Source organism: Homalodisca vitripennis, chromosome 1 (genome assembly GCF_021130785.1).
Source record: "Homalodisca vitripennis isolate AUS2020 chromosome 1, UT_GWSS_2.1, whole genome shotgun sequence".
In the NCBI taxonomy this organism is placed as follows: domain Eukaryota; kingdom Metazoa; phylum Arthropoda; class Insecta; order Hemiptera; family Cicadellidae; genus Homalodisca; species Homalodisca vitripennis.
Window position 1 is genome coordinate 101,774,486 of NC_060207.1, and position 64,987 is coordinate 101,839,472.

A 64,987-nucleotide genomic window follows, 5' to 3' on the forward strand; every position below is an offset into this window, starting at 1 on the left:
GTGTGTGTGTGTTTTATGTAATTGATAATGTTTCTGATGAAGCTAATGCCGATTTATACCGAAATGCATAAGCGGTTTTTAACACTGGACTGTATGACAAGGTACGTTTCAGCCTATAAATGTTGCAAGATTTGCGTCCTTTTGTGGCGGATTTAGAATTCAGCCATAATAATATGTTTTGAAAGGAAACCCATTTCAATGGTTTTCAGTTGATTCCTACTCGTTAATTTTTAAAATTTATTGCACTTTATATAAAACATTACATATAAAAAAATGTCTTACACAGTAGTGAGTACCAGTTATAGAATTATACCTTTAGTGTAAGTAGACGAATTAATTAACACACCTTTAGGATAAAATAAACAACTACTGAAATATTTACAAATTTATTTAGCAACATTTCAAAAACTTGTAAGAAAAAATAAATATAACGAATTTTTATAGCAAATTCACATCTAAGCATCTTGTAACTTACATAGCAATCTTCAGTATTTCTATAAAGTTCTAGAGATTCCAAGTGTGTCATCTTGTATATTATCTTAAAAAAACAATGTCAGGCACAAGGTATTATACAAGATCATAGATGATGTTATTTTTAAAATGAAGAACTGAACACTAAATTTATAAACTGTTCATATTGGATTGTAGCAATGCCATCTTGATCAGTGTCAATCTGCCGGAACGAGCTTGTGATATTCTGTGGATGACACATTACAATATTAGTAAGATTTATAGATTACAACAAATCTATCAACAAAGAAGATATCTAAGTACATGCAATATATTTTGACATTTTCTTAAAACAGACAAATTGTTTTCTATTCTATTTATTTTTGTTATATGTAATACTGTGCTTGGATAGGTAATTTATTAGGCAAATGAAATTTAACTTAAATTAAAGTAGGAGGGTAAAGATTATTGAACCCAAGATTACAAAATTCTATTAGGTTTTACTGTGAACATCAACACACAAATCTCAGTGTAATTTATTTTAGTAGTCTAAAGATGAATGAAGGTACTAAGAGAAAAATAATTGATGGGGGAGGTGGTTAGCCCTATGAAATCAAGTTGAAAAGAAATACTAGTACAATAAAATGAAACCTCAAGCTGTGAAATTCTGACATTATTCATTGTTACCTGTAATGAGTGTACTTTATCTTGACTCAATAATTACAGAGACAGCTATAAGTCTCTAGCCCACCACTTAGCAGGGTACTGATACCATAAGAATGGTGGTGGCAGTTACTTATTAACTCTGTGGTGGCGAGCCAATTTTTAGCTCTTTTTATTTGATATGACTGATTTCGTTGGCTGATACATTTTATCTAAGACAACACTGTTTATAAGACAGATGCAACAGATTTTTGAAATTGTCTTATTTAAAAAATTATAAACAAACAAAAAAGCTTTATCAGTTTGAAAACCGACAAATATAATTTTATTTGTACATCCGATACAAAAGTTTTTAGTAATGTCATTTATACTACACAAAAACCTAAGATCTGTACTCTCATTTGACTATCTTTGTAATAGTTGTCAGTCAGCAGTCATCGTGACACAGCTGTTTTGAAAGCAACCATTTTGTTGGTCGGTGTATTACCTGACGCGAGAATTCCTGGGTCAGTCTGAGTTATTAAATTGTTTGGTACATTTGTTGACGTTGTGATAAAACAGTAATATATCACTTTCTTTTATTGTAAAGCATAATTTGAAGTATGAAATCATAGTGTTCAATATATATTTAGATTAACTATAAATATAATATTGATTATGGTATTATTTATACTAGATAGCCTAAAAGTGACTTATAATAACCTAATAGTTTGTGAGTTTTCAAGGTTGTGATTTATACTGTATATTCAATTAATATAATTAGCAATTCATTCCTCATAATTCAACAATTAATTTAGCTGTAGGATGATTAGTTAAGTATTAATGCATAGATAACAGCAGATTTTAGAATAGGTAAATCAATTATGACTTTCTCCATACTTTTAAGATGTTGATAAAATCGGTAATTTTCCGAATACCTTTTTGATTGGAATAAACATAACAAATACATATTTTTTTGTTTTTAGCAGAAAATTCGGTACAAAATGTATATTATGAAATTATAATATAGTTATTCGAAAATTTATACCGTCTGTTGAATTTACTACTATTTCAGGACTTTTTGGAACTAAAAACACAATATTAGTTTTCAATGCTATTTTTTTAGGTTTTGTGATTTCTAAATATTCAAACAAAGATATTATATTGTTGTCCTGTTAATGACCTACATAAAATCATTTATAAACAATATACAAATTTAATATTTTATACAAATGTTTAAAATAAAAGTGGCATTTTTGGTAATTTTGTAATGTTTTTAGGGTTGAGGAAACAGGGAAGATAGGCAAAAAATAGAAGATGACACTATCAAGAACATTTAAAACAGTTTAGAAAGAAGCTCAAAAAAGTCTATGCAGAAATGTGGTAGTAAGTTGGATGTTCCTAACTCCACAGCTCACAGTATCATCATAACGTTCATATCTGGGGGATTGAGTATCCTCAAGCTATTTTAGAACATTAGAGCAATTATTCTTAAATACATATTTGGGTGTGCACAGTCCTGAGACCATAAGTCCATTTTTCTTTGCTGAAAACACTATGAACAGATAGATATGCCTACCTTAATCTTCCACAAATTGAAAATGGAAATGACTTTTCAACACAAAAGAGCACCTCCATGGCAAAATTGTTTGTGATTTTCTAAATGAGAAATTACCTGGAAGTTGGATAGGTAAGATGAATTTAAGGTTTGACCACCACTCTCACTTACACTTAGCTCTTTAGATGTTTATTTATGGGGTAGTTCAAAATTAAAGTTAACATATTTGATGTATTGAATAATTAAGGCAACGAATCAGAACTGTGATTGAATAAACTACCTGAGAAGTCCTAAACAAAATATGGGAGGAGATCAAAGTTCTCTTGGACATCTGCAGAATTATTCATGGTGCTCATGTCGAGGTAAGATAAAATGTTAAAACTGTTTAATTTACTCTTTAATCTATGTTACTCTCATTCAGGTGCTGTATATACAGTACTTTTGTCAATGAAGTAATTTTTAAAAGTAACATGACTTTATGGACACACTGTAGTTTATTGCACTTGTATGAACTCCTTGATAGTAAGGGCATGTACTGTGAGGACATAGGTGGTATAACAAATGTTAAACACCAGTAATACAAAAATTAAATATTCAAAGCTTATAACTTTTTGTTGATTTGGTTCTTTCCAGTGGATCCAAGAACTGACCCTACGAACCATTACATCACAATTAGCAAAACTTACACAAAACAATATTACAGGAAATTGATAAATTTTAACTTGGTACAACTGAAACAAACAATCAATTTTTAAAACTTTATGACTAACTTTAATCTATATGTAATGACATGATTCCAATTGTTTAAAGTGTAATAAAATAAGTGTTTTGTCCGAGACAAAAGAAATAAAATTATTATATGGCCACGATCCCAAATTATTAAACCAAGAAGACAGACAGAATTAGGAGTTAACAACTACCTACATAGACTCTCCACTCCTACTGGAAAACGATGATGAGTTGATAGCAGAATTTGTTTTTCTACCTTGTCTGGTTTGTACTAAAAAAAGTTGGCAACCACAAATTTTAAAAAATATTATTTTAAAGCTAGTTTTTTATTAGGATTTTGACTAATCAAATTACTTGCACAAGCAGTCTCTAATATGATCTATAAAATTCTTGTATAAAACTAACAAATTTAGGACTAAGATCTTACATGTAGGAGAACACAAGCCTGGATGAAGTCATCAAAGTATATCTTTTCTTGACCCCCTCGGTCAAACTTCTTGACAATGTTGTCCACAGTCTCCATAGAGAGTCTGTAACCAAATGTCTGCAGAGCTGACAGCAGCTCAAGCTTGTCGATGTTGCCAGAGTTATCCTTGTCGAAGGAGCGAAAACAGCTCTGCCAATCTGTTACATATTTCCATAGTGCTCCAAAATCTTGAAATGTTATCTGTCCTTTCTTGTCTTTGTCAAACATTCCTGGAATAAAAACGTTAAAACTATGCATTGCATAACATTCAGAAAAAAATATTAGACAAACCATTTTCAGCAGAATAATCGATCACATTACATCTGTCACTTATAAAAAGTGTTAATTGGCTTCTGAAAAATGGTGGTGACTCTCTCAACTTTATTAAATGTAGATCAGATGAGCAATGATTCCCAAATTGGTATTCAACAAATTTAAACAAAGTTTCATTTGACTATATTAGTGTTAATTGTTATGAATTAGCCTTTAGAAGTGTTACATTAAAATACTACATTACAATTAGAAGATAGTAATGAATATTAAAAGTTCATCAACGAACAGAAGCTCTGCTTTTGGGACACAAAAATACAAGGAACCTTTGAGGACCTACTTATGCCAGAGAGGCTAAAAGGGAACATGCAACTTATACAAAATAATTGCACACTACACAAAAACCACAAAATGACGGTCATATTCATCAGCCATTTTATCAATTATTCATACAATCTGTATCCGATGAGTTCTTCGGCTAACAGACCATAATAACATCATATTTAATTATCATTCCAAAGATATACAATGGATCAAAACAAATCAAATTCAGCTTAATGGGTACTTGGATATTTCAATTTTGTACTACATTAAGTATCGCCTAAATATGGATTGACATGTCAATCAACAGTGGCAATTTACAAGGTTTTTACTGCGTTTTATATGCTGATGCTCAGCACTCTAAGGTTTAAGTTACACTTCTCAATTTCTCAGAATTTTTTTAGCAAATGGTACAATGATTGCTGTAGAGCTGCCCTCAAATTCTTTTACACCTAAAAATATCATAATTTTGTAACACAGGCCTCACTTAACAATGAAAAACTAAAACATTATACATTTGAATCGGTTACTCAGAGCAGACTTTTAGAAAAGTTCCTAAAGTAATAAATTACACAGCATATTTTTTCATATTACATTTGTTAAACTTGCTATTTTTATGATTCCTCCAATGTCAAGATACTTATTTTTAATAGTGAGAAGAATTAACTGGCAATAATAACTTAAAACTATTTTAATTAAACTGTCACGTTTAGAAATGAAGGTTATCTTTAATTGTATGAACACAAGACACAAAGGGAATTCTGTGTCATCTTCTTCATGTCTGAAAGTGGCATTACTAGAGTTCTCACAGTTGAGCTCTCATGCTGAAGCAGCTGAGCCTTGCATCTTTTACAGCTACGTTTTTCTTGCATATAGCAGGTTTTCTTGCAGGTAATAAGTTTCAAGCATGCATATGGTGTTGGTAGCAAAATTGTTGGTATGGGTACCAAAACATTCGTTGTTTTTCCTTCAAATTAAATTGTTCACGATTTTTTTTTCTTTCCAAACCAATATTGAACATGAAAGTACAGAAGAGTGTACTAAGAAGTATGTTGCTGTGCTGCAGCTTCTGTTAGAGGCAGCAATGCCAAATGCATAGTTTGTATGCAGACCTCAGTTAGCACTGTTATTATTACTTATGTAACGATGCTGCTTGCTTGACAATAGTTTTGTACAGTAAAATTAATTTGTATATTATAACACACAAAAATTATAACTATATTAAGTAAACTGTAGTTAGCATCTAGTATTTGGGCTGACCTTAGTTCAGGTGATCCCCAATGAACTGGGAAAGTACCTCTCCAGGGGTGACACCTAGGTGCCACTCAAGACCAATGGGGGATCCGAATCCAACTAATAGTCGGGCTCGGATAAACACTTATCAAGCATCCTGTGCGAGATGTCCCTGCTTTAACTAAATCCCAGAATCTAGGCTAGTGCCCCGAATGTGCACTATGCGCAGTGATGGCCCTCGGCACCGCACACTAGTGGTACCATGCCAGGTACAACCAGTCTGATGGTTTGTCCGGAATCATACCATACAAATTAATTTGACTGGGGGCACCCAATCCTACAGTGTGAAGCGACCCGTGCCTAAGGTATGTAAGGCGCAGGGATTGTGCATCGCGAACGGAGCCCTTTGGGTTGGGTGCTCCCTCTCCCCCAAGTGTAAATAGCCTTACCTGGTCATGCGAGGCTCTGACTGGGCGGCTTTTTACTTCCTTGGTACTCGTGGGACCTTTATGGAGTCTGAAATTAAAACAAACCCCAACAGATCTTGATCTGGAATGTTTGCAACAGGCAGTTGTATCCGGCAACCTGGCTTTGGATGTCTCTGCTTGTTCATCATGCACAACTACCATTGACGACGATTTGGCAGTTAATGGTGCAGATGCGGAGGTTGAATCCATGGACACAGACCCTGAAGCATGTGAACTGGATTACAAACTTAAGCTCCCTTTCAAATTGCATAAGCGGTGGGTGATGGAGCAAAAGAAAGCTGATGGCACCTGGCTTCCGGATAGTGAATGGAGGAGGCAAAAGGGCAAGAAGTCAGCCAATGAAAGAAAAAATCTGAGGAAGCAGAGGGAGTTAACACCGGGGAAAATCGTAGGTGCTAACTCTACTCCGAGTGGGAAGAGAGGGCGCTTGGGCGGTTCTTCGGCTGAAAAGCCCCTGCCGAAGAGGCGCCCGACCGTACTTCAAGAGCAGATAGAGCAAACAGGCAATCAAAACAATCCCTCAACAAAGGAGGGAGTGGGAGAAAAATTTAGGAAAGTTCTGACGGGACACAAGCTTGCTTTCGTCCCTGAGAACTTTCCTGAAAGGTGCTGAAGGCCTTGAAGCTGCAGGGGCGCATCCTTAACGAGGTACTCTCAGCGGAGGGTGTGTGTCTGCAGTTTAAAAGATGCTTTCCTGAAAGGGGAGCTCTCGTCATGCTGTGTGGCAAAGACGAGACCAGAGATTGGCTGCGGGGTCTGACCCTGGGGGATAGTTGTGGTCTTTGCGGACTAAAGAACTCATAAGATCTATCAAGGTCTTCCTCAGGGTCGACAGTCCTATGGCTGGGAAGGACTCTGCGACCATTCTTGGGACCATTGGTAGGCAGAATGCAGGGATCTCCGTATCTGACTGGAAGGTTGTTGGAGATGTCCACATAGTAGGTTCTAGAACTATAGTGATTCTAGTTGATAATTTACAAAACAATCTAAAAACCCCATATTTACATTAGGTTTTACAATGGAAATAAATTTATTATGTACTTTATAGTAAATGTATTACATACCAATCATCAAACGACACGTTTCTGGATTGAATGGATTCCAACTGCCATTTGACAAGGCTTGTTGCAACTCATTCACTGAAATGAATCCGCTTCCATCTCTGTCAACTCTGAAACAGTTAGGCATATAAGAGTTATAATAAATTACCGTAACAAGAAGAATCTCGTAAATTACAATTTTAAAAACATAAAATTAACAATAACATTACAAAACAACAAAACCAACTACGACCTAGACTTAGATTTCAAAGATACTTTACAATATTTATAACTTGCCCAGCTTGATATCAATGAGTAAACGCTTGTGTGAAATGGAGGAAAGAATTATCCCCATGTTGTTACCAGGAGCCAAACCCACATGTTGAAGCCACTTAACAAATTTTGTCACTTGTGATAAATATCTCACATATTCATAGCCATTTTCAGTCTAAAAATATTAGTTACTTCTTGTTATTTATTGCTCACATTGAAATTATTATAACAAATAAGTTGAAATCATATGCTAAGTTAAATAAATTGTAATATTGAATTATTCCTTAGGATAAAAACAATCAAACCATTACAATTGAATAACGAGTGTAGGCCGCATTTATGTCTACCCCTTCCAGCAATGTATGATATGGTTGGACCACTATAGTAACAAATACGTCAGCAAATTCAATTGATTGTGTATGCACAAAGTTTTATTCTGATGACTTCACACAAGTTAAGTAGACTGTAGAGATAATTTTGCATTTGTTATATGTATCTTCAAACTATAAAATTAATGTATTTTTAATAAGTTATAAGTTCAGGAACTACTTAGGAGTACGGTAGTTCACAAACTAGGTTAGAGTTTGTTCTTTTACTGGATGGTATCTATGGGCAGTTCCACACTGCTAAAATATTAGTGATTCAATTGTCGTGGTGGCCGCTTATTAAACTGCAACCTTTATTAGTTCCTGAGAGAAAAGGACTTGTTAACATGGTAGAAGCTACAGCGCAGTGACCCCCCTTAACCCATTCTGTGCGGCGGGCCCAGCAGATTGCGCTTGCACGATGGCGGGCCCACATCGGGGCTCGCGCACCATCTGTCAAACATTGCCTCAGTGTGGTCTCGCCACTCATAGTAGACAGTCGATTTGCAGCTGTGTATTCAGTGACGTCCTGGAGTCATCCCCTGTATCCTCTGTTCAGGCGTAACCCGAGCATGGCTGGCCCCTATGTGGGCCCATTTTTAACTTCACTTCTTTTAAGTGTTGTGTATTTTTTTAATTGTGAGTGTTTAGTTTGTTTTTGTTTACCAAAGTAGATCCTTCTCAGCCTAGTCGTTCCGGTCTGAGTAGTGGTAGAGCTAGGAGTATGGACGAAAATGACACTGACGGATCTATTGACCCTATGCAAAGGATTGTTGACAACACTTCAGAATCATCATCTGATACACCGGTGAAGATGAGGCTGATATTGAAGTTGTATGTCCAACGTGGAGCATTCATACACGTGGGTTACAACGCATTGAATTCATCAGGGTTGATTCATTGCTGGTACCAATTCCTGGTACTGGCTCTCCGATTGATTTTTTCAATCTCCTTCTGTATGATATTTTCCTTCAGAACATTTACAACTCTTATGCATTCAACGATGTTTATGCTCAGCCCAACCTTAACCCCCAAATCCCGAATCAATGCCTGGAAGGATCTGACCTTGCCAGAACTAAAAACATTATTTTGATCCATACCGCCACCATCAAGATGAACCGTGTGCAGGACTATTGGAAAACACTTTATTTAATCTGAAATGTTTTAGCTCATTTATGTCCAGAGACGGATTTCTCTCAATCTTGCAATGTTTACACTTCAGTAGGCCTAGTGGTAACAACCCCGATCATGACAATCCTACTGAAAAAAATCAAGTTTGTCGTGGAGTATTTTAACAATAAAATGACATCTATGTACTACCTCTAAAAAGAATTGTCACTTGACGAAGCTATGGTGCTTTGGAGGGGTAGGTTACACTTCAGACAATACATCAAGGGTAGGTTCTACAAGTAGGGTGTGAAATTATACACACTTACAGAACACCAGGGTTTCATACTAAAATTTGGTTGTATTCCAGGCAGTCAGACAACATTGTTGGTGGTAAAGGACACCTGTAAAAAGTGGTCCTACATCTTCTGAAGGATTACTTGGGGCACGGGCACTCAGTTTATATGGACAATTTTTACAATAGCTACGCCCCAGCCTCTAAACTGTTGTCCCAAAAAACCTATTGCACAGAAATGTTGGAATCAAACGAAAAGGAAGAATTGTAGGCAGCGTGCCAACAATGGAAAACACAATGTATAAACCACATTTCAATGTGAATCATGTTCTGACAATCCTGGTCTGTGCGTGGGCCAATGCTTTCAAGCACTCCTGGCAGATTGGTGTAAATAAAGACTTAGTACTTAGTAGGTGGTGGGGTTGTACATAGTTGTATTATAGTATTTAACGTAAAAATCATAATTAGGAACTGTACTAGATTATATCCAGCAAATAAGTGACTGTGCGGTACAAACAATCAATAAACTCAGATCGCGTCCTCAGGATATGCAGCGGGCCCACATGACTTCATTCTGAAACAGAAATATCCCTGGAATTGCGGTTTGACACATCATTCCCATCTTCTATCAACACAAGGTAAGATTATTTTACAAAAACAATGTTCAGGTGACCCTCCACGTATTTTTGCCGCAGTGAATGTGTTACCACATTCGCTTCCGAAGGGCAAAGTAACAGATCAGACACAGCGCCACTTGGTATAAATGTAAAGAAAAGCCATCATTACATTTCAATCCCTAAAAACTTTCCCAAATTGTTTTTATTATTTTAAAATGAATACCACCTAGGCTACATCTAAGACTACTCACTTTTGAAACACATCCCACAAAAACTCTTGACTTGGCATAGAAGATGAGAACTGAGCCATATTATCCCTCCCAAAATAACTGATTATTGCATGAAATATTTGTAAAACTAAATGACTGTGTAAATAAAGCTAACCCAATTTCATTCTAAAATCACAACAAAATTCAATAATTTTAATAGTTTTTTACTTGGTAGGTATCTTCCTAATTTATATAAACCACAATTTAAACTTTTTAACAATTGCACATAATTTCTAGAAGATAAACTTCTCTATGTAGCAAACCTGCTGTAGTTTATTTTCAATTTCTAATAATCTATAACGTATAAACACATCTAAAGATTGATAATACAAGAACATCACATTCCCAATCACAAGAGCCACTCACGAGCTCCTCCCGTTTGTGTTCAATGGGGTGATCGTGACAGGCGGAGAGAAAAAGTGGGGATGGAGGGGCCCCTCCTGCCAACTAGAGATAGCCCGCGTATTAGAATAGTGGAATAAGCAGTCCGCGCGTTCTCGCTCTGTACTCCTCTGAATTTAATAGAGCCTGGTGGTGTAATATGTATATGTATGTATATGTATAAATGTAATATATATATTACATTTTCAAAGCTGGATGCTGCAGGATGCAGCGCAATTAAATTTATTTCATTGAACCGTGATTTTACAACGTAATTAATGGCAGGCAATTACTCTTGTCTACATACAAATAAACCAATACAACGGAGTATCGAAATACCAAAAAAGACGTAAGGAAGTCTAATGTAACAAAGTAACTTCGTTACATTCAGTGGCGTAGCTATAAAACATTCGAGGGTGGATTAAACATCCAGGAGGATTAAAAAGAGCCCTACTTAGCATAGTAGTTAAAGAATTTATCTTCAGGGTCTCCAAACACAAAATCAACAATTATGTTGAGTTTTTTAATTGCATCTTTCGTATTAAAATGTAAACCAATAAAATTGTTTCGTAACATTATATTTGGTTCATTGCATTTTCCAACTGCCTTAATCAAATAAATATAATTTGTAGGTTACATTACTATTAGTTAGAAATTATTCGATAATTTCCATGTACTATAGATCAGATCAGCATTATAATCGCGTACGCCAGACGACACAAAATGACACTTATCAGGCTTGGTCGAAGTTGCATGCACAATTTCAAGTCTATAGCTTATTTCTCATTCTCTATATATCCAACAAACAGACAGAGAAATATATTGCTATTGCTATAAGTTAAAACTTGATCGTAATAATTTGAGGTTATTAAAATATGAATACTTAACAAAGTGTTTCAAATACTAAAGTTCTCAAAAGAAAATACGATAAGATATCAAAGGACATGCCACAGAAAGGAGATATGAGTCAACCAATACTGCAACCCTGCACCTGGCGTAGAAACGCTGGCTTGACTTATCACTAGTTTATCATATATATATATATATATATATATATATATATATATTATATATATATATATATATATATATATATATATATTTAAACTAAATAATTTGAAGTGTTTCTCATTAAATGTAATGTTAATCTACGGCCAATAACTTCCAAAGGTAAGTTGGAGAAATTGATTTTGTAATGGGTACTGTAAAGATGAAATTGCTTTCAGATTAAAACGTATAAATACCAGAGTTTTAAATAACCACAGAGTAACCACTAGAGTTACAATAACAGGAACCACATTTTCATTTAGCTGGTTTATTTTGTAGTTTAGGCATATAGCTGGATGGACATATAGGCTTAAATGGCTATAGCCAATTTCAGCAAATTTCAGGGAGCGAAAACATTTTACAGAGAAATGTATATTATGTTTGTGGAATAGTTGATTTTAGTAAATTATGGAATGATATTAATAATCTATAGACAAATTTTGAATCTACAAAAATTACTAACGAAATTATCTTAAATTTAGTCCAAATAGAGGTGTTGGGGCTTGTAACACCCACAGTGGTAAAAACATTCGGGGCAAATTTCAACTTGAATGTGTTAAGCTGAAATCATATTCGTTGTCGACGCAAGCTCTTAGTTCAATTTCGTGTTTATTTGATTTTATATTTTATCTACAGCAGCTGACAGACAGACAACACAAAGCTTGCGCCTGGTATGAAGAGTCAATGCACAAACAAGTAAGGCTTGAGAAATACAATAAAAGCCCTTTCGCTCACTCCCCTTGCTTCGAGCCTCGATTATAGATACTTCTTAATCAAGGCTTCGAGCGACAGAGACGGGCGAATAATGCCAATTTAGTTTGCCGATTATACTATTAAAAATATTTTGTTTCATTCGCTTTTATTGTTAAACTTTTCGATAAGTTTCTACAAAGATTGTCTAACTATGGTAGACAATTCTACCAAAAATCTAAGAGTGCATGGCATACAAAAAATTAAATGTTAATCAAAACGTGTTTTTATAGTTGACCACCTAAAGTGGTCTAGTAGTCATTAGTGACTACAATGTAGGTAAGCAAGTTGTCATTGATTTTGTCATATTTCTATAATTATGTTTTTGGTTAAGTAATTATTAATTTATTTACTACAAATTAAGGACTCCACATTATAATATGTTGCTTTTGTCCTATTAATTTGAATATATTCCAATATCACAAAAAGATAACTGGATATGGTTATAATTTATATTTATGGCATTTTATGTATACTGAATTAGCTTTAGACTTTGAAAATTATATAATGTGTTTTTTATTCAAATTTGTTTTATTAAAGCTTAGTTTAAATGGGTAGATTTATCGTATTTGAATTTATTTGTTAATTTCATTTGCTTGAGTGTTGTTTTCTTTTGTTTTTCTAAGAAAGTTGGAGCCTCTACACAGGCAGTTCCTTGCCTTTTGAGGTCCTATTTTGTTTTCTTGAATTTTGTTTATTGATGTACCCTAGCTGTATTAAAATAAAAAAAGACATGTTCATATTTCTTTAATAAAAAGTAACATTGTTTTATTTTTATTCTCATGTCAATTGTGTCTACAACTAAGGAGCAATGTTTGTGTTTGTGCTTAAGGTATAAATGATGTTTATATAATTTTACTATTGTACATATTTTCAAGAAAATAAATAATTTTTCTATTCTATTCTAGATTATGACATTTTATTCGTTATGCACCATCTCACATTTTGTAAAGTATCTTTGGAGTTATAAAGAAAGTTCAATATTAATATAATTAATTCGATATAATTTCTATGTTTTGCAGATATGTTCGAATATAAAACGACTCATTAATTCGGATATAAAACGACTCATTAATTCGGATATAAAACGACTCATTAATTCGTAAGATAATAGAAATCAGAACCGTTCCGAACTGAGGTCGCTATCAGCCGCATGTACAGGGTTTGTCAGGAATGTTCGGGATTTATCGGTACTGCTCGGCTCTGCCCCCACTCTTTCTCTCCGCCTGTCACGATCACCCCATTGAACACAAACGGGAGGAGCTCGTAGAGCCACTCATACACTTTTTTTGTTTTAGCTAACAATTTGACAGCCAGAATTTTATTCATGAGGCTTCAAAATTCACTTGTTTTGTTAGTTTTGGACATTAATGATTTGATACCTCTCTGCCAAGAGCCGACCAGGATATTTCCTAGCCCAAACAAGAAAGGCCGCGGATGGACGAACCCAAGACTGGTTAAACATATATTTATGTAATGTCCAATTTTTTATAGTTTTCTCCAAACTTTTTTTTATTTCTCTCAGGAAACTGTTGTTCTGTGTATAGTACATGGTCATTGCACTTCATTGTTTATTTCAGGCTTGTATGAGTATTGATGATTTCTTTTATGTGCTTGAAACATTTATCTCTTGCATAAGTGACAATGAATGAAAATATTGTCTAATGTTTCATTTTCTCTTAATGAACAATTCAGGCGCAGAGGAGTAAAATAGCATTTAATCATATGGAGGCTGGTATTTATATTGGCATGTCCCAGTCGTATTCTGCAAATATTGACAATTTCGTCTCTTTACAAATTTGATGTCACCATGGGTACTTTGAGAATATTCCTTATTGACATTTCTATACCATTGTGTTTGTGGTTCTAAAATCATTCGTCATTTTTTTCATATTTATTTTGAATTGGAATGCTTTAAAATCAGCATATGCTGTGTACAATTCCAAGGTCGTGTAACATTTTTCAGAGACGATTCTTTAGCTAATAAGTCTACTGTTTCTTTTTCGGCTATTCCCGCGTGTTCGGGGCACCATTGTATGATATATTTATTGAAGCCATTATTTAATATTTCTTTCAAAATATTATTTACGAGTCCTTCAGTATAAATAATAACTTTATTGTTGTAGGATAGGTTAATTATTTCACAATACTCCTGTTGTAATATTACACTCCATATCAAAGTCAATCAACTCAAAAAGTTAACACAAGTGTATATTCATGAGGAACTGCATATTCTTCAAAAATATTTTAAACAGGATTTATTGTTAGGGCTAGGTTGACTATATACAGGGTGTTTCCTAAAGGTGTTCCAATATTTTGGTATTTTGTTCTAGACGTGAAAATGAGCAAAACACTTCATATGGAGGTATGTCCTAAAACGTTTAGTTTTCCGTCTATCTGTCTGTATGTGATTTTTACCAAAAAAGTTATATCTTTTATACCAGTAAAGATAAAGTTATGAAACTTTGCAGTTGTGTTGGCCTTTCTTATGCCCATTTGAGAAAAAAATATGAACAAATTATCTTTACCCGTTTCAAAATGGCAGCCAATCATAAATTTTGATGTTAAATCCGCAAAATCGATACCCTGTATGAAAATTTTACAAGAATATTAAAATGTTGTAACCTTTATTCTAAATCTAACAGTGGTTGTTTCATTAAAATCGGATAACAAACAACTGATTAGTACTATTAAAACATAATACCATGTTTTACACACTACACAACAGGAAGTATAGTTTTCTTAACTTTTTTACTCTGAACAGCTGATTTAAAGTCAATGAGCTGATTAATGTGAACAGCTGTTTATTCCTTCTGTAATGTAAAAATTGTTTTGTCTCCATTCCAATTACTTTAGTATGTATTGTTTGTTTTAATTAGTTTCTTTTCATTAGCAACAGGAATGGCAAATAATAATATTACCAATTTTACATACTCATAATTAAACAACTTTTAATAGCTTAAATAAACAGCTTCAGTTTTCGTATGATCGTTATCCCTGCACACTGTACAATTTCAGTTTATGTGTAGTTAAGTTATTATTGAATAGTACATATCTTTGTCGCTTATACTTGGTTTCCGATTAAATAAACATGGATATTGGCTGCATGATTTTTAAATGCTTAATTTTTGTTATATATTACTGCGTGTGTGTCCCATACGTTAGAGGTTGAACTTAATCTCGGCTTTGTAATTTGAATAATGTATATTAACACAAGGTAATCCCTTTCTTGATTTAGTTCATATACATGGTAGTCTTCCTAGACTTCATTCAATTTGGATATATTTCCTACATGCTTCTGAAGTATTGAGAAATAGTTTAATAATTTTAGTCTGATTCACGCATTTATAGGTGTTGTCGTTATCTGAAAATATCGATTCAATGGTCTGTTTCTTTGATTTGTCATCAACAACATTGTGACTAAAAAAGGAGGAGTTTTTTCTTTCGTCGTAGCCGCAATGTTTCCAGTTTTAATAAACTCTTCTTCCATTTTCTCACCACATTTACCTCGTAACATTACAAATTTATTTTGAAGTCTTATGGAATTATCTTCCGTTTGGATGTTTTTCGGATCGAAACTTTCGCCGCAGTTGTCTCTGTTATGTCTTTGATAATGAATTTGCAAAGGCAACACACAGTCACGATTGCTGGAAAATTCCTATTAATGTTGGCCACTTCTATAGTTATATGTTCAATCATTGGTGTAATAACTGATAGAAACACATTATAAAGGTTTTAATCGACATAAAATGAAACTAAAGATTGCCCAAAGAACTGTAACTATAGTGTAATCTGAACTTACCTGGAAAAGTTCACTTCTTCGGACTTCAATGTTCCCTCAGAACGGTTCACTAAAACGTGCCAAAACGTGAAGATGTGGGTGCGCTCTACCTGAGGCCAGAAATCGCAGTACGATATTTCAAAAATCCACAGAGAGCGCTGGCAAAATCGGTTGTAGGGGGGGGGGGCAATAAATACGGTGGCGAATTTCTCTCCATCATTCCATGATAGTTATTGCATTGCTCCAACGATTTCAGAAACAATTGAACTATTTTAGGCAAGTCTGGAGGAATCCGTAAATCAAAGACAATAGCAATTAATGATATAATGTATGGTATGATTCTGTACAGTTTAGGAATGGAAGTAAGCATTTCTTTGTTATGTATTATGTTAGTGTCCATGGTTAATAGGTTATATTGATAAGCAAAATTTCTAATGGCTCTTATGTTTTACTCTGTGTGTAGGTGAGTACTTCTGATTTGAAAGAATTATATTTTCTACGCCTGATTGATTGTTTTGAGACTAGCAAAACATACACGTTCATTTTTCTCTGAGAAAATCATTTAATTACTTGTTTGATTTTATTTATGTTGTATATATTTGTGTTTTGATTTGTTAAAGCGGGATTAATTAATCATCTAAAAGCAGTACGTTAGTTTAGTTTCAATTGTGAACATTCCTTGGTTTGATATATTCCGATTATTTTTTTAGGTTAAGAACTTGTTTGTTTGTCTTTCTTCCATCATGGAACAGAACGCTCATGAACATGATCATAATTAATTACATTTCCTCATTTAACAAGAACTCTAACGTATTGGAATTAAGTCAGTACAAATCATCGGATGGTTACATTTCTGGTAACGAATTAGAAAATTGGCAAACATTTAAGTCAAGAAACATTAAAAGAAATATTTTCTTCGCCAGACCATGGACTCAAGCGCCATTGCTTAAGTAAAGCTACTGGACAAAGAAATGATGACACTATTCGACTAGGTACAGTAATAGCTATGAATTGCTATCCTCTAACAAAGAAACTTCTATGGATGAAGATACCGTCACCAACAACCTAATATAAGATTCTAAGCCACCTCCCATATTTTTGCCAAGAGTGAAAAATTTTTCACCGAGGATCAAAGCAATAGAGTCAATGGTAAGTAAAATGAATACTCCTATAAGTGTATTAATCAAGACAGAATTAAACTCTTTCCATCTTCTCCTGACGCTTATCGGAAAATAGTCAAAGGACTAACAGACCTGAACGTAAGTTTCAATACTTACCAGTAAAAGCAAGACCGAGTATATAGGATTGTGGTGAAGAATATGCGGTACATTAGGATTGTACCGACCACACCAGTATGAAGAACACAAAAATATAAATTTATAGAAACAAACATGATAGAACGAAGAAACAACTCTTTAATTACAACATTTCAAACTTACAACGATTATCAATTGTTAATGGGGTCAGATTCCGTTATATGCCCCCACGCTTAAACTTTTTCAATGAACTTAGAACGTTATAAAACGATGTAGTTGAGTAAAAGAACTAACATTCCATCAATCAACAAGCATTTCCAGGTATTGTGATCGGTATTGTTGTCGCTGTTATCTTATCTTTCTCGAGAATCCCATCACATGATTATCTAAGTTTTTTGCACGGTACATAATTGCCTTTCCATTACAATTCATTTTATATTTCTGATCAGTCCCTCTAGAATTTGATATTTTACTGATAGGTACTATCTCGAGGGATGTTTTTCTTTCGTTGACATCAGGTGCTGCTCCGCGCTGATGGCCGGAGGCACTCGCATTTTGGGTGGTGGAGTGTGATCAAGAATAAAAACAAGTTTTGTGTGTTTTTTTTTTCAATAAAGAGTTTAGTTTTTGTTTGGTGGTGTTTGTTTTTGTTGAATGTTTGTGTTTGGAGAAGTGTAGGGGTAAAACACGGAAGTACAACAAAGCGACGCACCAGCTGAACGGGCGGCGAGACTCTGCAATCACGTTATCTGTTAGACCGCTCGACCTTGATCTCTGTCTGAGGATGAGGAGGGGTTTGCGATAAGACAATTCCTGTTTTATATTGACGAAATATTGTTCTACGCTAATCTAGTAATCAGTAGAAGCAAAATGTCAAATAACGATTCATGTCTGGGTGTGGTCGGTATAATCCCAAAGTACCGAATATGCATTACTCCATTTCTATTGAAGACCTAAAAATAACGATTGAAGAAAACGGCCACAGAGTAAGAAATCTGATCAATGTAAGAAAAAGAATCCCAAAGTAACCAATGCCTATTTTTTTATATTTTTTATTTGGAGCCTTGTGATAGTAATAAGGAAATATTTCAAATTCAGTATTTACTAAACGCTAAAGTTTTATTTGAACCACCTAATAAAAATAAGGAAGTTGTTCGATGAAAACGTTGCCAATGTTATGGACATACATAACAACATGTTATGGACATCATATTGTCAAAATACATTTCGTTGTGTTAAATGTTCCCAGGATCATGATACAAAGGTTTGCAGTAAGCTATTTTCATTTAATGAATCACGAAATCGAACCCAGTTAGTAAATTTGTTATGTAAGATTTGACTTGACTTTTTTTTAAATACTTCTGTGCTTAATTAAGTATAATTGACGAATGATCAGAAAATAGATCAAGGCACGATTTGATATCTGTGTAGTTTGGATTAATACCTTTTGTAATAAAAACATCTAAAAAATCTGGAATTTTTCTCATATCAGAAAGTATGTAGGTTCACCCGTAGAAAGATAATTGTAATGATTATCATTTAGGACCCTTAATAGTTGTCGTCCTCTAGGAGTGGCCAAACGAGAACGTCATTCTGAGTGTTTCGCGTTGTAATCACCTCCTGCTATCAATTTATTTCCCAAAGTAGTGAAAAACTGTTCAAATTGTTTTTGGTTATAATATGTCTGGGGAGACAATAAATTGCTGAAAATGTAAAAGAGCCTATAACCAATCTTCAAGAACAATGCTGGAAGCTTGAAGGTGATTCTCTTTAAAGCTGGGTGTTTCATAATGTTTAATTGTGTCTTTTACTAAAATGGCACTACCCTCACGGGCCGTATATATCGTTAGGATGATTGGTATAGTATAATGTGTAGAAATTTTAAAATAACTTCTGTCTGTGAAATGAGTTTCTGAAACAGGTAACACGTCAAAGTTATATTGGTTGATGAATAACTGGACTTTTTGGCTATTCTGAGTCAAACCGTTGGCATTTCCATAAAGCGATTTCGAGAAGAATACCCATTTTAGACCAGAAAAAATAGTAGTCAGCAGATTAAGCAACGTACTAATCTGTTCTGCTTGTTTAGATTAAATATTTTCAAATCTTTCAAAAGATTTTTGAATTATGTTAGACAAAGTTTCAGATTCATCTGCGTCCGTTAGATTATACTTCTGTAGAAGTAAAACGGTCATTTCTGTGATTATTCTGTACAGCTTGAGCAAAAGTTACCCCTTCAGTAACCAAACTATTTTGAGAGGACGGATTTTCTTTAACATTAGTTGGGTTGGTTTCAAAAGTCTTCTTTCTAAGTGGTGGGAATTGTTTGTTTTGTATTTCTCTATATACAGGACTACCTTTGTAGTTTGCCGGATGCTCACCAGAGCACAGAACGCAAGAAGGGGGTACTGTTTAAGACTTACTGCAAACCTTTGTATCATGATCCTGGGAACAATTAACACAAAGATATGTATTTTGACAATATGATTTAGTATGCCCATAACTTAGGCAATGTTTGCATTGAGTTAGTTTACCAATTATCTAATTCTTTATTAGAAATGTAACCATCCGGTGATTTGTACTGACTTAATTCCAATACGTTAGAGTTCTTCCTAAATGAGGAAATGTAATTATGATCATGTTCATGAGCGTTCTGTTCCATAATGGAAGAAAGATAAACAAACAAGTCCTTGACCTTAAAAAAATAAACGGAATATATTAAACCAAGGAATTTTCACACTTGAAACTAAACTAACGCGCTGACTTTACATGATTAATACAACCCGCTTTAAGGGGCGTCCGGGGTCCATTTTGGGTCAAAATTTCAATTTTTATTTTTTGACATTTTTGTATTCTTTGGAATCTTACGAGTAATTTGACATATCATTCATACAATTTGGACGAGTGCAACCTTTTGTAATTAATTTATTTGTAATGGTCTGCACTGTGTTTTTCGCTGGCAGGGGCGTCAGGGCGAGGGACGTGTGTTTATACATACTACAGTTGTAACAATATAAGCTACACATACTTGTTATGTTGGTAACACTGTTTGTTCTGTACTGTCATATGGTTCTTTCTCATTTGTTGTCATCTGTTATAACCAAAGTTTCTGTGTTATTTGCTTTGTGAATTGTGTTGTTTACAATTCCCGATGATAAAACTATTAGGGGGAAAGGTAGGTTGACTCTTGAGGCTATAAATGAAATTCAATTATACTACGGGCTAGCGATTAGAATAAATGTTGACAGTCTGGAAAATATGAAGAGGGCTGTTTGGGCGGAGTATTTCCATCTCATTTCAACAAATGAAGAACCTGCGCACAGTTTGTGTCCGAAAACTGCTGATACGTGGTGCAAATACCAACCAGCTATCCAGAAGAAAGAAGCCTATGACCACATTGAACACTTCCACATTGCCTCTGTAGTAATGGAACAGGTTAAACAAATTTTCAAGGACTTGGCTAACCTCACGCTGCTGGCGAAATGTCTTCATGGACAGACCCAAAATCCGAGCGAGTCGCTAAACAATGTGGTGTGGTTGCGTATTCAAAAATCGACTTTAGTTATGTAAAAGACCCTTGAGTTTGGTGTTTATGAAGTCAGTGCCTCTTTCAACAAAGGAAACATTGTTAAAATGTGAAGTACTCAAGAAAGTAGGCATAATGCCAGGCAAAAACTGTGTTGAGGTTATGAAGCGATTCGACAAGACGAGCATAAGGAAGGCGCGCAAAAGGCGGTGGAAGAGATTAAAAGAAGTGTCGCCAGAAGCGGGAGGCAGCTAAAAGACGTCTGGAGGATATATATGAGCAGGAGGATCCAGAAAACCCAGCCTATGCAGCAGGAATGCACTCAGGGTGCATGAGTCACTATTGTTTAGGTTATAGCCTAGAAAAAAATGGAATTCCCGAAAAACTTGTTTTTTTACACTTCGGTACCCATATCTTCCAAACTACTCGAGGTATTAGTATAGTTTTTGTTTTGTTTTGTTCACAATTTCATGGGGTTTATTTATAGCACAGGAAATTTGGTTTTAAAACCTAACACTAATTCTACATGGTTGCAAAGTCAAAATTTTCGAATAAAAAAAGTAAATTTTAGAAAAATTGGTTAAAATACCTAAATAAAGTTATTTTAAAAATTCCTGTGCCATAAATACTCTAAAAGACATAAATAACAAAATAAAAAAAATTAGAGTAGGTTACGTTGTAAGGTTTTAGAGATATGTGTACCTTAAAATGACTAATTTAACATGCGCAGCATATGGCCCCCGGACGCCCCTTAAACAATGAAAAACACAAATCTTTACAGCGTATATAAAATCAAATAAGTAATTAAATGATTTTCCAGAAAAAATGAACGTGTATGTGTTACTACTCTCGCAACAATAGAACCGAAACTATAAAATATTTCAAATGGAAAAAAATCTTTTGAAAAGAATTGTGGGAATTTGGTTAGTCTTTTTTTGGATACAGGGAAAGAGGAAGAAGGACGTCAAGATTTTATTAGTGTTGCGCGATTATGACATAATATTGAAGTTTCCAAGCTGTGTAATTTTTTAATGAATCCATTCGAATGTATTCTTCCGGTTTTATTGTCAAGATGTTGCAGGAATCGCAATTGAATTCAGCTGTTCAGACTTAGCTACGTTGTGTAGCTTATATATTATTTTCAAAGAAATCACTTCAATTTAGGAAAGAACATTATTCTACTACGATAGATTTATACACGTTATATTGTAAAATAACCTTTCATTTTAAGCTACTTTGCTTCCGTTCTAGCAAAGCGACTCTTTTTATTGACTGTTTGAATGACAAATGCTCTGACTGTCACAAGGGACTGACAAAATAGTTTAGGATTCAAAAAATTAAATAAAATTCTTCTTTTGAACAGAACATAAAAGTTTTTGGAAAATATATAAATGTACAAGTACAATATTTTAAAACCAGTTTTAAATGTATCATAGAAATTCTGAATTGTATTATTGTTTTGGTAGTGTAATAATAGTATTATTATATAATCATATTATATTTTTACATTTAAAATATCATTAACATGCAAGCTACCATTATTCTAAGTATATTCTGTTAATATTAAATAGTGTAAAAGTATTCATGCAACAGTGTAAGTTTATTATTTTTCTTCATTTTATAAACTTACTGTGTTTTGACTTATATTTAAAGGTATTAATTTATCAATATCATTAAACAATTTAGACAGATGGACAACGTGTATAATTGCATTCGTTCCAACATTGGGACAATCGATGTTTAATGAATCTTAATAAACGTTTCGATTGTCACTTCTCGCAATCGCGCATCACTAGATTATCATCCTTACGTGGTGATAATATAACCTATTTTTAATTTACAAATTAGTGTTGTAAATTTGTACAATACGCAGGCAGACGTATGCGTCGTTTTGTATAAAATATTGTGATCTTGTGATTAACTTATTAATTACTGACAATAGTTTTTAAATAAAAACGTTTTTTCTTGTGGTTATAATACAGGTCTTATATTTGTTTGGTATTATTTTCTCTCCGGTATTGTATATCCCTTATACAATTAATTAAAACATAGTACCGTACCAAGCATAAATTTATTTTCAATATGAGTGAATTAGGTGACTGGTTCAAATCTTTACCATTTTTCACCAGATGGTGGTTAGCTTTAACTGCAGGGGTTTCTCTTATGGGAAGATTTGGGATTCTGAAAGCATACAACCTTATTCTGCTTTATGAACCAGTTGTACACAGATTTCAGGTAAGAGAATATTTTAGTATTTTATGTAGGCAGAAGCCCAAAGCTTCAATTCACTCCAGCATATTTTTGTACCTAAGTAGGCTACACTAGGCCTACCACCCAACAAAAATTAAAATTCAGTTGATACAAAATTAAATTATGGGTTAAACTTCCATGATAAGCTGGCAACACAATCAAGGATAAAGTTTAGTTTGGCCATGTTACCTTTCCTTTCGAGAAAGTATTTTTAAGTAGTAGCATATCGTATATTGTATAAACATTATTGAAGCGTTTTAGTTTAAGGTTATAAGTTCATTGATTAAGGTGACCGGGAAGAATCAGGGCTTTTGGGTGAGGGATGATATACTTAGGAGGGGTAGGTTTAAGAGGTATCCAAGTTGTCAACGTGAAAATTTGGCCTGCAGGAATAGGTCTACCAACTGCATTTAAAGGTAATTTAACCCTTTGACGGCCACGGGCCGATATACTGGCTCTCGAATTTCTTTTCCGAAACGGCCGTGAGCCGAGATATCGGCATAGAAAAATCAGTTCGAAAACGGCATCGCGCCGAGAAATCGGCACCCTTCATTTGATTAAATTATTCCCTTACCTCTTTATTTTCGGTTTGTAATATAATATCAAACGAAACGTAAACATATATCCTTTCAAATTATTATAATTATTATAAAATGTTTTTACTTTTTTTTGTTCAGTAGAAAGATGCAATTCAGAAGGCAGTGACGTGTCAAACAAGATGTTCGGTTCTCTTTGGTAGCAGCTGTTTGTTCGTTGTGGCTTTGTACACTTGGTTTTGTTCTTAGACGTTGTAATGTGAGGTTATGTTACATTTGCTGTGAAGTTTAGTAATGTTTCTTTTCTGGTTTACATTTAGCAATGAGTAACAAAAGACGTCGTGAAGCATCGCCTGTAAGTGAGGACACATTGTTTTCCTGTCTTCAAAATGCTAATGTAAGGACTATTAGTAATGACACTTCCAATTATGATCTCTTTTCTTCTGAAGACAGCACTAGTGACTTGGACGATACGGAAGATGATCCTACGTTCGATCCTGCCAATTTAGGACCGTCTACATCACAAACCAGATTTGGTCTGCCCCTACAAACTAGGCCTAGATTTTTTGATGTGAGTTCTAGTTCTGATTCTGAGCAAAATGTTAGCTTAGGCCCTAGTGTAACAAATATTCCAAGGCCTAGAGGTAGGCCTAAGGGTAGTACTAATGCTACTCCTAATGATAGTGACTTAGCCTATTCTCCAGAAAGAATATGGGTTCCTGTCAGTGAAAATGATGATTCATCTATTAGGCCTAAACATGATTTTTCATTCAATGAGATTCCTGGTCCAAGACATTGCCCACCTCCAGACTCAGCTCCCATTATGTATGTGCTGCTTTTTCTCACTAATAACCTTATTGAAAATTTTGTTACCGAGACCAACCGCTATGCTCAAGATGCCATAAATAGTAGTGGAATGAACAGGGTATGGGAAAAAGTTTCTTTTGCGGAAATGAAAGCTTTCATAGCAGCAAATTTGAATATGGGACTGAATAAAAAACCTTCTATAGATATGTACTGGAGCTCTTCTTCTTCTCAGGTTACACCATGGTATTCTCGATTGTTCAGCAGAAATAGATTTGAAGATATTTTAAGATTTTTTCATATGGTTGACAATAAAAAATTGGCAAAACACGGTACCCCATATTATGACCCCACAGCAAAATTTCAGCCACTTGTAGACCATGCTAATAGAGTTTTCCGTCAATATTATATCCCTAACCAGCATCTAAGCATTGACGAGTCTCTAGTTGGAACCAAAAATCATACCCAACTATTGCAGTATATGCCTAACAAAAAGCACCACAAATGGGGGATCAAACTTTGGGTGCTGTGTGATTCCGTCTCAAATTATTGCTTAGCATTCTTTTGTTATAAAGGAGCTAAAAGCAATGAAGACCAGGAAAACATAAGAAAAAGAGGTCTAGCTTTTACTGTAGTTACAAAATTATTGGACATGGGGAACTATCTGAACAAGGCTTATCACTTGTATACTGATAACTTTTTCACGTCCATTCCTCTAATTGAATATTTATATTCAAAAATGACATTTGTAACAGGTACAATCAGGAAGAATAGGAGAGGAATCCCTGATGAATTGTTAGGAAAATACAAGGTAGGGGATAAAAGATACATGAGGAGTAAGGAAATTTTAGGTTTAGCTTATAGAGAGAAGTCATCTCAAAAAAGTCAGGTGATTCTTGTGTCTTCTGATAGCAAAGCTGCTAACGTACAAGTAAGCAAGAATAAGGGAACAAAAGTGGTAATAAAAACAAAACCAGACATGATCCACCAGTATAATAAATTTATGGGTGGGATCGACACCACGGACCAGATGTTATATTCATATCTAGACGAGAGGCGTACCGTAAAATATTGGCGTAAGATCACATTCAATATTTTGTCTAGAATGATTTTGAATTCTTATATTCTATACAAAATGAACTGCAAAGACAAACCTAAGTCACGTTTGAATTTCACAATAAATGTTATTGAGACACTTGCTCAAGACTGGCTAATTGCTAAGAACATTCCAGCTAATTTAGGAGGAGGTGATGGCCAAATGCCCCTTAGTCGGTTTGGAATGGATAAGATTCCTGAAAAGAAAGAAAAGAATTGCTGTGTCTGCAGTACAAAAAATCAAAGAAGGAGAACAAGACTGCATTGTTTAAAATGTACCAAAGGAGTACATGCAGAGTGTTTCCATAAACACAAATGTGCATAAAGAAGCACAAAAGACCGTGTAAATATTGTATATAGATTTGTTAACTATAATTATTATTACTATACATTTTTAAATGTTCATGTATAAAGTGTTTGAAGACAATTGTGTAAACAAGAGAAAACTATAAGGTGACCATTGTACAGTAATTCACATGGCCTATGGACAAACAAGAAGTTACAAGGTAAACACTTGTTATACCAAACTTTCATGTTGATTCGCATGGTGTGCTGTGTTGTAGTTTTCTATAAAAATATTTCTAAAAACTTTATTTCTGAAGATATCCATATGATTTTTTCTATACTTGTTTGAAAATGTGTATACTTTCTTATAATAATAATGGTTTCCTTGAAATAATTTTTTTTATCCTAGTTGTCACCAATCAAACACAAAAAATAAAAAAAACATCCTAATTTTTTGAAAAAAATAAATAAAAATAATAATAATAAAAAAGTTTAATTGTTACAAAAATATATTTTGATGCTTTTATATATACTACTAAATAAAACAAAACAAACATCACTTAGATACTACTATTTATAGATGAGTTACACCAGTGTTTGTAGGAGTGTGTCAAAAGTGCCATTTTGAGGCTGGCCTTTTTGGCAAGTAATCTGGATATAATGGCTGGGGTGTTTAGAAGTACAAATGAATTTATGGCTTGGCCTTCAAAGGGTTAAGAATTGTTCAGTACCTTTTTCTGTTTTTCATCACTTTTGTCACAGTTTCTACCTCCATGGTGAAGATTATTCACTGTTTTTCCTTTTTTATTTGAGTTGTATTTGCTTTTGCACAACTTCTTTGGGCATCTCGACATACTTTTCCTGATGGTCATATTTTACATAGTGATTTATAGCAAAATTTGTATCAATTTACATTAACGTGACTATGGAAAGGTATGTTCATTTTTTTTCCTGAAAACTACAATTTTTCCTGAAAACAATATTGAAGAAAAAATTCTTTGGCAACGAAAATCAAAGTAGCTACGATTTTTTTTCGCTGCGCACTGCTTGCTCTTTTACAAAAAAAAATTAACTCGAGCTTGCAAAAGTCGAATCCCAGATCACGTGATGCCCCTGCTCCTTAACGCAATAATGTTCGAAAGGCATAAATATAATACAATAATATACTTTCCCCCCAGTTCATATGCACCTGTGATAATAATACTTGGCTATAAATGCCCAACCCATGAAAAAAAAGTCCATTTTCTATCCGGTCACGTTAATGTAAATAAATACCGCAAAATTTTATAATGGGACATAAATGGGTTCTTTTTACAAAAATATTTTGTTACTGGAGTACACACCGGTTTGGTATGAGCAGCCATTGCTATGTACATTAAGTAAAGTACTGTGTTCTGCAATCAGCTATGAAATTATCTCCCTTTGCTAGTTAATGTTTTTTTATCCATTTGTTAATACTTCTAAATTACGTTGGGAAACATTTCTATCTATCTTAATAATAAGGTCTAATTGAATTATGAGAAATAGTCACGTATAATTCTAATCTTTTAATTACTTCATTGTTGTAAAAACAGTAGCATACTCAAGTAATTCAAGTGCAGTTCTAAAAACATCAATAATGTTAGATTGATATGAAATATTTCAAAATATGCAGGTAAAAATGTTAGGTACCTTATAAATATTACCCTTGTTAAGAATGTATAGTTTAGTCATTTTGTTTGGCAGCGTTTTTCTGACCTTAACCGCCTTCTTCACCAATAAAGTTGAGAGAATAAAATATCTTTGGTGTGCTTACAAGAAAATAAATACGGTATTGTAACCATGTATTATCAAAAATTTGATAAAAATTGGACAACTTCTAAAAATGAAATGTTATGGTATCACCTCCAAAAGGTTTAAAAAACATGACTTTTAATTACCGGTAGGATACCTCTTCTGTGCTTACAATTTATACATTTTTGTTTTTGTAGAAAAGTACAAGTACATGTAATCCCACACCCCTTGCTATATTGTTTGGTGAGGTTTTCTGAACTCACCTAAAGTAAATTGGGAGGAGTAAAAAAATGTTCATTTAGTTTTCCAAAAAATGTGTCTATTAAACACGATTTGGGAAACATTTGGTCAAAATTGAACAACATTTACAGAAAGGAACTTATAAAGTAGGTGGGAAGGGAGAGTTAAAAATATAATGTGTATTGTATATTTTCTATTTGGTATAGGGACACACTTAAAAAATTTGAAACCAATGGAATGATGGGAAATAGGTTTACTCCTAGAGCCAGATCACTAACTTCAAAATTTAAAATCAATATTTGTAATTAACTGTGGTATATTTTTATAGCCAATTCACAATATCTCTTATTTTTTCATGAATAGTAAATTTAAAACTTAAACTTAAATAGTAAATCAAAAAAATAATTAAATTTTAGAACGGCTGAATTTTCTTTTAATCTTGTAAAAGGAAGAGGCTGACAGTTAAGTCTGCAGCAATAATCGCGGGCTACGGCAACATCTTTGGCTGATCACGATGAACGAGAAATATCCTGCTAGATAGTACCAATCAGTAGAATATAAAATTACAAAAAGCTAGTCACTAATGTTAGAGAACTAAAAATGTTACAAACTCATCTAACCATATTTTTCTACATAGCGGTTAGCCTAGTGGCCATTGCGCTGCTACCAAATAATTTTAATTCACATAACGAAGTGTATTAAAGCAATACAATGTTTTTTCTGTCTATTCTGACTCAATAATAAGTCGTATATGCAATATACTAAGTAATTTTATGTTTTAGTCCTTTGGCTTTAATTTATCATTGTTCATGTTTTAAAAAAAAAAAACATCCTGATGTTTGTTTGTAGTTGCACGTTAAATCACATGTCATATAAATCCTTGTTCTTTTTTTTTGTATTATCTAGTTTTGTTATTACCAAATTTAATACAAATAATTTTTTTAAATAAATTTGTAGAACACTGTTACAAAAAACACAAGCCAAAGGGTAATGAATAATAAGCGTTGTCCAAGCATTGAGTCATGTGGAATTCCTGATGAAACCGGCGTTTTCCAAGAACAGATTCCATCAAGTATCACTAAATGACAACTAATCCTTTTAAAATAAGTCACAATTTTAGTTACAGTAAAACAAAAATAACTACCAGAGATGCAGGGGCTGCACTGTCCTACATATAGTTGTTTTAAGGATTTAAGTTGTAATTAAAGTAGTAAACCTTGGGTTTAATATATTTTATTATGTTTTAGATATGGAGACTAGCCACAGCTTTGTTCTTCTACCCAATCTCATCTGGAACAGGGTTACACTTTCTGATAAATTGTTACTTCCTGTACAATTACTCACTGAGACTTGAAACAGGTATATAATAACTTGAACTAGTACAGTAATTTGAGAATTGTCAAACTCCAGACATTGCAAGTACTTATGGGGACTTTGTACAGTTACAACAGGAACATTAGGTCCTTGGTGTACATAGACAGTATATTTATTATAATAATAGAGTGTCAGTTAGAAAAAGGGTTTTTTGAGCTTAAGAATTTGCTGATACTGAAATAATCTTGAGTTTGCTTTAATAAAAAGAATGTTAATGCACTTTTACACATTTATTTTTCTTCATTGCATTATGGGAGATGTCTCATTTAAAGATATAATTAATTAATACACATCCAAATGCTTTTTAGCGTTTTTTTTTTTTTTCAATTTTATCTTTTTCAGTATTTTAACGCTTTTAGAAAAAAATTAGACTTTCTATGTATTTAAAACTACAAAAATAGTTTGGATGTGTAATTAATTATATCTTTAAAATTAGACATCTCCCATTTTCTATGGCTGAAAATAAGGTTGTAAAAGTGCATAAGGTTTAACATTGTTCTTATTGAGATACAATCAAGATAGCTACCAGTACAGCCAGCATTTAAGTGTTCGATGGCTTAAGGATACTCTTGTCCAGTATGAAGTTTTGAGAAAAGGATTTTGTAGTATATTTGACTGAGTTTTATAAGATAGATTAAATTTAATCTGTGTTTTTAGTACAAGAAAATAACTAACAATAATATTAAGCCCCCATATAACAATTTCTGTAAGAATCTGTCCAGTTTCAGAGCAGAAACATAACAACGGATTGAGTAGAAACATGAACTTGAAAGTTAATGGAGTCATGATAATGTTAAGACCTAGTGTTGATCATCATACGTCAATGTATTAAAATTTATATTTGATGATTTTCCATTAATTACCAGGGCTAAAATGTTTATTTGACATCACATGATTTCATCTCAATGTTTCACAGTTTCAAACACTTTGAAACTTTTCCTTCTCTTCATTCCTCCTAATTTGTCAGACATTGATGTTTTCAACAATTTCCAACTTCGAAACATGATAACATTAGGCCTAATTTAATCAAAGCAGCAAAAATGTGAATAAACTATTTGTAGAAAACATTTTTATTTCAACAATAACAGTATTTTCGCTCCCCAGAAATAGAAATGATTCGGTTTCTAGTAGTACCATAAATTCTTTCTAAGTGTTAAACTCATTTTAGGAGTATTTGTAAATAATAATATATATTGTTTAAAATAATATTTAAAGGGACTCTGGGTGCCACAAAAGTGTAAGTGAATACATTTATAATTTACTCAAGTATGAAAACTTTCATTTGTCCATGTTAGTTGGGCTTGAACTCCTAAGTGATTCAATGGTCAATATTAAGTGGGGCAGACGCTTTATAGCACAGAGGCTGTGTGTCTGTCCAGTCTTATTCAATATTTAGCTTCTAATGAAGGTGTTAATACAACAACCTGCTATTGTAATATGTGGGACTGAACATGTTATATTTTAACACTACTCCAGCTAAAGTAAAATGTTATATATTACTGCTTTAGTTATTGTAGCTAGAGGTGTGCTCAAATATCAAATTTCTCCTCTTGTCACAGGTCAGTATGCAGGCCGACCAGCTGACTACTTGTTCTTATTGCTATTCAATTGGATCTGTTGTGTAATTGTTGCACTCATCGTTGAAATACCTGTAAGTAAATGTTGTTTTGTATGTATGTATATATATATATATATATATATATATATTTGATAGAAATCAATATACAATGGTCCCTTCACTGGAATTATTATGAAACATACCATACAATTATTACTCCAATAAAATGAAACAATTTGCAACAAGGAAACAACTTTTATTTGTGTTATGAAACCACTTTTTCGTTGTGACTGTTTGATGTTTTTGAGTTTTATGCTGCCAAGGCATCTTCAAAAAGTAAAGGGAATTTCCATCTTTAAACAAATATTTATTTATCTACATTAACATTGTCACCTTCATTTAGTCCCCATTAGATATTAATGCACTTGTGCCAACATTTCTTGCAATCCTTGAAACATTTCTGAAACCCAATCTTTGGGATAGCCTCTAGCTCTTTCAGCTATGCACTTATAATATCATCTATGCTTGTAAAATTACGGCTCTTTAAGGTTCTCTTTATTTTTGGAAATGAAAAAAGTAACACAGAACCATCTGGAGAATATGTAAGCTAGGGCACTGTTACAGTACTGTTTTGGCAAAAATTTCACGAACAAGCAATGAAGTGTGAGCAGGTGCATTGTCATGGTGTATAAGCCATGAATTGTTTTGCTATAAATCCGGGTTTTTATCAGATTGCTTCACGCAAATGGCGTTGAACTTGCAAGTAGCATTCCTTATTGATCATTTGACCTTATAGCAACAATAATTCATGATGCCATAATGTATTATGTCATTAAAATCCAAGAATGAAGTGAGCATAACCTTCCTGTTCAACTGCGCTTGTAGTGCCTTTTTCAGTCTTGGTGAGTCTTAGTTTCGCCATGTTTTGTCGTTATAACATGTTTAGGTAATTCTGCATTGTCTTTAACTTCATTTAATGACTCCTGAGCAACTTCCATTTGCCCTGTTTTTGTTCAAAATTTTGGATTAAATTTTTCTGCCACATTTTTCATACCCAAAACATTCAAACAAATTTCATGACATGAGCCAAGTGATATGCCAACATTATCAGTGGCTTCTCTGATCCTAAGATGGCAATCGGCGATTTGCTGGGGCATCTGGAGCGTTGGTCCTCTTCAATGTCTCCACGGCCATCTTTTAAATATTTATACCACTCGTAAACCCGTGTTTTACTCTTAACAGACTTACCATAGAACTTTATGAACATATCCCACATTTTGTTACATTTTATTTAATTTTTCACACAAAATTTGTTACAAATTATTGATCTATTTTTAACAAATGAAAATTGTTGTGTTGATAAAACACGTCTAACCTGAGCAGCTGCCACTGAAAAAATATAAAATGAATACAGCTGTAAATTTTATTATGCTTCATGAGCATGATTACCAACATAATAAAAAAAATCTTGACAATCAAACCCAAGAAACTCCAAACACTAGAAACTTTAAAATTCCCTTTACTTTTTGAACAAACCTCGAATTAATGCTATAACGTATCATGTAATAATTATAAACATATGACTGAATTCCTTACATTTCACGTTGGAATTCACGATGTTTAAAAAAGAACTCCCTAGTCTTAAGTACAAATTTAATGGAGTAATTAATGAAAAGTTACATCAATGAGTACAGTGATAAATTTTATTTATAATTATAAATAATTTAATTTACCACGAAACAGAGTTCCCTCAAGTTTTGTTTAATGTTAACTAGTAGACTTCAATGTGGGATTTATTTGTTGCCCTGCAGATATCGAGATGATATTCCACTTCTTGCTACGTATTCACTAATATTTCAAGTATAACTATCCCAACCCCCATGAAGATTCTTTACAGTAAATTATTTATGTCTCTGATCTTTCCTCTTTACAGAACATTTATTTATTTGGCCCAAAACACAAAGTCCACTTGGGGGTAGTTTGGCCTTCGTGGTGGCTAGCCCTGCCTATCCAGCTTCCTGGGAAGTAAGTGTCAAGAGCAGCATGCATATGGTTACTGTAACGGGATGGGACACCATCTTGATGGAAAAACACAAGCCCCTTTACCACCTCAATACTGTCCATATGTAGAAAGACGTACAGTGTGAACATATCATAGTAAACGTCCCCATTTATTGTTTTTCTACAAAAATGAAAGGGCTTGTTTCCTTGAAAGACTAGCCAATGACGGATTGATTTTGCTGTACGTGGTTCACCACCATACAAACTTCTAAAATTGCACTTTTGTAACTGATTCATTTTTCATAAACCAAATAACACACTGCACTTTCTGTTGCGAAGTACACATTGTTGCTGAGGTGCTTTGCACTGGAGCCATCTAAAGGTTTAGCAGATCTGTCAACAGCTGGGGAGCCAAACTTAGAGAGTTGATAAATCAAACACCGCAAACTAGAATAGTGTATGTCATTTTGTACAGATTCTAAGGACACTTAAAAACTAGGGAGTTCTTTTTCAACACCCTGTATAATAAATATGCAAAGGTTAAAAAGGAAGTAATGGATTTCTGTCAGTTTAAAAATAAAAGTACGTAATATAAAAAAATGTAATATTACGTGATGTGATATTTTCTATTAATTAAAATCAGCATTTATCAAAAGGTAGGTTTGGCAGGTCTACTTTTAATTAATAAGAAGTGTTTTATAAGTAAACACACAACAGAATTGTTTAGTTAAAGCCGGCTTAATGGTTTTTATATTTAAACCCTCTTATAACAATCTACAGATAATGCTGTATGACAATTACAACTTATTTAAATTTTGAATCTTAACTGAGGCTTTTTATTATGTAACTCTTATTTTCATGACCAATGCTTATATTTAGTTATACACAAACAAATATTACATATAACAATGGTTTTTTCCTAGCATTTCTTTTAAGAAATATTGTAGATTCTGAACAAATTAGTTCACAATTTTTAATTTATAAACTTACATTTTTTCTTCAGAGCTCAATTTCATTCTAGCATTTTTTGGGTCACTAAGTTCAACTACACAAGATGATGAATGTTATGTCAATAAGAGTGTCTGAAATAACCTTGTTTTGACCTTTGTTTTTTACCGTGATGTCACCCGGTACTGCTGGGTTTAATTGCTATGCACAGAGCTGCTCCAAAGCCAGTATACATGTAGCGTGTTTTTTGTTTACCATGATTACTTCAGCAATATCTTCATTTACCAAACTGTTACCAGAATCTTCTAATTCGGCTGTTAATAAATTCCACATCCCGATGCCATCATTCTTAGAAAAGTTCCACAGTCCTGAATGCCAAACTCACAACACATAGACAAATATAAAATTTATAAAACGTACTTATCATTATTAAAAATTATTCCTGACATTATAACTAAACCACAGTAAAAATAAAAAATTACAGTGTAGTAACTCCAAAAACTATAAAACAATAATTTCTGTTTCTAACATCCAGGTAAAACCACACTATGTGCTTTCGTGATAGGTCATTTAGTTGGCCGTCAGAGTGTAGTAGCAAATAAATACTACTTGAGGCCAATGTGTATCATCTTTCAGCTGCCAGATGTTGTGTAGCAAAGTAGCTGTTTGGTACATGGTAAAACAGGCATGGCAGTTGAACACAAAGTGGGATTGCCCGTGGTAACACATGCGTGACAGTTAAGGGGTTAAGGCCATATACCTACCTTTTATGCTACTCACCTTCAACATAATAATTTATGGGGATGATAAATAACAGATTGTATGTGTTGTCTCTAGCTCTTGATGGACTCAATGGTGTTAAGCGTGCTGTACGTATGGTGTCAACTCAACAAAGATGTCATTGTCAACTTCTGGTTTGGCACACAGTTCAAGGCCATGTACCTGCCTTTTGTGCTGTTCGCCTTCAACATGATCATCTCTGGAGGGTTAGTATCAACTAAGTTTTGGTTTACTAAAATAAAATAAATAGAAAGACAATTAAGATGGTTTTAATATTGTTTGTTTTTTTTTGACAATTTTAGAAAACAAATGTTTCAAGCTTTTAGCCTTCTTAGTCCTCTTACTGGCCATGTAGTAACTTCTGAACTGTCAATCCCATTTTGGCCAATTTTCAAGGGTTTTTCTTAACTGTTATAAAATGTACATGCAAAGGTACACTTAATATATATAATTTTTTGTCAATGTATGTAAAATATGAATATTGAACTGGAAAAATTATTAGCACTTATACAAAAATTACCTTGCAAAAACTAATGGTTGCTTAGCAATTTTAGCCCAAAACAACAAATATCGAGTGTCTGGTCTTGCATCAAAATATCTTTAGAAAAGTCCAAAACTGCCAAAAGACGCATAATTTATCATTCATTAAGAAAGTATGAGGCATTGTATCAAAATGTATATATTATACTAATGTATATACTTAAATAGCTAGAAGGACTGAAAGTGTAATAGTTTTTTTGATGGATCAATATAAAACATGCTTTACATACAAACAAAACAAATTTTACATCATAGTAATCCTAAATTTATGTTAATGCAAAATTATAAGTTGAACTTCAAAAGGTTTATTATATTCATTATGTTAATAATTTTTTTTAGAAATTCAATAATTTTTTCAAATAGTGTAAAACTTAAGTTTTTTATTGATGTATAATACAAAATTAAAAGTCCCTTCGGTATCATACTTAAAAATATAGGTAGTTAATTACTCTTCTCGCAACTTTGCAGCTGGCTCTAACTTTGCAATCACTTAAGTTGCAAAAGTCAAGTGATGAGTTTTATCTGGAATTTCAATACCTATTTTCGATAGTTTAATTCATTGGAATCATTTAGATATCATATGTGTTGGAGTTGAAGCCTCATTTGATGGTTAGAAGTGCCATAGGAGCAGAGGTGACACAGTGCCTCTATATGAGTCGCCATTACTGGGTGAACTTAGGGGAACTGCTGAATGTATGACTGGCTAGTAGCACAAAACTTGGTTAATTAATAAAGTGTTGTAAAATGTTCTTTTATCTATTTTATTCTTCTAGTATATTGTAGTAATTAGTTTGTAGTGAATTTTCAAACTTGTATCTAAACTTTTTCACCTGAGAGTAGTTTATACAGTCTCTGGATTGCACATAAATTCGATTAATATGTTCCAGGATACTTTTCCTTAAAATTCTATTACTTTAGTTGGGCTTTTTAGTTGTTAATATAACATTTTTTGGCAAAAAACTATTTTATTCCTCTTGCTTCATTATTTCAAATATTGTAATAGTACTATTTCTCAGGAATATATTATATTATTTTTTTTAGTTAATTTTGGTTTAATTTCTAAATAAAACACATCTTTTGTGTTCTTTATTTTAACATTTTTGACATAACCATTGATTAGCTTTTAAAGTTTGTTATTGATGATGGAAGGTTTAAAAGGATAACAGTATTTCAAACATTTGCCATCTTTATACATTTTGTAAAATATAACGATGGCAAATGTCTGAAATGCTGTTATCCTTTCATTGACTAGCATTATAGTAAAGAAACAACTGTTCAATAATTTTTAATTTATAGTAATAGATTTTAAATTATTGGATAGTAGTGTGTTTCTTTTACTATATATAATATATTTTCATATAAGAAGAGCTCCTCCTTCAAAGAACTAGCATTGTTTCACAAATGTAATCCCTAATTTCTCTTGGAGAAAAAATAATTGAATTAAGAATAATTTTAAAAGTTGCACTTTACAAAATGGGATTACCTAACTGATTAATATTGCACAACTTAAAAAAATTTTGCAAATTAAAAAAGTTACAGGAGTTTTATTTCTTATTTGTTTAACCCTTTGAGTGCCAACGGCCGAGTAATCCGCCGTCCCATATCTGAGCGAGAAGTGCCAACGGCCGAGTAATCCGCCTTCCCGTATCTGAGCGAGAAGTGCCAACGGCCGAGTAATCCGCCGTCCGCAATTTGATTTTTGTTTGTTATTAAAATGATATTTACCACTATTGATACTTATATCGTAATATTCTGTATTTCATTGTCTTCAATTTAAAAAAATGTTATAGCGTATACATGTATGCATAACGTCAACAGGTTAATGATCTCAAGGAAAAGATCCTCTTACATCTGCCGAAAGTGTAAAAGGGCAGTACACACATTGGTACTTTGGAATTATACAGACCACACCCAGACATGAATCGTTATTTGATATTTTGCTTCTACTGATAACTAGATTAGCTTAGAACAATATTTCTTCAACATAAAACAGGAATATTGTCTTATCGCAAACTCCTCCCCATCCTCAGACAGAGGTCAAAGTCCAGCGGTCTAGTAGATAACGTGATTGCAGAGTCTCGCCGCTCGCCGCCCGTTATCGCGCCGTAATCGGGATTCTCGAGAAAGATAAGATAACAGCGACAACAATACTGATCAAAATACCTGGAAATGCTTGTTGATTGATGGAATGTTAGTTCTGTTACTCAACTACATCGTTTTATAACGTTCAAAGTTCATTGAAAAAAGTTTAAGCGTTGGGGGCATATAACGGAATCTGACCCCATTAACAATTGATAATCGTTGTAAAAATTATATTTTTTTGTTCTTCATACTCGTGTAGTCGGTATAATCCCAAAGTACCCACACATTCTGGTTCCCGAAACATACTTGTTAGGTACATGCCCAAACGGACATTTTGTATATAAGTAATTATTTTATTTTGTAAAAAGTGAATTAGTTCTTTTTTTATTTTATAACAAATATATTATTTAAGTTGTTTTGCAACTGGAAGCTTGAATTTAATTGTTACGCCATAGAAACGAAAGCTTTTGTAAAAGTACTGTATCGTATATTTTGTTTTAAGTGATGTAAATATGTTATTTGTGGATCAAATGTAATAAAACTTGGACAGTGTGCTCAACCATAGGAGCATCACTAAAAACAAATGAAAATTGGCCTATAGATTTTTTTTGTAATTGATATCTACCTTAAACTGTGAAAAAAAGAAAAAAATCATGTAAGTATATATACATATACTAAAAAAATATATATTTTGTAATGCATGACCTTATATTTTGTGTTTGAATGTTGAAATATAGTGTATTATGAACTGTTTAAAAAAAGTTTCACAAAGATCTGTTCATAAATAAGAGAGCTGTAACCGTTTTCCTGAACTTCTACATTTTTTACAAATATGCCCTGGCATTTCTTGCATAACCAATAGTTTTGAGGCCTGGCACTTTTCGTATGCAACATTAAAATAAGCCCGGCACTCAAAGGGTTAACACGCATTATGTTGGGATAAAATAAACCATTATGCTGTAAAATAGGGTTACTGGATAGTTAATCTTTAACACATTCAAAATAACGGCTTATTTCTGGACTTTTTTATGCCATAGAATATTTTAATAACAATGCCAAAAAACCGTAATCTTTCCTTTACGCTAAACTTTATAACAATCTTTATAACAAGAAATATATGTAGGCTTTGCAATTTTGCACAAAAGGAATGATTTCAGTATGTTTTTTTTAATGTTTCTCCATGTACTCCAAGAGGTACCTAAAAAATGTATTACATGTAACAAACCACCAAAACAGGCAAACAATAAAAATGCAATAATGAAATACATAGCAACATAAACCACTTCAGGCGCACTACACGCTTTGCAAAACCCCTTAGTGTACCCAATAGGGTACACGACGGCAGCTGTGAAAGACTGCGTACCAGATGGGGTACACATCTTCATGAACGTTTTAATGTTGTAAAACACCCAGTGTTCCAGAACAGTTAATTGAAACCTTAAATATTATGAAAAATACATCAAGAAATGTTGCCAATCGTAGTAACAGAATGCCATCAATCTATATTTATTGTTTAAGCAAAGTATAAAGACTAAAAAATTTATGATTGAATCCTAAAATACACTAGATTTAGCAATGTCTCTTAGAATATAAAGGCTTTGAAGATATTAACATCTGGAATCCCTTGTAGCTCCTTATTTTGTTTTAGTTTATAGACTCTGATGCAATTTTTATTATTGTTTTAATTGTTACCTTTATTTTAAAGTTGATTTATGTCTTTTTAATATTTTCATATAGGTAAACATACACAGTATATTTCAGGTTGGCACAATAAAAAGCAAAATTTGATACGAAAATGTGTCCTATCTCGCTTCATTTGGTGTCTTTCTTTCCATTATGTTTTTATTTTCTTAAATGATCTCAAATACAAATGAGTTGAAACTTGGCATTTATGTTAAGCTAATCAGAAGAACAAAAAAATATAACTTTGTTTCAAAACAGCAGCATTCATAAATTTTCAGAATTAATGTCTTAAAAGTAGTTAATCTCACAAAGATTTTAAAGGTATAATATTTGGTTATAAATTTAATGGCAAATGCAATGGAGTCCTATTATTGGATTTGGTTGAAACATTGAAGAGTTACAGTGTTATTTTAGTTGTCGGGTGTATGTAAAAAATAAATTTCTCTATCAATAGAATTTTATTATTCCATTTCAATAAAAAACAACTGTTAATTATGCTAAAGCTAATTTTTTAAATCAGCATTTGTATCTAAGCTTATACTTTCAAAAGGTAAGAAAAAAATAAAAACCTTACTACTAATATATAAAAAGAAACAACGATAAACAACACACATTTGCAAACATTTTACCAAGTTTTATGAATAACAGCTGAGTTTTATCAAAAGCTGTAGAAATGCAGCTTCCACGAGCATAAAATAAAATATGCCATATTAAAGAATAATTTATTCTGAACAAAACATACCAAATAAGAAATTCTTCTTCCTCTTCAATCAATTTAGAAAGCATGCAAAAGCAAACTGTCTAATAAGTAGATATGTATATGGCGGTTCTAGCTCATTTTTTGGGCCACTAGTTAATCAATATAAAATACTGTCCATTGAATCATAAATAATACAATAGAAAATCTCTTGTCTAAAGCTGTGTGTTTCTTAACATTTTTATGAAAAATCTGCTCAGAATCAAGGAAAATTCTCCTACAACCAATAAAAAATCTTTATTCTACAAAATTTATATTAACACATTCTTTACCTTTTGTTGTATTTTTTCCAGTGATCTATCTATTAAATCTATTTTCTTTATTTCTTTAATCTTTTTTTCATCCAAAACTTTCTAAAATTTGTTCGGCAAGTGTACTTTACAGTCTTTTAACTCCGCAATCATTGTTAACCTGAATTTGTCTTTTATTTTCTCCAAATTCACAATTTTGTATTATTTTCTCTGTTTCCTTTAAATCAGCTAATTTCTTGCATTCTTTGTAGTGCAGATCTCCTAATTTATTTATCTCTTTTAAAGTAAGAAAAAAATTGGTGAAATTCACTCAATTTATCAAAAACTATTCTCTACACTAATTTATATTGATTTTCGGTCTGTCCCAAAAGTCAATCTAAATTACTGTTCAAAGAACCATAAGTAATTAAGGAAAATATAATACAAAAAAATTATTGAAAAAATAGTATAGACAAGTTAATTTGCCCCCTGCAACCAAATCTAATAAATAAAAATGAATCACAAAACGTGTTGCTAAATGCAAATCTTGCTCGAGGTAATATGGCAAGCTAAACTGTGACAAAGTAGGTAAGTGAATTTAAACAGTCTTAAGTAGGCACTTTTTAACCGAAGTAGGCATCTCGGTCCTATGTAAGTATATATATATTTTTTCTTTGTCAGAACAACAAGGGAAACTCTACTATGGTACTGGAAATATCCTAGACCTGAAATATATGACAAAGACTGGAAATATACGCTTTTTGACCGAATTAAATTTCTGAGACCTATGTGATCCGAGATTTGTGTTTACTTGATTTGGAATGACAAGGCAGATTCAGCTGTGACGTTATGTATATAATTAATTATAATCAGAAATGCTCCTACACGTGCCAAACGTTATATAATAATTAAGTTAAACTCTGATACTATTTACCATGAACTTAAATAATATCTACCTGATGTATGCCTACTTACATTTAAAATTTTTATAGGACTCCCATTATATTACATCGTAATTGCTTTTACTAAGTAATATAAGGACTTCGGTTCTAAAGATTGCGTGCGAAGCCGCGGGTAACAGCTAGTATAGTGATAAAAGCGCTATTTACCCTATCTCTATACTATTTTTTCAATATCTCAGTTAAAAAGTTTTCTTAAATAAATGAAGAGAAATAAAATAATGTGTCCTTTTTGAAAAAAATAATTTTTTAAGAATCATAAGACACTACAAAATAAAAAATCCATCTAAAAAACAAAGATATGTATTAAAAGGAGCTAAATTCTTTACGAACCTAGGCTCAAGAAAACCAAATTGCTGAAAACACATCATATAGAAAAATTACGAGCATTAAAAAAAATAAAAAAGATCTCAATCTATTTCATAATGAAAAACTTCAAGCAATCGCTGATAAATTATCTATAAAAACTTCTGAAAAACAAGAGCAGAAATTATTAAACAAATAAATGAAAAACTTAAAGGAAAATCTACCCTTGTTAATGTTGTATCCTCTATACATGGCTTATTTAAACAATACATTTTAACAAACTATAGCGAAATTTTGTCTGTTTCCAAATATCTCTCTTTAATGCGGCTAGAGATAAAAATTTGTATATAAAATTTTTAGAAAACGTAAAAATTAGTAAAGGATATCTCTCTTTAGAATGCAAATATGAAATAACTTTAGTAAATGGCGAACCACAAACATGTTCAATGTTTTTACAATATAATCCTATGAAATTTGTAATGTAAATGATTTTATCCCCAAACAGTTCAAAAATTTATTACATTGCGTGCAGACAAATAATTCAAATGCCGGATCTGGATGAAGGTTTAAACATAAACAACTAATTTTGAGCCTTAACGAACATGAAGTTTTAAATGCTGGATCATATATCGATTTATCAAAAGAGATCAAGGTAAAAAGAGCTTGTATAAATATAAAAAATAAGTATAATTTCTGTTTTATATACTCAATCGACTTTTATTGGACTATTAAAAACCAGAGATATTAAATGCTGAGATATATGAAAAATATGGAAAATTTGTGAATGATGAAATATTTTCTGGATTCGACTATCTAATGTCATTTAAAGATGTTATAGATGTTTAAGTCATACATACAAATATTTAACAGATCGTTTAGAACTTTGTAAGCAACATGAAGTTTGTAAACAAATTATACCATATCCAGGTCAAACCACTAAATTTACTAATTATCAAAAGAAATTTTCTCATCCTTATGTTATTTATATGGATTTTGAAAGCATATTAGAGAAAATTCCAAAATATAAGAATAATCCACAAAAATCTATAACAACTAAGATTCTGAAGCATATTTCTTATGGTTTTACTCTATATTTAGTGTAAAATTTAACAAATAAAATGTACAACCCTACATGTTATTGAGGAAAAAATTATGAAGTTTTACCAAGTGTTGCAGAAAAATTGTTTGAAGTGCTCAATAAATGATCAAAGTATATAGCTAAAAAATATAATTCAAAGAACAAGAGAAGCCTAGATGAATGTAACTGAAGAGGAAGAGATTATGTATCAAAATTCAAATCTTTGTTACATTTTTGAAGATATTTCTTATTAAGATACAGAAAAAGTCTTAGGATTTATGCCAGATGATACGTACAAGAAATGTAGAGATCATTGCCATTTAACAGAAATATTTCGAGGAGCAGCTCATAGAATTTGTAATCTGAATCTGAAATTTCCACAGAATATTTCTTCTGTTTTCTGCCATAATATGTCAAATTATGATACTCATTTGTAAATAAAAGAATTGACTGAACAATATAGAAATGATGATTTAATTGAAAACACAGATGAAAAATATATAAATTATGCAGTAAATTCTAGATATGATTATAAGTTTGACAATGATAAGACAAAAAAATTTGTAAAGTTTTCATTTGTATATATGTATTTAGATTTATGGTATCATCATTGAAAAGTTAGCTAAAAATCTAAAGAAAGAAGATTTCAAACATACAAATCATGGACGAAATTATACAAGATGAACGAATATTGAATGAAATTCTTGAAAGACATTCAAATGACAATGAAGAAATTTTTCAAATTTTATCAGGTAAAGGTATATTTCCTTATGAATTTATCAATAGCATTGAAATTCTATATTTCAAAGAAGAATTTAAAATTAAAGATTTCTATATACACTCTTGACAGATGAAAGCATATCTGAGAAAGATTATCAACATTACTTAAATGTATGGAAAAAATTAAAGGAGAGAATCTAGGAAATTACAATTAAGATGATTAGAATATTATAGATCGTGGAAATTATCTTATGCAAATTTTATTGAAATATGTAGTAGGAATTGCAAAATTTAAAGAAGAAAATCCTGAATATGATGAAGTTGATCAATAATACTTTATTAGAATCTTTATAAAAACTTGTGATAGTCTTAACAAATTTTATCACAAAAATTTAAAATTTTTTCTAAATAAATTATGGATTACCAAAAGTATTCAGGCGATATTGAAAGGGCAGAGTTTAAAAAATTGTATCCAATTAGTAAGCAACTTTTTAACGAGCCAAATAAAAAGACTGAGTGTAATATTGATTTTGGAGTTAATTTGTGTTCCTCAAAATTCCAGTTTTATTTGTGGAACTTTACAAAACAAGATGGTCAAGCATATACTGGAACAAATAATGTTAGATTAATTGATAATTTCATACCATTTTTATTCTCTAAAATTGAAGTAAGAAAACACAATAAATTTATGGAAGAAATTGAAAATTGTGGTCAACAATTAAAGAAACCATTTCTTATTCTAAAATTGACGTATTTGTAAGTGATGTAATAGTTTTTAATCAACTTTTAAATTTGGACAATTTGAAGCGGTTGGCAATTTATCAAATTTTGGCTTAGGATTCTTTGAAAATGTAAATTTTCCTATCTATAAAAGTGGATGTTACATTAGTTTCATAAGAAGTTCGTTATTATTGAGTTTCAATCAGATAGACAGAATAATCAAGAAAAAATTCTTCAAAGTCCGATAGTTTAAATGTTAAAAAATATTAGAGTAAAATTGAATGTTTCTTATTATCCAGATGAATTACAAAATTTAAACATTTGCAGAGGTCTTTTCAGAATTATGTATCAGATGTATCAAGATTTAAGAAAGTTTACTACAAAAATATGGAAATGTATTACAATCCCAAAGAATTTGTAATAAATAAGCCAATTTATGTCATTGATACAACAAAGAGTTTGACAAATATTTATTGTTCTAAGAACAATATAATTATCAATATGGATTTTCTAAATGCTGTTACAAATGCGATTTGTTATGTTGTTCTTTTACAGACAGTATGTTTCGGAGAAATTTGTATCATATGATGTAATTAAGAATATATTAGAGTAATTCAGTAAAGTTTTTGAAATATTTTATAACCGGTACGTTAAATATTTTTTTACATTTTATACAAATGTCAAAGACACTTATAGAAGTATTCATTTTTAATTTTTAAAAATTTCAAAAATAGTGATGATATAAAGAAAAATCTATTTCAAGGTCATCTTAAGATTTGGACCAGAAATGATGAATTTAAAAAGTACTGTAATATTTACTGATTCTATATACCAAATTTAATTAAAATGGCTCAAATAGTTAGATAAGGGATGATTGGGGTAGATTTTGAAAAAATGATGTTTATTTTCATGAAATTTTAAGTAGAACTAGCTTTTTTGAAGTTTTAGATTTTTCCTATTCATTTTAAAATTTTTTCTATGAATATTAAGAAATAGGGGATGATTTCACCCTCGTGGATAAGTTAAGTCAAAAGAGTTAAGTACTTAGTATATGTGTACCAAATTTAATTTAAATCGGTCATTTAGTTTTTGAGCTATTAGTTTTAAAAGAAATTTCTGTTAGAGGTTCAAAGCTGTGTTCCGTGTGGAATGCCAACGTCACGAGAAGTACAGAAAACTTATTATATTCTGAATCTTGATCTATGAAAAAGAGGTTTGTGAAAAATAAATTAAACATTCAACATTACACATTATTAGAACACTCAAGAACTTCCTTATTTTTTTACTTACAGAAGATTATGATTTTTGAATTCATATTGCAATTTTACAAGGAGTTCATACATTTTATCTATTTTTTAGAAATCGTAATAATAACCATTGTAATTGATTAAATTCATATTGTTTTCTTTCATTCCCCTCAAAAAAATATTTTTTAGCAATTGAAAAATCTCGTCTTCCATAATAATCATTGTAATCGTAAACATAATATCCTAAATAGTTGTACAATAGATTAAAATCATTTCTATTTATCTCATGTTTATGTAAACACAAACATTTGTGTTGAAAAATCTTGGTAGCGACAGTTCTATAATTTCTCTCTGCATTTACAACAAAAATCTTTCTATATAAATGAATTAAGATTATTAGATGAACTGTTACAATTAATTGTTCTAATAGAGGAGATATTCTTGATATAAGATATCTAGTTTGTAAAAATTGTAAATCAATCTTGTATGAAAGACCTAAGAAAAGAAAAAACCAATTTACACATTCGCATAATCTGCTTAGAAAAGCACAATTTGGACATCTAAAGCAAACAAAATTTGTTACATAATTTAGAAAAAAGAATGAAAAATTTGAATGTTTTTTTGATGATATTGAAAAAAATCAATATAACATTTAAAGAATATATCAGATTTGTTGGTGTAAAAAAGCACATTTATTATGAACAGATAATACCAGTGATTTTTCACTATTTATATATAAAATTTGATTACAAATTCAAACCAGAAATGTTTGATGATTTCATAGTACATTTGAAGAAAAGGCTTTAAGAATATCTTGATGAAAATAATTATGAGTATTAAAAAAAAGTTGTTATTGGTCCTATTATGCCACAGTAGGACTCAAGTTTCATAGAGGGCATAAAGTCATCTGTTTTTAGAAAATTTCCAAAAAATTAGTTTCTTATTTTTTCTTACTAAATGGAGTTCTTGAAGTAGTGAATGATGTTGGAGAATTCACATTTAAAAAATACAAGAAATTACATGAACTAGAAGAAATAAGTATGAAATTGTGATTTGGAGAAAATAAAAGACAAATTCGGGTTTACAATAATTGCGGAGTTAAAAGACTGTAAAGTACACTTGCCGAACAGTTTTTTGAATATTTTGGATGAAAAAAATTAAAGAAATAAATAAAAGAGATTTACACCTAGTTATTACTGGAAAAAAGATAATAAAAGATCAAGAATGTTTTACTATAAATTTTGTAGAATAAAGATTTTTCATTGGTTGTAGGAGAATTTTTGTTGTTTCTGAGCAGATCTTTCATAGATTTTTCAAGGATTTTTCATAAAAGTGTTAAGAAACACATAGCTTTGGACAAGAGATTTTCTATTGTTTTATTTATGGTTCAATAGACAGTATTTACATTGATTTACTAGTGGCTCCAATACTGAGCTAGAACATATATGCATAAAAAACACAAAAAAAGTATGATCTAATTTGTGTTAACCAGGGGTATGATGGAACTAGTCGGCATTATCGTCGGCCATGTCTACTTCTTTCTCATGTTCAAGTACCCACTAGAACTGGGAGGCCAACAGTTCATCTCTACACCAAGCATACTGTAAGTAACAAATTTACTGCAATTAATCTATCATTTTATGTGCTAATACCACAAAAGTTATGTTCAATTCCTTTATCTATTTGGAAAAACAATTATTTTTATATTGACATGTTGACAGATTTGATCAGATTTAGTAGCTATACACCTCATATAAAACTTTACATTCTAGGTAGATAATAGTTTTCTTTTTTCAAAATATTGATAGTACTACTCTGAAATTTAAATCCACTATTAAAACAAAATTGTAAATAAAGAAAACTTACTAAAATTTAGGTTATGGAGGATAAGGAAATTTAGTATAACCTGATAAACAGATTTCTATAACTTAGTACAGATTTTAAAGGGGAAATTTATTCCCAATTTGGTAATAATAGGTACTACACCATCTATAAAAAAACAACAACAAAATAAACACAAACAACAGAAACAAAAAACAAACCCAACATAACAAAAAACAAAACTGGACATTGGCAATGAAAGAATTAAAGAAATAAAATTGTGTAATGATCATGTTGTTTTTTTTGTGTGGTTGAAATTATAACATAAAAAACAGGATTGATGTGTGTATTAGTGAAGCAGTTAGTATCACCAGTTGTGCTGACAAAACTTGCTCACCACCAGTTCTAGTTGGGAAATAGGAAACAAGTTAATTTCCAACATCACGACACACACTCTCCACAACCAGCTGAGCTGGTCTAAAAAATGCCTTGAGAGTATATGGGTTTTCAACAGCACTATAAATTTAAATAAAAATTAGTCATTCTTAATAAAAAAATGTTTTTATTCAGTAAAAGATTGCATTGAAAATGAAGAAAAACATAACTAGTAAGGACGGTGTTGTCTCAGGAGTCTGGTGGTTTACAAGTAGAAATGAGCACTGGTTGTGGTAAATTAACAAGTTTGTCTATTGTATATTGTCAATACTGCTCTAAACATTTTAATTGGGTTACAAAATGAATTTGAGATTGTAACGAGAACAATCCTGAATTTCTTGCACTATATGGTCAAGAATTACAACTAAGATGGCAATTTTAAAACAACTAAAATAATTCTAGAATTTCATTCTCCAAAATAGTTTATTTGTAGCTGTTAAAATCACAGTATTATCTTTTTCATTATTAGTAACATATAACCGGGAAATTATTTATAATTATTTGCTTTATAAGTCTAAACTAAGAAATAAACAAGCTAAATTTGAATGTAACTCCCAGTATTGTAGCTTTACTAGTTAGTTTGTGGTAAATTTTCAAACTTGTATGTAAATTTTTTGACCCAAGAGTAGTTTATACAGCCATTGGACTGAACACAAATCCAATTAATTTGGTCCAGGAAACTTTTCCTTAAAGTTATATTTCTTTAGTTGTGCTTTTTAGATATTAATACAAATTATTTTTGACAAAAACTATTATATTTCGTTTGCTTTATTATTTTAAGTATTGTAATAATAGTATTTCTCAAAAAAAACAAAAAACAATATATATATATATATATATATATATATATATATATATATTTGTAACTTTACTATTTCAAAAAATTCATTTTTGTATAATTTATAAATAAAACACATCTTTTATGTTGAAAAATCTTTATTTTGACATAACCATATTATAATAAATCAGGAAGTTTACTTTCAAATAAATGTTCAAAATATCTTCAACTCAAAACATTATGTACAATATAGTCCAGGAGTTGAGAACCAATTTTATGATCTCACAATCTGACATTTCTTGAAATAGGTAAAGAAATTTCCCCTAAGAAAGAAACCGGTCTTTAGCCGCACTAGTTTTGGTGGTGGTCAAAATGGGAGAGTATCAAAAGAGTTAAAATTATGAAATGTTGATTTTTCAGGCTGTCCAGCATGTGGGTATTATACTTAAATTTATCCTGTATGTAAAGGAATTTAGAGCAAAATGTAAAAAAGTTAAAAATAAAAGAAGCACTATACCGCTGATTTTTTTTAACAAGTTCAAGGATATTGCGTCTTCAAGCGACGTCTTCGTGAAAGAGAGGGTAGGGGACTGTGAGGTGAGTTCACAGTTAAAGGCCACTCACCAGTAATGAAAGTGTCGTCGTGTTGTGCCAGCCTGCTGACTGATCAGTTCAGGCCGGGAATATTCAGGGAATTTTAACAAAATGGAAAAAATCATGGAAAAGTCAGGAAATTTCACGATATACCGTAAAAATTGTTCAGTTATTCTACCAGGGTATCTACTGGTCACAGAAATCCCAGAAAAGTTACAAATTTTAATGAGGGTCTCACGGAAATCACCAAAAATCACAGATTATAACTTTGTAACAGAAATTTTCTGTTTAAAATATATGCTTTGTGGTATTGTGATAATAAGTGATTTGTCGAAGCCAAATTTTGAATCTACAGAATCTTGAAGAAAGAGAGATTCAGGTCCAAAAATCGTTTAATCTCATCAATGAATAGTCTGAATTTTTTAGATAGTATTTTGCTTGCAGTTAGTATCAAATTTACGTTGTAGATCGCTGCGAGTCTGCTTTGTATTTTCCTCAACGTTGATTGGCATTACGTAAATTACAGATCGTAAAAACATGATTTTGTTGTTTTTGGTATGAATAACCGTATAATTACAAATTATCCTAGTTCAGTAAACCTTATTTTGCTTGTAAATCTGTATTTATGTACATGCATTGCCACAAGTCTGTTATGCATATTCGCAGACGACAGCAATCCCCAGTAAGCGAGTTACCTATCACTTAAAACATGTTTATTGTTTTTGTTTCAAAGGTTACTAAAAGTCATGCCTCAGCAGTAGACACCCTCTCTTGTAATTGTCAAAATGTTATACTTTTTTGAGTATTCATAAGATGCAAGACAAGTAAATAAATGTTAAATCAGTGTAAGCTAACCACATACAGACTTTAAGTGGTGACTTTCAGTCTCTCTTTATGTAGATATCTAACAATGGATACAGAAAATGAAATCACATTGTTAAAAAGTTAACTGAAGCTATTGGTATGGTAAAAGACACTATTCATTAAATAATAATAATTAATAATGAATAATTTATTGTCATCAATATTTTACAGGTTATCAACATCACATAAATTATATAAATACTTAATGTTAGTTAAAAACATCAAATGTTGGATCAAAAATGTCGCTATTGATAGTAATATTTTCAAATAAATCATGTGATGGCAATGAATGTTCTCACTCATTAGTATAATGGACATACAATTGGTCTTTTGGATATCAAAAAATTGGCTTCACAGAATTGAATTAGGTTGTTTTTCAATTTTTATTGTTGTCAATAATTGTTTAGCTAATTTATTTTTTTTCAGGTATCAATGGTTTCCAAACCAACGGGTGACTGGAGGGTTTGGGCCAGCTCCGATCAGAAGAGGAGGGGGAGACCAACCTCAGGGTGGTGGGGGTCCGCGGGGGCATCAGTGGGGGCGAGGCAATGTGCTCGGAGACAATTGATAAGCTGAGTGTTGTGTTATATTATCACTATACTGAATGTGTTCGTCATGGAGTGGAGTACCTAAGTCACATTCTTATTTTGTTATGTGAGGAACATTTATTTATAAATGTTTGTGTTTGATAAATTAGAAATGATTTTTTTGCTATCCGTAATTTTTAATGACAATTTTGTTTGTTTGTAAAGACGGATATAGGTATTAAATATTATATTATACATAATGTGAATGTTAAATGGTTTTGTTTGAAGTGAAATGTATAAGACAAAATAACATTTCTCAAAAGATTGAAAGATTTTTTCAAGAAAGCTAAATAGTGAAACTAATTATTAAAATGTTGGGTACTATGACATAATTTTATTTTTTTATGAAGTATTGGTTTGCATGTTATATATTAATACTTGCAGTTTATATTTTGTAATTATATCATGATTAATTATTAGAACTTTTTTGTTAATTGATTTATAATAAAATTGTACTAATTGTTTTGGTAATGTATATTTGTACTGTAAACAAAAGGAGAGCATAACTTAAACCCTTTCGCACCAGGCTATTTGTTCACAGCCTGTTCCAAATCTGCCAAAAATTCAAATGACTTTATTTGTATCATATATACAAAAGGGCGAATTTAGGGCTATAAAGCCCTGTCTTAAAATTAACCCTACCAAGGCCAAGGCCGGTTTTAGAAATTTTGCATAATTTTAAAGACATATTTGTATACTTTTACACATTATATAAACCTAGAATTTGCCTTATTGTTTTTCTAATGGGTCTTAATGTTAATGGAATAGCATAAAAATTATCTATATTATAACTTGAAAATAGAAGTTTTTTACATATTTGTTTGGAGTTTTCTATACTTTTTTTAGTTTGACTTGCAAAAGAATATTGAAGATCCAACTCCACATTTATTGTACAATTATTATTAGTAGATAGGCAATGTATTTCTGAATCAATAAATCCTTGAGATACATTTATAAATAACATTTCTGTGGGCATATTTATGAAGTATTACTAATTATTTTATATAAGTACATATTGCATATCATGTAATTTGTATAAACATAAAAGACTATTAAAAATATTATTTAACGTTAGATATTTATTAACTAAAAGTGCACTTGTCAAACTTAAACTAAACATAAAAAATTTCAATTTTACAAGTCGACTAAAAATAATTTATTCTTTAGAATTTATAAACTAAACTTATAAACTTATTAAATTTACAGACCCTAAAAAGTTCAGTTTATTTCAAATTATTAATATTTAAGTCAGAATTCCAAATATGTAAAAGAGTAAAGAGCGTAGCACTTATTCTGAACTCTCAGTATTTGCGCACGTGCACACATATATATATATATATTTGTATTAAGTATTTAACACGTTGTACATATTAAATAACTTCTAATGTGACTTATAATCATTTTTGAAAAAGTCTGTTAAACCAGAGCCCTGCAGTTATACGTAGACGTCCTGAAAACTGGACATTGGCAATGAAAGGATTAAAGAAATAAAATTGTGTAATGATCATGTTGAGAATTACCTCAATTAAAAATTTGGAATTGTAATGCCTTAAAATTTATTGATAGGCAATCAAAGTGACAGAAAATAAACTTAATCTTCAATAGCAAATCTCTTGGTTACAAATAAAACAGGTTCATTGAATTTGAAGCATATATTAAATACTTTACACACTTAGTGTTATAAACTAAGTGTGTGACTGTTTACATGCTTTTTGCTTCTATGGTAGTAAGTTGTTGATGTTAGAGTAAAACATATTTTAATATAATGAATGAAGAACTGGTTCTTGATGATTATGATGATGTACCGATAAGAATCAACGATAGAATAATTAAATTTAAATAAGTGTATCCACAAATGAGCTTTCAATTCTTGGCAATGACTTGAAATTCTCCAGTTATGTATATCCACATGTGCATAAGTATTTTTGTAGTATTAATTGTTAAAAGGGTTTAATTAGTTTCATTTATACATACCTAATGTTTCATTTATATTATTATTAAGAATAAAATAGTCCTTCCCGCACAGTCAGAAGAAGTAGGTAGATTTTTTGACAATTGTAATATTAATATATTATTATGGAATCAACATTATACTTAATATCTCAAAATTGTTTGAAATGCAAAAAAACAAAATAATTATAACAAAAAGTTTAGGAAATGTTATAATTATTCCAGAACACTTTGAATTTTTCTGTAGGTTTATAATTAATAGAGTTGATGGATTGTTTAAAGAATTAGTGGCGGTCGTATTGAAACAAAATTATGTACCAAACTGGCAAATGAAATTAGTCAAGATGCTTATAAGATCAATTTTTGTGTGAACTTGTTTCAGCATTCTTATTGCCAGTTCTTGGTTATGGAAACATTCTTATGTTATTTACATGTAATCGATCCCTTGAAACTGTTCGAGGTACAAAAAAATTGTTAATTACAAAATGTTTTGGAAATGTTATAAGCATTCCAGAATACTATAATCTGTATTTTCTCTAGCTGCATTAATAACAGTGTTGTGAATTTCTTTAAAGTTTGAATGGTCACCATATTGAAATAAAATGGCACACCAAACTGTCCAACGAACTTAGCCAAGATATTATAATATCAATTTTTGTACTATGTTTCAACTTTTTGGGACAGTTATCATTTTCACAAGCCACAATTATATGGTGCATATATATTATAATTTTTTAGTGGGGGATGGTTTTGGGTTCTGAAGGTCATGTTCAGTAAAGTTATGGAGACATTTTTCTTAAGTGCAACCATGAGGAGAATTGTAATGGGCTGATTTTGTATAGACAAATTACCTAAATAACAGAATGCAGCACAGGGAAAAAGTATATGCATTATGGTGTAGCAATAAAAGTACTGCATAAGCTTGTTTATCCAGACTTCACAATTGTCGGGGTCTCCGGGTTATCCAAATCAGTTTTACATTGTAAAGGAAGTTAAATTTTTAAAGAATATAAAATTTTTGTTGAAAATCCTGCTTAGTTTGGTATTTTTCTTAACACTATACTAAGTCTTTGGTGTTCAGAATAATGTACACAATATAATAATAACAAATGAAAAAATGTTACTATGAGAATCTAATCATTATAAATTTGGAAGATGTAATTATTGGCTTCAGACTGAAAATGGTATCAATGCAATGATGACTGCTGTAGAAATTGTATTGGCAGCTTGTTCTTAAACTTGAGGCTCATTCTGATGCCATGACGCATTTGAGCATCAGTCCTACACATTGGCATTCTAACACTTCTTAAACAGAATTGATGGCCTTGATAAATCTGAATAATCATGCTTCCCAGAAGACTTGAACAAAAGCTATAAACAAATTATACTGACTATTCTTATGAAAAAAAAACATTAAGTTTTGTTTGGTGTTTTTTATGTGAGTAAAATCTGTAAAACAAAATAATCTCTTTTAATGTTATATTTGTAACATATAAATTCCTTGTCATCTGTAATCTTTTGTGTTTTTACTCTATTCCCAGTGTGTATGGATCTCTTCTGATCCCAATTAATCAGGATAAATTAGGTTGTACTGTATCAAAATTCTGTTTTGTACAAATAAGTTTGTAATTAATTAATTATTGGTGAATTGTTAAGTTGCAAAACTGTAGTTCAGCGAAAAAGCATAAAAATTATTAAAAACATGTTTTAGATAAGTTGAACCAATTTTAAAAATTTTATATCATTCACCATTTTACAGTGAATTAAAATGTAATAAAGGGAAACTACTGAAAGTAGAATTTTACTTAAAAGTTCAAGGATTTGAAGGAAGGCTATTGTATTAGAATTATTCTATTGCTTTTTATAATTATTCCTATTCTATTATTATATAATAGAACATGTATGTTGTGATCTATTTGTTTATAACATAATTAGTATAAACAATAACGTTATTCCTTTTACATAAAATTTCATGTTTGTAAAAGGTTACTGTCGCTCCTTGTTGTTTTACAATAGCAATCTAAAATGTGTGATGCAATTGAAAATCCTGTGAGTTGTGAAGTACGGTTGGTAATATGGTTTTTGTTGGCCAAGCACAATAAACCAATTAAGATTTATCGCCAACTCGGCAAAGTTTATGGGAACGATGTGATTACTGAAAGTGGAATGTGTCCATTGTGCATTAGATTTAAAAATGGCCAAACTAATGTGCATGATGACGAACAAAGTGGGCGGCCAAGTATAGTGACCGATGAAATTATTTCCAAAGTTGATGAGAAGATTAAAGAAGACCCCCAATTCACAATAACAGAACTCTCACTTAGTTGTCCTCAAATTTCAACGAGTTTGTTACTTGAGATTTTTATGCAAAAGTTAGGTTACCATAAATTTTGTGTAAGATGGGTGCTGAAAATCTTAACAGAAACCCATAAAAATCAGTGTATGGCTGCTTTATTGACACTTTAGGACACTTACAAAAAAGATGGCAACTCGGTGGTTGATCAAATCATTACAAGAGACGAGACTTGGGTAAAACATGTGAATTACAAAACTAAGTTATGGAGTGAGGGCATACAATCTCCCTCAAAAATACCAAGGAAATGCATGCAAACGTTGCCGGCACGGAAGATTATGGAGACTGTTTTTTGGGACAGAAAAGGAGTTCTTGTTGATTTCTTAAAATGTTGCACAACCATAAATTCTGCAAGGTTATTGTGAAACCTTGCAAAATTAAGAAGAGCAATACAAAACAAGCAGAGAAGAAAGTTCTAAAATTTTGTTTTTGCATGACAATGCCCGATCACACACGGCAAATCTGACTCAAGAAGTCGTGGATGATTTTAAGTTTCCACATCTGCCTTACAGTCCGGACCTTACACCCAACGACTACCACTTGTTTTTAGCAATGGAGATCAATTTGTTCCTATTTCTTGAACGAGGCAACAAGGTAAGTACTACTACGGGGCTGGAAATAAGTTAGACCGGAAGTAGATTACAATGGTCAAAAATGGATGATTTTTTATTGAAAAAGACTTTATAGATGTATGTATGTATGTATATATTTTCTTGATTGGGGTAAACACTACTAGGGCACAGGGCATTACCTAGACCGGAAGAAGATTACAAGCCGGAAGTTGAATCTTTTTTACCACAGTTCTTCTCAGATCGCGTATTTATATAGGCTTCTCAGATCACGTATTTATATAGGCTTCTCAGATCACGTATTTATACAGGGTGACAATTAAGTCTTAGGACAACTTTACAACTTTTGAACGACAAGAGATATCATTGAAAAATTTGACATTGTCACTGGTAATACTATGCTACTCTTTGGGGGACGACCCATCAGAGGTAAGAAGAAAATTTTAAATGACAACCTATGTTGAGTTGTATATCATTTTAAAGGCCTATTTAAACTGAAAACAATGCTGCAAACCGGACTTTAAAAGGTTGATTCACTTGGAAGAAATTGCTGTTTAAAGTTTAAAAAATGTTTAGTACATTTTACATAAGATATAATACTCTACCTGTTACAACATGAAGGGAATACTTGTTGGAGTGAATTAATTTCAAATTAGGTACTCAAAATGTTCCCCTCCGGCTGTCTCACAATGTGCTGGCTACTACATTTTGAATGTATTCTCGTTTAATAGCTTGAGCTTCCTGTGCTATCCTATGTCTGAATGTGATCAGATCTGAGTTTGATAAAATTTGAGGTAGCCCCATATAAAGTATTCAAGTGGAGTTAGGTCAGGGGAATGAGTCGGCCATTCAATCACTTCACGTCTTCCAATCCACTTGTGTGGAAATATTGTATCTAAGCATTACTTCACTTGAATACCATAGAGCAGTGTCGGGTGCTCCATCTTGTTGGAAAAAACACGTTAGGAAGTCAGCGCCAAGTCTAGCTTGTAGAACAGGAACTATCTCATGTATTATTGAATAAATCTGTAACTTGTATACAATCTTACATTATCAACCCAGCCACACATTATTAAAAATGAAATCCTTTCACGCTCATTAAGCAACATAGATGAAAACAAAGAACTTTGATGTCTGTTAAAACTTGTAACTTACAGTAACAGGTTATAGCTACAACAACTACTGTACCTTGAGTGCAACTGATAAAGAGAGATAACAGGTCATAGTGAAGAAGTCAAGTGGATGAGAAACCCTTAAAGGCCCATTACTTTCACTTAACAATGTTTAGCAACAGGAATTTCTGTAATGCTTAGCACATTGCCAAATGGGCGGAGGGGAACATTGAAATTAGTTCACTCGAATAAGTATTCCCTTCAACTTGTAACAGGTACAGTATTATTTCTTATGTCCAATGTATTAAACATTTTTTAAATTTTAAACAGCAATTTCTTCCCACTGAATCAACCTTTTGAAGTTCGGTTTGTGGCATTGTTTTCAGTTTAAATAGACTTTTACAATGATGTACAACTCGACATAGACTGTAATTTAAGATTTTCTTCTTATCTTCGATGGGCCATCCTTCAAAGGTTTTTGTGATATCCTTGTCGTTTTCAAGTTATTAAGTTGTCTTAAGACTTAATTGTCACCCTGTATATATATATACACTTTTTTGTCATAGCAACAAGGCAAACTCTACTATGGCATGTGAAATATAATTTATTAGAACCAGAAATGATTCTTCAAGCACTAAACCTAAATAGGAGCAATGGAAATTTTGGACCTCTTAAAATGAACAATGAAATAATATGTTTAAACAGCTGTTTAGGAATTGGTTCTAAATAAAGGCTTGAAAATCAAAATTTACAACTCTTTTAGAATTGTATTCTACATAATAGAGGCATCAAACTCAAATCTTATAGCTTGTTTCATACTTGATAGTAATATATAACGGTATTTTAGGAGTAATTATTTCTTTGTTTGAAGGTTATTTTTGACGATGGAAGGATTGTGAAGGGAACAGGATATTTCCGGACATTTGCCATCGTTCAGTGAAACAAGAAATCAGTAACACTACGTTTCGAGATCTGCAATCTGATCTCTTCTTCAGGTAAAGAACTAACCTGATACATAATTACAAACTAGGTTGAAATAAACAAATCTTACCAAAGCGTTGTGGCACGCCTAAGTCAGGAATCACAACCACCATGTTGTGCACTGCAGTCGTAGGTGGTTAGTAGACGAATGAAGACGTATTGTGACCTGTATTCCGTAGTTCAGTTTTAATGATTAGTGTTGTGTATAGTTTTTTATTATGTGCATGTTTATAGAGTTAGTGAAGTTGACAAACAACATGGTGGTTGTGATTCCTGACTTAGGCGTGCCACAACGCTTTGGTAAGATTTGTTTATTTTAACCTAGTTTGTAATTATGTATTAGGTTAGTTCTTTACCTGAAGAAGAGATCAGATTGCAGATCTCGAAACGTAGTGTTACTGATTTCTTGTTTCACTGAACGATGGTAGAAGTTGAAGCCAGCGAGTGTTGGATTATGAAAGAATCTTTAATACTCTACACCAAGAAACTCACAGAACTACTTCAGCTCTGCAACTCAAACTGTATAAATGTGAAAGTATTTAAGAAACACAATAAATGACCTCTGGATCGAATGGGAAAGTATCAGCTGTATTGTAGATATATTTGTTCATAACGTAAGCAACACAGTTCCACACCAATGTAGGGTTTGTTGCAGCTTGTAGATAATTTTTGGAATGGATTTTTAGTTCCTTTTTTTTAGCACTACCAAAATTGGTATTATCTACTGATTTAACAATCAAAAATACATAGTCTGTTAATTGCTTACTGATATCTCCTGGTAAGGTTTCTCTAGGAGTTAACCATTAACCCCACTGTTTACTGAAAGACAGGATGTTTCGGCCAACTTTTTCATGATTTGTCTTTGAGCTTCTGGAGCTAAAACATTGTTCACTATTGCCTCATTTTTTGTCTTTACAAATGAACATTTTGGCTCAAACAAGCATGATATGAGCTTTAATGTACAATCCAGAGACCTAAAACCTGGAAGATTTTATTTAAACAAGAAGGTGATAGCAGAAACAAGTACAGTATCTATTTTGCAAACTAGGATAAATCCTATTATTCGGAAGGGATCAACAAGCTAGAACAGCGTTGGATGAAGTGTATAAGCTTACAAGGAGACTACGTTGAAAAATAAAAAGTGTATTGAAAAAATTAAGCAGTTTTTATTTTTGCATGGACTTATCAAACAACCCTCGTACTAATGGCATTAGGTGGCCTTATGCAATAGTTCACGTGACTGTAACCATCACATTCAAGGTCTTTCACAGCATGCGTAGGCGCATTACCAAGCACAGGAAGTGATTTAATTGGCAACTTTAAAGATGTCAAGTGTTGCTCAACTCTTGGAACGAACTCGGTCATGAACTACATTTGAACAAATATGTCTCCATCCAGGCAGACTTTTGAGCTCTGTAGTACATTGGAATAGAAGACATTTAAGTTCTTATATACTCTGGATTTAGCCTGATGATGAAAGGAATCAACTTGTTTGAACCGGTTGTGTTTGAGCGTAACGCAATAGTAATTCTCTTTAACTACCTTAAATCCTTGCACTAAAGTTCTTAAGCTATAGTAAAGATTTTCTGAGGCAAAAGTTTGTAGTTTAAACCCGTCTCGTCAATATTGTAAACTTGTTCAGGGCTTATATTATTCATATTCAAATTCCTTTATTCACAATTGCACAACATGTACAGAATAGTGTCATTACATTACTTTCTACAAACTCTAAGATACATTTTAAGAAATTCATGTACAAAATTCTTCTGTATATTAAAAAGAGTTGGCTAAGGCTTTTTATAATCTTTTTTTTACAATAATTTTATTTATAAAAATAATAATTTATTTAATTGTGATCTATTTAGCATACTAAAACAGCTTGATTATACTTTAATTGATATTTTACACAAATTATATTACAAACTACACATAACAATATTACAAATAATATTTAAACTATCGGTATATTATTAAAATAAAATAAAAAACTCCTCCAATGCATACAGGGGCCTACCCAGCATCATTGTTTTCAGCTTAGTTTTGAATTTATATAAGTCCTCTATTGTTTTAATTTCTTTAGGGAGTCTATTGAAATATTTTATACCTGAATATGATGGTTTTTTTTCATACATCCTTAGTTTATGTTGGTCAAAAGCCAGGACATTTTTGCACCTTGTGTTATATTTATGATTGTCTCCGTTTCTCACAAAATAATTAAAATTTCTTTTGATGAACAGACACAGCTCAAAAACATACTGGCTATAAACAGTGAGAATACCCAGCTCTGAAAAATGAATCTTTACTGAATCATTCCATTTTAATTTTAACATGATACGTCGTGCTTTCTTTTGCAAAATTAGAATTCTATTCAAATTAGCTTTACTTGTACCACCATATACTATAATACCATAGGCAATATGTGAATTAATTAATCCGTAGTAAATTGTTTTGAGTGTATTCAAATTAGAAAATTTTGACATATGTTTCAACGCAAACAAACCAGAAGATATTTTGCTACAAATTTGGTCTATGTGTGAGTTCCATTGTCTAATTTTAATCCCAAAAATTTTGTTTCATCTACATTTTATATCATTTCTTCATTTAAAAATGTATTATTCTTATCCAGTTGTTTTTTACTTGAAAATGTAACATATTTTGTTTTTAGTGAGTTTAACAGTAAATATTTTGAAATTAGATATTGGTTCAAAGACGACAGACTAACATAAGCTGAGGTCTCTATGTCTTCAACTGACTTTCCTGATATTTTCAAATTTATGTCATCTGCGTACAAACAAATTTTCTCAAAGTGACTTGTATGGGGTAATCCTCTGATGTAGCACAGAAAAAGTAATGGACCCAATATAGATCCCGGTGGGACTCCATATTTCACAGGCTTATGGTCAGATTTAACGCAGGATAACTGTTTAAAATTTGAAACAAAATTTATTTCTACAAATTGTAACCTATCCACTAGATATGTATTGAACCAATTAAGTGCCCTTCCTCTAATTCCTAATTTATGTAGTGTATCAAGCAAATCACTATGCCCTACACTATCAAATGCTTTACTCAAATCTAAGAAGATTTGTTTTTTTACCCTTATCTACCGAATCAATAATTGACTCTATTATTTGTGTAGCAACACTAATCACTGATTTCCCGGGACGAAAACCGTGTTGTTCTTTATCAAAAAGATTATTAATTATTAAGTATTTTGTTAGTTGGATTGACATGGCTCGCTCATAAATCTTAGCAAATGAAGATATCATAGAAACTGGTCTGTAGTTTGATGCACATTCCCGTAGGCCCTCTTTAAATAAAGGTTTAAACTTGGATATTTTTAATTTTTTTGGAAAAATCCCACTGCTGAATGAGGAGTTAATTAAATGACTTAGTCTTTTACAAACAAATACATCCTTGTTTTTCTGAAAATTTACAAGCAGACTGTTGATCTACTAGAGCTTCTCTCCACACACTCCTAGGAAATGTACTCCATGGCGTTTTTGCCATCGTGTCAGCTAACTGTCACTAATCGAAAATTTTCGGCTGAAAAATATTAGACATGTAACAGATTAAATCAATCCTCAACTGAACTGAGGTGATTTGTTTATGTTTTGTCCGGAAACGTAATAACAAGTTGAATCCTGTTGATTTCTGCCTTAGCTAACTGTCCCGAGGGCGGCTTATAAGATAACCATACCATCCATAAAATAACCAATTTATCCAGCAGCCATACCTGAGGGAGTCTACTGTATTTCTATTTCGATATTCAATAAGGCTTCAACATCACAAGCTTTAAATTTTATAAAATATATTATAGAGTTTTTATTAACTAAGATGTACAAATTGACCTTCAAAACAATGGATCGGGGATATTTGTATATGACAACTACAAATGAAATGTATCCTTTTTTAACTGAGTCCTTAACCCAAAGGATGTGGGTAGAAGGTTCCAATATCACTAATTTCAATTTTCACGTACTTCTCAATAGGGGTTGGAGAACAATTCTTATATATGTATAAATACAAGAAAATGTTTGTGTGAACAAAATTAAACCTGATCAATTCTGCGTCTTTTGTTTTTATAGTTTTATTGCATTCTGTTACCAACTGTTAATGACATATAACAAAAATAATATATGTGTATGACTAATATTAGAAAATCCCCTCACAGCAACACATTTTTTGCCAAACTTCTGTCTCTAGTGCCTCAAATCTTCATTCCGCAGGAAATTTTTCATAAAGAAAGTTGTAGAAAATTAAATTAACTTCCAACACGAATTTTTTGCTTTATCATTTTATATCAAGTTACAACCCACTAGTCTTTAAAACTTCATTATTCATTATATTTATTGACTTGGCATAATCAGCAGATAGTAAATGTGTGTTGATCACCTGTCAAAGTCAAGAATAATAAGTATAATAGTGTTTACACATTTAAACAGGTGATAATAAATGTTTGTTGTTATTCTTCTATTAGTATCAAAATCGTTCGTGATTGCTCTTCATCAAAGTTTGATGATGGTGCATGTCACTGCATGGCATTTGGCTGACCATTAGTGTTCGTTTATAAATTGGTATTATGGGTAACCATAAACAAACAACCATAACAAAGGATGGTTTTTAAACAAATTCTAACCATATGCATATAAATTCACCTGTTACATAGTGACATAAGCAGTAAAAGTACATACATTACACCTGGTGACCTGATGTCAAAAAGAGATCACTTGGCTCTGATATCTAAACGTAGTGGCATGAAGTCTTACTTCTAATACAGAGGCTTCACACAGATGATCGGGGTGACCTCATATCTTACCATTCATTGTGACAAGAAGTGGATAAAAGTAAATGGAAAGATGGACAACATACTTAACATGTGTTACGTAATTGTTAAACTATAATATTAAGCAGTCTCCGACCGTCAGTACAGCCCAAGTAACCATACACATTCTTTTTGCGTCCTGGTCTCTTTTAAAGGAATTGGGGCACAACATTCCAACTTAAACAAAGAGTTGTTGCAGTATTTGTAATTCCTGACGTACCGTTTCTCAATTTAAATAGCCTTTTCTTTAGAGAAGACAACATTTCATTTCAGGCTTTTTTAAGGCCTTCATTTATCTGCTGTAGATTTTTGGACATAATGTTAATGGATTGTAGTAATAAACATTCCAACACCATCAGTACTACTGTAGAAAATTTCTGAAAGTAGCTTAACGAAGCTTTTGGTTTTCTTTCAAAGAAATACATTAAAAAAAATTATTATATCAAATTACCCACTATAAGGAGCATCAAAAAGCTTGATGTCCACTTATACATCGAATAGGATAAACATTTCTAAGAGTATTCTCTAACACTGCAGATTTTTTAATTAAAGTCCGTTTAACACATTACTGAACTAAACATTTGTAACATTGTCAAAGAAGATTCCTATCTCAGTTATATAGGAAACTGAGTTGTTAACTAAATTAAGGACATGAGGATGGCAGTAAACATATTTTGCTGAGTAGTTCCTCTGTATTATTCTGTCTTGATGTAATATTTACTGTCACTCATGTTTGACTCCCTATCCTCAGCTTTTTCAATGTCTGTAAACTGTGTAGCGGTTTGACTCAACACTCCTACAAAAACACAAAATGACTCATTCATTTTAAAATTGCATCACAAGGATGGGAAATTTAGGGCTCTAATGAGATTAAGTGAATAGTGGGGACGAAAAATTGGAAAGTCATCTACATAAATCTGCAAGAAACACAACCTATGTGAGTGCTCCCATACAAAATGAGATTTTAGACATTTGCTCAAATACTACTCAAAAAAATTGTACAGAATGCAAACACATCTGGTGCCTTTACAATTATAGTAGATGAAAATTTAGATGTCTCGAGCACAGAAGCTCTCTTTGTCTGTACGTTTTGTTGATGAACAAAAAACTGATGAAGAGAAAAGAACTTAAGAAACTGTCTTGGCACCATGACAGAAATTTGTAACTTCAGAAACAACGCGTGTGCAGAGGACTTACTCAAATCAAATAGTATCTTCAAAAATCAAGAAAAAAGGTAACTCTGTATTTTTGAAACTAGATTTATAAAAATACATGATGCAGTTAGTGTGTTTGATGCACTTTATGAGGCCATTGTCCCGAGTTTGTTCAAGCTATCAGTGTGTAGCCATTCCATATCATCTTGTGCAAGTGGAATAGGCACTGCTATCGAGAAAAGTCATTTTTTGGTGTCCCTCTTTACTTGTGAAAAATTGTACACTTATACTTTGCCTCTTTCAAAGTATGTATTTACATAATTTGGATGTTGATTTAAGCTCAGTATATAGATATGCTACTTCTGTCATTGAGACATTGCAGGTATTGAGAGATGACATTGATGTTTCACATGTTATTCACAAGTCAGCTTCTAAGACTCATACTCTCTTCCAACCTACTTACCTACCTATCCACTGATATTAACAGTACCATTTATTAAAAAAATATTCATTCTTTGTTTGTTATGCTTTTAAACTTGAGTTACAGTATTAGCCAAAATAAACAGTACTAAAATGGTAATATTTTATTATGGTAAACACAGTAACATTACATATAGATTTTACCATTAAATACAAGTCAAAGGAAGCAAAATCGGTTAAACTCGGGTATTAACATGTTAAATATGACCCCCATTCATGAATGGGGGTTGTTGAGGCAGTGTAACTGGTTGCGCCATCTTGCTGTTACCACTGTAAATTTAACGGCAGGTTTCGTGCACGACAAAATCTCCTGAGGTCTCTCACAAAACTATCAAGAATGGCCTTTTATCAATACTGATTTAAAGTAAGAGTCTCTCCATTGTTGCATTCAAAAAAGTATGGTCCCACTATACCCCTCCCAGACACAGCACACCAAATGGTTACACGCTTACTAATGCTGTGGCCTCTCTACAACAATGTCAGGATGTTCAAATCCAAAGAAACATGTCTGCTTGTTTATGAAACCATTAAGGTGTACATGACAATCATCTGTAAACCATACATCACTCAGAAACTCAGGTTCTTCATAGCATATTGCTAACATTAAAGCACAGTACTGGAACTCGGGCTAGTTTGTTTCTACAGTTCAAAGGTTGTCCAGTTTGAATCCTGTAGGGAAAACCACCAATGTTTTTGAACATTCTTCATATTGACATATTGCTAATATTCAGTTTAAGAGAAGCACGCATTAGACTTCTTTTCGGTGACTGTAACACTTGCTGCAACACAATTCCGTGGTTTTCATTTGTACAGACAGTAGTTGGGCGACCTGAAAAGCCCTTTAACTGTCAAAACACTACTTGTTCTTCGAAAATGTTCAACAACACTAAGAATCACAGCATTACTAGGCGGGTTTTGTGGAAATGTTCCTGAAAACATAATGCAGTGTATGACAAGCATGGTCCACCCACACGTCCAATTCCGTATGAGTGAAAATAATGCTCTGCGATAAAAACTTTCTCTACATTTGTTAGCACCATGTCAGCAAAAAATAACCTCAAATAAAAGAGAAGTAATGAACACGAAGCCGTGACAACAATCGACAATTGAATCAGCTGATTGAGAAGGCAACTACAGCTGATTCAGTTTCAGTACTGTTTATTATGGCTAATACTGTACCTTTATTGCTTGTCTTTATTTATAAATTTGTATAAGGAAGACTGAAACTCTTATTAGTTTAACACTTCAACTGCCCTTAGTATTTTCCTTAAACTCCAATAGTTTTTCTCAGTTTTGCAAGGTTTTTTAAATCTGTAAAACATAGTTTTTTTACTGCAAACCAAACTGTATTTGGTATTATTTTATATACAATGAATAGTATAATACAATAATAAGAAATTAGGGTAAATATTTTCATTTGAATTTGTTACAGTGAGTGAGGATTTTTTTTAATGTAAGAAACGGGGAGGGATGAACCGAGAAAATATTGTTAAGTATATCAATTTCAAATTCCAAGATTAAATTTTCAAATATTTCCATACTGGGTTTTCAATAACAATTTCCAGAACAATTAAATATTAATTTTGAAGTCCAACTATCAAAGGGTTAAAATAACCCACAAATTATAGTCCTTATAAATGAACAAATATAGACC

General features: G+C 31.9%; 2 protein-coding genes across 4 annotated transcripts; one reads left to right on the plus strand and one right to left on the minus strand.

The window, feature by feature from the left end:
• Positions 1-370: 370 nt before the first annotated feature.
• Positions 371-13,781, minus strand: LOC124367928 (programmed cell death protein 6-like). Of its 2 annotated transcripts, none has more exons than XM_046825139.1 (4): positions 13,684-13,781; positions 7,222-7,328; positions 3,807-4,075; positions 371-697 (listed from the first exon to the last, which is right to left on the minus strand). In XM_046825139.1, the coding sequence occupies exons 1-4, from the start codon at positions 13,764-13,766 to the stop codon at positions 596-598; spliced, it is 561 nt and encodes a 186-aa protein (XP_046681095.1). In that variant the 5' UTR covers positions 13,767-13,781; the 3' UTR covers positions 371-595. The 2 variants fall into 2 exon arrangements, with proteins under 2 accessions (XP_046681095.1, XP_046681103.1); XM_046825147.1 differs by lacking the exon at positions 13,684-13,781 and adding an exon at positions 10,106-10,503.
• Positions 13,782-22,637: 8,856 nt separating this feature from the next.
• LOC124367941 (derlin-1) lies at positions 22,638-50,384 on the plus strand. Of its 2 annotated transcripts, none has more exons than XM_046825160.1 (6): positions 22,638-23,099; positions 29,095-29,206; positions 30,781-30,872; positions 34,566-34,714; positions 46,323-46,433; positions 49,749-50,384. In XM_046825160.1, exons 1-6 carry the CDS (start codon positions 22,947-22,949, stop codon positions 49,888-49,890), a joined length of 759 nt encoding a protein of 252 aa, XP_046681116.1. In that variant the 5' UTR covers positions 22,638-22,946; the 3' UTR covers positions 49,891-50,384. The 2 variants fall into 2 exon arrangements, with proteins under 2 accessions (XP_046681116.1, XP_046681127.1); XM_046825171.1 differs by lacking the exon at positions 22,638-23,099 and adding an exon at positions 25,962-26,055.
• The last annotated feature ends 14,603 nt before the right edge of the window (positions 50,385-64,987 follow it).

Bases quoted from the DNA above. Each gene is read 5' to 3' on its own strand.
- LOC124367941 (XM_046825160.1), top strand. From the start codon at position 22,947: ATGAGTGAATTAGGTGACTGGTTCAAATCTTTACCATTTTTCACCAGA. The intron at 30,873-34,565 runs GTAAGTAAATGT...TGTTGTCTCTAG, and splicing joins CACTCATCGTTGAAATACCT to CTCTTGATGGACTCAATGGT. The intron at 46,434-49,748 runs GTAAGTAACAAA...ATTTTTTTTCAG, and splicing joins ATCTCTACACCAAGCATACT to GTATCAATGGTTTCCAAACC.
- LOC124367928 (XM_046825139.1), bottom strand. From the start codon at position 13,766: ATGTTTAACCAGTCTTGGGTTCGTCCATCCGCGGCCTTTCTTGTTTGG. The intron at 7,329-13,683 runs GTATCAAATCAT...TAACTGTTTCAG, and splicing joins GGTCGGCTCTTGGCAGAGAG to AGTTGACAGAGATGGAAGCG. The intron at 4,076-7,221 runs GTATGTAATACA...TTTTTATTCCAG, and splicing joins AACGTGTCGTTTGATGATTG to GAATGTTTGACAAAGACAAG.